A 72,089-nucleotide genomic window follows, 5' to 3' on the forward strand; every position below is an offset into this window, starting at 1 on the left:
ATCTGGGTTAAATCCATCGTTCTTTTGCCCACTACACCACCCCAGTTTAGACATGGCCATATGCAAATCAGTCTTGACCCTGTGCCTCATGGGAACAGTCCAGCCCGAACTGCCAAGTCATGTCTTCCCTGGACCGGAATCAAGCATCCTAGGACCGGTTTCTGGCTATCAGCCGTCATCAGCCAGGATAGCTTGACTCCAGTGGCGTAGTGAGCACGGGTCCCACCTCTGGGAATACCCATCCCACTTAGGGCGAAAAGCGTTACAACAAACAAATGATGGACGGAATGCTGACAATGCATACATTCTCCCCCAGTCAAGAGATCTTGGTTAAATCCATCGTTCTTTTGCCCACTACACCACCCCAGTTTAGACATGGCCATATGCAAATCAGTCTTGACCCTGTGCCTCATGGGAACAGTCCAGCCCGAACTGCCAAGTCATGTCTTCCCTGGACCGGAATCAAGCATCCTAGGACCGGTGTCTGGCTATCAGCCGTCATCAGCCAGGATAGCTTGACTCCAGTGGCGTAGTGAGCACGGGTCCCACGTCTGGGAATACCCATCCCACTTAGGGCGAAAAGCGTTACAACAAACAAATGATGGACGGAATGCTGACAATGCATACATTCTCCCTCAGTCAAGAGATCTGGGTTAAATCCATCATTCTTTTGCCCACTACACCACCCCAGTTTAGACATGGCCATATGCAAATCAGTCTTGACCCTGTGCCTCATGGGAACAGTCCAGCCCGAACTGCCAAGTCATGTCTTCCCTGGACCCGAATCAAGCATCCTAGGACCTGTTTCTGGCTATCAGCCGTCATCAGCCAGGATAGCTTGACTCCAGTGGCGTAGTGAGCACGGGTCCCACGTCTGGGAATACCCATCCCACTTAGGGCGAAAAGCGTTATAACAAACAAATGATGGACGGAATGCTGACAATGCATACATTCTCCCCCAGTCAAGAGATCTGGGTTAAATCCATCGTTCTTTTGCCCACTACACCACCCCAGTTTAGACATGGCCATATGCAAATCAGTCTTGACCCTGTGCCTCTTGGGAAGAGTCCAGCCTGAGTTGCCAGGCCAGGTCCTCCCTGGACTGGAAACAAGCATCCTAGGACCGGTTTTGGGGTTTCACCCCTCTTCAGCCAGGATAGCTTGATTCCAGTGGCATGGAGAGCACGGGACTCACGTCTAAGCATACCCATCCCACTCAGGGTGACAAATGCAAAAAGAACTATTGATGGACAGAATGTAGAACAATGTCATACATTCACCCCAGTACAGAGATCTGTTGACTGGGTGTGAGTGTTTGATTGTTTCTGATGCTCCGTCCATCACCACCCCCCTTTTGTACCGATTTGTTCGCCATAAGTTGGCAGGGTATGCTCAGACGTTGAGTCCCTTGCTCACTTTGCCACTGGATTCAAGCAAGCCTGGCTGAAGACGGCTGGAATGCCAGAAACCGGTCCTTGGAAGCTTGTTTCCGGTCCAGGGAAGGCATGGCTTGGCAGTTAGGGCTGGACTGTTCCCATGAGGCACAGGGTCAGACTGATTTGCATGTGGCCATGTCTGAACTGGGGTGGCAGAGTGGGCTAAAGAATGGTGATGGATCAAACCCAGATCAGTTGACTGGGTGTGAGTGTTTGATTGGTTCTGATACTCTGTCCATCACCACCCCCTTTTGTACCGCTTTGTTCGCCATAAGTTGGCAGGGTATGCTCAGACATTGAGTCCCTTGCTCACTTTGCCACTGGATTCAAGCAAGCCTGGCTGAAGACGGCTGAAATGCCAGAAACCAGTCCTAGGAAGCTTGTTTCCGGTCCAGGGAAGGCATGGCTTGGCAGTTCAGGATGGACTGTTCCCATGAGGCACAGGGTCAGACTGATTTGCATATGGCCATGTCTGAACTGGGGTGGCAGAGTGGGCTAAAGAACGGTGATGGATCAAACCCAGATCTGTTGACTGGGTGTGAGTGTTTGATTGGTTCTGATGCTCCGTCCATCACCGCCCCCTTTTGTACCGCTTTGTTCGCCATAAGTTGGCAGGGTATGCTCAGACATTGAGTCCCTTGCTCACTTTGCCACTGGATTCAAGCAAGCCTGGCTGAAGATGGCTAAAATGCCAGAAACCGGTCCTAGGAAGCTTGTTTCCGGTCCAGGGAAGGCATGGCTTTGCAGTTCGGGCTGGACTGTTCCCATGAGGCACAGGGTCAGACTGATTTGCATATGGCCATGTCTGAACTGGGGTGGCAGAGTGGGCTAAAGAACGGTGATGGATCAAAACCAGATCTGTTGACTGGGTGTGAGTGTTTGATTGGTTCTGATGCTCCGTCCATCACCACCCCCTTTTGTACCGCTTTATTTGCCATAAGTTGGCAGGGTATGCTCAGACGTTGAGTCCCTTTCTCTCTTTGCCACTGGATTCAAGCAAGCCTGGATGAAGACGGCTGAAATGCCAGAAACCGGTCCTAGGAAGCTTGTTTCCGGTCCAGGGAAGGCATGGCTTGGCAGTTCGGGCTGGACTGTTCCCATGAGGCACAGGGTCAGACTGATTTGCATATGGCCATGTCTGAACTGGGATGGCAGAGTGGGCTAAAGAACGGTGATGGATCAAACCCAGATCTGTTAACTGGGTGTGAGCGTTTGATTGGTTCTGATGCTCCGTCCATCACCACCCCCTTTTGTACCACTTTTGTAGAATGGACATTCACAACAAATAACAATCACTCATCGTGCAATGCATGCCACCATTTACCTATTCTTCCAGGGCAGTACCTCTAGGTTAGGAAAGGATAGATAGACAGTCGGGCCTAGGGTTGGAGGCAGGCACACATTTGTTTGAATTCTATAGCCAATGTCTGGCTTGAGAGAAATGGCTTTTGGGTGAGTCAGGAGTGGACTTTACTTCTTAATTGACTGCACACAGTTGCAACTATGATCCAGCAATAAAAATAATAAGACGGTGGGGATGGTTTTGTGAACCAGAAAGACAGTCACACACACAAATAAATAATAAATTGAATAATGTTCCTTACCTATATCATTTTTTGGGGGGACGGTGTCAAAGAAAGAAAGAAAGTAATTAGAAATCGAAAGAGCCTAGCTGTCAGGGAAGTAGAGCTCATCCTCAAACTCTGGTGGTTCGCCCAGAAGTAGGTCACCTAACACACTACTTCCATGACCTGAGTCGCCGTCATCATCTTCCTGCTGTGCTACTTCCGGTATGGTGTAATCCTGTGGTATAAAGTGCCGATTCAGTTTGTGTATGGTTAAACTCTCCACATTTTGGAGACTGGTCCTTCTCACTGTCAGAACTGTACCAGCAGCATTGAAAACACACTCAGAATAGACACTTGTGACAGGGCAAGCCAGATTATTTATCACCAGCCTTACTGAGCACTGACCATTTCAAATACCAAAACAGCAATGGGTTTTGCTCAAAGTAGACCTCTGTTGGGTCGTATAGATAGGCGTGGACCATCGCTCAATGCTCAGGGATGCTCCACTTTGCTCGGCCTCTTTTGCCTTTGCCTCAGCACTGGGCTTAAGCCCTTGCTGTAGAAACCATTCCTGTGCTGATTTTAGTGCTGATGCTTCTGTTGATGTTGTTGATGTTGTTCTTGGTATTGTTGGTGGTTATGGCTGCTGTGAGCCAACCCCATCGCCCTCAGGCTCTGAAGTTGAACTTGAAGCCGGCTGCCCTGCAGTACTTGTTGTGCCCTGGAGTAGCGGGCCTGTAATCCCTGCCTGTTCTTTTTCTAGATGACTGGCTTCCACAGCTATCCAAGTTTTGTAGTTGGGAACATCCCCATCTGAAAAAGGAATGAAAGTGTGCAGTAATGGTTTCTACAGTGAATCCAGAATTGTGTCACAAATGTCATGTTTGGATGACACAATGCCTCTTTGCACCCTTGTATTTTCAGATAAGTGAAGGGTTAAGCTCTCCACCAACTCATGCTTCTTTTTGTCTTTCACACCTGCGTACATTACAGACACCCTCTTTAGCTGCCCCTGTAGCATGTGCAAAAGTATGATAGCTTGGCCCATAGTACAGTTCTCCTTGCTGACTTCACGTGTAAAGAACTCGAAAGGAAGTAGCATCTCTGTCAGGAATTTAACTAGGCCCTAATTGGCCCATCTAAGATGATCATGCTGTTCACAGTAGTATCCTCTATTTGCATGACATATTCATTGATTGGTCTGTACTGCTCAAACAGAAGTTCAAGCATGTAATAAGTTGAGTTACAATGTGTTGGCACCTCCTGGATGAGTGTTTTAACTGGCATTATATTATCACGTTGAATGATCCTCAGCTGCTTCCGGGCTTTAAAAGTATGGCTGAAATGTGTGTAGATTCTTTTGCAGATGGTCAGTAAGTTGCTGACTCAGTCTTCCTTTAAAAATCAATTCAGTTTTGCAGTCAAAATCGTGCACGCATTGCATTGCTTTGAATGGCAACGCGTACACGTTTGGCGATTCCCTTGCGGGAGCGAGCTTTCAAGCCATCTGTTTGTAATTAACAGATGGTTCCTGCTCGCTCCCGCAACGGAAACAGGTGCAGGCCCCCTCCTCTCTCCCCTCCCCTTGCTGCCTCTCGCCAAACGTGTTGTTTTTTTTTTACTTTGAGCGCAAGGCGTGGGGGCTCCGTTCAACCCTATGCACAGAATGTTCAATTTCACTTACTGGCCTTTGTATTTGAGCATAATTTTGTGAATTATGTAGATGACGGAATTTCAAGATCGACTATGTTGCACAAACCAGTCGAGAACAACATTTTCAAAATGTCTAATGTGTTGCTAGTCGTGGAGTGATTGTTGACTTAATGAAATCATGTATTCCATGCTGATGTTTGGGGGCCCCTTCCATGGACCGTGTATTGAACAGTAGGTGCATTTATATAGCACTTACTATCCTGTGCAGGCGTTAAACCATTGATGGCTTGACTAGACCCTCAGCAGCCCAACATCACTTACTCGATCCTGCTGCGCTCCAGAGTAGGCACATGCCTCCAAGTCAATTCTCTTAAAAGTGACTGTCTGCGGCTTGAAGTTCCCTCGCAGTTATAGAGGCGCTCTATGACCTGTGATCTGACCCCACTTCAGAGCAGACTGTGGTAGGAAAACACGGAGTCCTGGGTCTCATTGTAATCTGCTTGCGCTGCCCAGTCTCCCCCTCCGGCTGTGTGGTTACGCTCTTTACAGCTGCTTCCCCGTAAAGCGCTTGTGTGCTTGAACGAGGCACTTAACTTGACATCAGAGCAGATTTTGAATAAGACCAACCCTAACAAATGTTCCCTTTTAAACAGGCAGTTATAGCAGCTGTGTCCATAGTACCCTCCCGCTGCCAAACTAAATTCGCCACCCTCTCATTGGTCCATCCTAAAGTGACCTTGAAACCTCTTTAAGGGTTCAATGGAATATCTCAAATTTGAATGGCTGAGCTGCAGATTGTTGGATATATGATTAACAGACACTCTCCTTCTCGGTTACTATTTTGTAGCACAAATCCAACTCTTATTTTACTTCTGCTGCCGCCACCACCCACCCCCTACACTCCTTCAAGTACAGTTGAAGAAAAATTGTCATAAACATGATTATCACTACATCCAAGGTTTGCAATCATTCTACGTTGTGCAGTAAAATCGTAACACTTCAGCTGGCAAAAACAGGCGGCAATTGCACGGACTGAAATGCCGAAACAGCACATTGTGCCATATTTCATCTCACCTAATATATCATTAGGTAAGGTCCAGTGCAAACGTAATTCCAACAAATAACTTTTATTCCTTAATTTAACCTTGGGCCCCGAGTGCCAGGGATTAGATGAAAGTCTGGCCAAATCAACAATACAGACGGGATTTTATCTACATGCCTGCTCCCTGTTGGAACGTGTTTTATTTTATTGTATTTTTATTTTAAATATCCAACATTTACAAGGCACATTCGGCTCTTGCACTACTTAACAGTATCTGTTGAATTTTATGGTCTGGCTTGACAGAGCACCTCTGGGGAATGGGTGTTCGCAATTCATTAAAATATACGCAGTTGGATTTGGCTCCTCCGGTGGAGCTTCAGGTCTCACGCACCTCATACTATTTGATCTTTGGTTTATCAAGCTGTCTCCTATTGAACTTTGGTACTACAATTGAAGCGGGACAATTTGACGTGCATTGACTAATCATGTTATGTACATGATCTCATAAAGCAAACATAAGGAGATTATGGGTGAAGCGCTGAAACTTTTCAGACACCCCCCCACAGTCACAGATCTTGGTTGAATCCATCATCATTCTTTTGCTCACTTTGCCACCTCACCCCAACTCTGTGTTTGCCTTGCTTTCATAAATGCGTTGCACAAAGAAACAAGCATTGACATAGCCAATAGGTCTTGCCTTTGGGACCTTATAAGTATTTAGTTATGCAGCACAATATCCTTGGTGCAACAACATCAACTGTTGCATGGCTAAACACTTATAAGGTCCCAAAGGCGAGACCTATTGGCTTTGCCAATGCTTGCTCAGAATGTCTTGAACAATGATGTTAATGCAGTACTATAACAACACAAGAATCCGCGGGTCTATAACAGTCTAACTGAGACAAAAAGACAACAAACCAGCATATTCAATCACGTGGAGTCCTTAAATAAAGGACCAAGTCCCATCACCCACCGAGGTGGCATGCTTCATCATCTGGGACCTCCCTTAACCGCACCTGGTGCAGTTAAAGAGCTACAACTCCTTTATTTACTATAAAAAGGAGGAGCTCACGATGTTTTGTGACATGGAGGATAAAGAATCTCCTAGTGAAAAAAGCTGCCAGTAGTGTGGTGAACCTAAGTGCAGTGTATTTGAAAAAAAGTGTGATATAAAATTGACTACCAGTAGAAAAATATTTTTACTCAGTATCTAATGGTGTCAAAATAAAACGCAGAGATTGGAGGAAAACGTGTACACAAGGATTATAGGAACACGTCCTCAATGGTCTACATGTTTCAGCCAACTAGAGTCTAAACAATATGACAGTGGCTTTCGTAAGGACCAAATAATAAAACTACTGCAGGTATTGAAAGTGAATGACACAACACGAATGGAACGATACAACCTACCAAAGTACCTGCTTATCTTCAGATATGTGGCACAGTAGGGATGTCAAATAATCACCTGTTAAATAAAGGGGAGAATTTAAACAGGAGAAAAAGTGAATGACGTGTGCTGGTTGAAGTCAAAAATACTCGGTGACTTAAAACAAATGTACCATAATTAAACATTTGTCATGAAGGAATCTAAATGACCTCCTTACCCGTAATCAATCGGGGATGCGTCCTACACTCCTGGTAACAACTCAGGGCGTGAGGCAATGCTCTAAAAAACAAAAACAGAGAAAGAACTAATGCCATGAGGAAAACAAAGATTAACTTGTTCACCGAGGCAAGCCTAATAAGGCTTAACTTTTGAAAGCAGATGAAGTGGATCGATTGACTGTAGAGGACGTATATACGTCTGGATTCAAATGATTAAATAAGGTTCAACAAGTGTTGTTCAAAGCTGAAACAGAGCATCTTGTCACAGGTACCGACAGAAATATTCACTGGTGACAATCATTGTATTTCAAAGAGAGGAAAGAAACCTCTCATCTCTCATAGAGGGCACAATGACTATTATGTCAAGCAGTGTCAATGTGTGAAGGGTCATGAACCAAACCAGTCAACCAAAGATGGCAAGAAGCATGTAAAGAAGACCTACGGTGAAGGCGCCATTGCACCAACACAAAATCGGTCTAAACAACGGTTTGTCTAGAAAATACGAGGAACGAGAGTCAAAGACAGTCTTACCTGTCCGTCGTTACCCCGGACCTTCCTCCTAGTTGTTCCGAGTGGTAACCGGACCGTTATAGACATGATGATTTTATAAGACAGACTTTTGGTGTAGCTGCAGATCGCTAAGCGCAGCGTCAACGGACCCCCGTCACGTGACAAGGGCACTTCTGCGCCTTACGCGTCAGAGAACGTAAAGGCGAGTGAGCATGCTGGGAACTGTAGTCAGGTTTGGATACCTTCACGCAACTCGACTTATGATGGAATACGTTCTGCCAAAGATGTCTATCGAACAAAGAAACAGAAAAACTGATAAAGGTACCATGCAAAGAAGGCAGTGGCTCTATGGTTGATGTTCAAAGCCATTCACCTATAAATATCATGGTTTTCTGATAATAATTTTTTTTTTGAATAATATATTTTTTTTTTTTATAAAGACAAAAACTATTGTACAGGTTCAAACTACGTCATTAGACATATGGCATGATTAGAATCTGCCACCTAATGATGTACAGGGATTAATCTAGTGAATCCCCACCTTGTCGCTTGTGAATACGATCTAGTCAGGGCTGCAGCAACAGATGCAATGAAAACAAACACTGCATAATAGCAATGTCAGGCATCATTCCTCACCACCGAATTACCTCATGGTTTATTCACGTGAGGACTGCATCACCAAACAAGTAAAATGAGCCGAAACTGTATCAGAGCAGGGTCCAGGGAATAGCCTCATTCAACCCCACCTCATCACTTCTCAATTTGAACACCCAACGCTGTTCTTTTAAAAAAAAATATTTAGAAATATCAGTAACGTGTGTTGGAATGAAGGGTTGTTCAAGAATTGTCCAAGTTAAATCGTCAGGTCTGTGTTTCAATTCCACAAAGTGGCTGGTCAAACGAGTTGACTGTCTTTGACATCTTATGGTGCTCTTGTGTTCCATAATCCTCAGTTTGACCTTTCTGGTAGTCATCCCCACATATCTCTTCTTGCAAGGGCAGGTGATTAGATAAATCACCTTATCACTATTGCAGTTCGTGTGTTTCATTTGTCTCCAGGGTTTACGTGTCCCGATGTCGATCTCTGTAGTATGCTGTGTGTTTGGGCATGCAGCGCAGTTGCCACATGCATAATGACCCTGAACAGGTGGCATGTTCCAAAAGGTGTTTATAGGGGAGATAGCCGTGTTCCTTGGACGTGTATGGACCAATGTGTCGCGTAAGTTGACATTTCTTTTGAACAAAAACAATGGAGGTGGGAGATGTCCCTGTCCCACATTTAAAATACGCCAGTGTTTCCGTATAATTTTCTGTATTTGATTAAACTGAGTGCTAAACGTGTTCACACATGTCAATCTATTCAAAGGAGCTTTTGGTACAGATGGTTCCAATAAGGCTTCTCGATTGTTGTTGCAAGCCCATTTATACGATTGCCGTATAGGTTGAGAAGGGTACTGTCGAACCTTTAGATTTTGAGACAGGACATCGGCATGCTCTCTAAAACTGTCCATAGTAGAGCAGTTACGTCTCAATCTAAGAAATTGTCCAAATGGTAGACCTGTCCTGAGTCATTTGGGGTGAAAACTATCATATGACAAAAGGGAATTTCTTGCCATCGGTTTGGTGTATAATTCACTGCCCAGACCGTTCTCCATTGGAAAAATGCGAAGATCCAAAAATGGCAAACTAAGCTTACTCGCTTCCATAGTGAAATTAAGGAAGTTGTTTTGGTTATTAAGCCACACATGGAAGGCCTTCAAAGTAGCAAGGTCGCCTCTCCAAATGGCGAAAATATCGTCGATGTAACGTTTCCATTCGACGATACAGTCGCGATAGCGATTGTTATTGTTCAGAACAGAATGTTGTTCGAACAAATGGCCAGGGATTAGATGAAAGTCAGGCTAAATCAACAATACAGACGGGATTTTATCTACATGCCTGCTCCCTGTTGGAACGTGTTTTATTTTACTGTATTTTTATTTTAAATATCAAACATTTACAAGGCGCATTCGGATCTTGCACTACTTAACAGTATCTGTTGAATTTTATGGTCTGGCTTGATCACCATCAATTTGGATATCCAAATCATACAGTCTGCCAGGAGAGCTAACCCGCTGATCCAGTGTTTCAACTTGAATAAAATTGTTTGTTGCTCTTGCAACTAGAAACTCTTGAAGATTCTGGTGAACTATTGTGACCTCTGTGCGCTGTCTATCAGTGTCAGTGCCCACTCCTTGTAACGAGGTAGTGTCCTCAATATGTGTGGCATATTTAAGGGAAATACCTGCCACTTTCTTCTTTTTGAATTGGTGTTTCTGTTGTGGAAGTTTTTTTTTTTTATGATGATGTCAGACGAGGGTTGTGAGTCCTTTCTCGATTGCACATACTCTTCCTGTTTGCACTGTGATCGTCCTCCTCTCTCTGAGCGTATGTCGAGTTAGTCCTAAAAGGAAGACAAACGATGTGTATTAGTATACTGATATATATCAGGCTGTTTAAGTAATTCACAGTAATGCAAGCTATAATGTTTTTCAGTGGACACCGGTTGTGGAGATCCACTCCATGACAACATTTTTTCTTTATTTTTAGGCTTTGCCTGCACAGCACTTGCACTGTGCTTGTGAAATCTATTGCATTCAATATAAATCTTAAAAGAGGCTTACACCCCGTCCTTACTTTTCATTTGTTGATGTACTTGCCACTTACTTTTCCTCCATTTCTATTGGTTGTAGTATGCTATTTCCTGTTGTTCTTCATGTGTTTATCTTATCAGTGGTGCATGGCCCAAGTAATTCTTTCTTCTGCATTTACCATTTAACTTTTTCTTATTTAAGTGCAAGCGTGTCAGCACCCCTGCTTGTCCCCTCTGTCTAACCAGGTGCAGCAGCTTGCCCTCGCATGCCGCTCCACCCACAGATTCTTATCATCTTGGACGGCCGCCACTTTATCCTTGGCGATCACTATGCAGCCCATCCTGTATTGCCGATCTGTAATTCACAAGATCACAAGCCCGAGGGGTAGATCGACACAATATGCCCTATGCACATGTTTGGCTTGCAGGATAGCAATGCTGGTAAGAAGAAGCAATAGAAATAAGACTTGACCTTCATACCTGTTGTATGAAATCCTACCAATTAACCATGTGCAATTTTCTATCACATCTTTCAATTGCTGGTAGCAAATGGCTGTAGAGTAACGTAGTAGACACTGAAAACTCGTAAAGTTACTTGTCATTTCACATAATAATCAAAGCAGTTTGCCGTGTTACCACTATAGTCTGAAAAGTAAGCATTTCTTTAAAATAAATTTAATTGGTTTATGTTTTAAGATGCCTAATTCTGTCTCAATCATTGATATTCCACATCCCGAAGCTGCTGTTATTGTCCTGATCATCTCTCCCCACCACCCACATTTGCAGAAGAAAATGCCAGGAACAGACTGTACCTAATCTCATTTAACAACCTCCCAGTTCCTGACACTGGCTGAGGGAGCTGCAGTGTCAGTCTTTTGCTGCCTTTACTTGCTGTTGTACAAGGTGTGTGAGGACGAGGAAGGCTTCATTATTGCTGACAGCCCAAGTGCCTCAATCGGTGTTATGAGGAGTGGAAAACAACACTTCATTTTCTGTCATCCCACCCCCAAGCGTCTCTAAAGAAAGAGAGAGACCCAATGTATTACAACCATCTGCTCCCTGAAGTAGTGCCTGGTTTTGCTCTCCTCATCAGCTTGGACCATAGGTGTCACGTTACTGAGATCCTGCCTGATGAGCTGTTCCAGTTCAGTTTTTTCCCTTGAATTATGGGACTTGTAGTGTTGTAGTCCATGTTTTATAATGGAATACACAAGTCCCAGAATCCAAAGAAAAGATCTGGAGTAGCTAGTCACCCATATACCTGGGATTTTGGCAGGTATGTTGGACCCTTTACTGTTTTATATGAATACTAGTTGCTCATCCGTTTTACTGAATGTATGTGTAGTTTCTCATTTGCATGGGTATTCCCCAGCAGATTGCCTTATCCAAAAAATGAAGTGCTTTGTGTATAACTCTCAACCTCAGCACTCCGCGAGTATTACCCTCTTCTTCATAATGCCATTATGTGCAAGTCTGGATAGATAGGTTAAAAGGCAGACCCCTTTCCAACGCTTGTTTTCTTCCTGAGACACACATTGCTGTCTAGTGCCCTTATTTTCACCCTCTTCCATTGCTCCTAATCTAGACTTAAGCTACTGCTACTCGCCAGCATTTGAAACAGAAAGTGCCGGGAACAGACTGAAACACGTAAGAGCCGAACCCTACTTTGATTATGATTATCGAACAAAAATCAACGACTCATTACGTCGAGTTAAAAAATGTACTTTCAACTTGTACCATTTCTACGTATACATTAATACCGAGAGGCGTGTAGTTGTCTTGACCTCCTGCCCAGCGCGTGCTATTTCGATATTTCTTCCTCCCTTCTTGCCATATGGCATCATTATTATTCTGTGTAACTGCCAAACATACATTGGACTTGACACTGATAGAAAACAGATGCAGCCAAAAAATAACAGTTTAGCAAATCAGTTAGGAACACCAGTTTCAATTCATTAGCCCCGACGAGGCAACCCCCTTCCAAGATGACCTGGTCTGCGGTTATTACAGATGAAAGGCAAACCCATTATCTACAATTCACTTTAATTCGCCGTTTCCTCCACAGTCCTCCCCACTAATGGTGAAGTGAGGGCTAATACTTTTCCGACCACAAACATTGGCAAAGTAAACTGTAGCATTATCTTTACTGGGTAGAGAACACAATGCATTACAGTCCTATTTTTTATTAAATTATTTTGTATTAAATTATCTACAAATCACTGGTTGATTCAGTGTACGCATAGTTTCTTTCAGGAGAGCGCCTGCATACGGGAATATTGTCTCTTATTGGATTAAGAACAATGTATACGCATTAATCAAACTGCTATGTTCATGTCAGTGGCACTGGGAGTTGTGTGTACTGAAAGATTTAACGTGAAATGTCTCTTCAGCGTAAAGTTTGTTGCAAACACGATGGCTGGCTAAGGCAGAAATCCTACGGATATGCGTATTGTTGCAGTTTAAACAAATGTTACAAATAACGGGGCAGATTTATAAGACACTTGCGCCAGTTTTGCATCACTTTTCCCATGTTAAAAGTGACGCAAAAGTGGCGCAAGGGCCTTGTAAATCTGCCCCAACGTGTGTAATTGGGGCTTATGTAAAATATAAAAAAATAAATTGTGCACGAAAGTTCCTATTCCCAAAACAGAAGCGCCCACCCTCCGTCACGAAGTGATGAATGGTTTAACAAGCCTGTTTACTCTGTACATGAATGTGCGCATAAGCAAACTTTATGATTGTGGAGGTGACCCCCCAAAGCTAGCTGGTAGCCTTATACCCGGCCTCCTTGCTATTTGCAGAGAACACACTGCTGATTTCAAAGTGTGTTAAGTAAGTTCGCTGAAGCATGCAAAGATCGGGGCCTTGAGATCAACTGTTTGGAAACAAATTTTATGGTTTTTAACCCTTATAAATCCTCCATGAGGAACTTGACCTTGGGTACATTTCGAACAGGTCAAGGCTTTTGACTACTTGGGAGCAGTGCTTAATTTGTAAAAGAATAAGTGCCGGGGCTCTCGTCCGGAGGCCACTACAGCTTGCACCACACCAGCTGCCAATGACAGTACAAACACAGCTACTGACCCTAACACTCTTACGAGTGTTACGATTCATACTGTCCCAGGTCCCGAAAGCCATAAGCATGGCTTGGGAGACACCTATTAGTTATTATAAATGTAAAGTGAACTAATAAACAGCTGCTGTTGTGCTCATGGTTAAAGTAGTCAAACATCGCCACCATGTGGCAGACTGTCATAAGCCCCAGTGCTGGCAATGATGTGCTGGTGCCGAGCACAAGAAACCACCAGCTCAAATTAAGCACTGCGAGAGAGACACCTGAGAGACTTGTACATGCACCCTTGCCCCTTCCTTGTCTTCCTTCAGCTGTATCTAAGTTTCAAGCACTGTCCACTAGGTGGAGATGTTGCCCACATTGTAGAAAGAGAGGTAGGACTAACAAAACATCACCTTCATTATAATAACAAAACACAATCGCTACACAGGTTTTCATGAATGAACTGCATACCTTCTTGCTAAAACCCGGCTACAGTTCTGTCATCAGCCAGGAATCAGTGTTTGAGGAAATGTTGCAACACATTTATTATTGCATTCACGGTTCAGCCATACATAGACCTAAAGTTTAGCTGGAATACCTTATCCACCCAGTGTCACATTTGCGCAGCTGGTGAACAGCCTGACTAGAGAGGCCAAAGATCAGAAGGGGGTCTGCTTTTCACCCACATATGATCAGGCCCTTTGACTGGTGCAGGTGAGAAAGCTCCACTCATGGGGTTCTGCGCCTGATCTCTTGATGCTGGTGGGCCTTATTTTCCACTGCGTGTGGTCTAGCACTTTTCACAAGTGTTGTGCATCCACACACAAGGGAAGGCTTTTGGTGTACTCACTGGCTTTGCTTTCTGCTGAGTGGTCACTTTTTCAGCTTCTGAATAAATTAACCTTTTCACATGGCAGGGTCAGTACATACAGAAATGTGCTTCAAATGTTCTAAAGGGAGTTGTATTCCTCATTTGCATAGCGAAGAACAGCTCTGTGGCACTGTCTGAGTCACCCTCTGCTTTTGTGCTTTATAATTAATGTTAATGAATGGCAGATACCGGGACACACACACCTGTCCCTGACTGCAGACAGTCAGTGCACTGACTTAGGCTGCTTTATTCACTGATTGGGGGGCGGCGGGGCCTGCCAGGTGCGCCATGATCTTGCCTGCCTCACCTGGGTGCTGTTGGCCGCCGGGTGGTACTGGCAACTGGTGGTAACTACTGCTTTGCTGCCAGTGAGTCCCTTAACACCAATGTCGTCGTCGGTGGGGTCGCGCTGGCTGGCACTCAGAGTGAGTAGTGACCGAGGCGAGTTGAAAGGCCGCCCGTGGCCCGTTGAACCTCGGTGGTGTGGGGTCAGGTGCCGTGCCGTGCACGGGTATGCTGGGGCGTGGCAATGCGCAATCAAATCTGCGCACATTGCCTTCTACCCCCCAACCCCCGCAGAACTAAAATCCAGCCCAATTCAGTGTCCCAACCCCCCTACTGGGCCGGGAACACTGCTAAGGGTCGTGGCCTCCTCACCAACATATGATCTTCAGAAGTACAGTGAGACACTGACTGCAGATTGTGTCTTTGGGGGAACAACCTTTACAACGCAACTTTTACAACGCACTACACTTACAACGCATTTTTTACAACGCACAATCCATTACAACGCATGACATTACAACGTATGACACTACAACGCATTTTTAAAAACTACCTTTACAACGCATTCCATTACAACGCATACTACCATTACAACGCATACCATTACAACGCATAATATAGTAATTTTTACCCCTATACTATCCAACACTTACCCTACTGTTGCACCCCCTGGAGTTAGAATAGTAATTTTTACCCCTATACTATCCAACACTTACCCTACTGTTGCACCCCCTGGAGTTAGAATAGTAATTTTTACCCCTATACTATCCAACACTTTCCCTACTGTTGCACACCCTGGAGTTAGAATAGTAATTTTTACCCCTATAGTATCCAACACTTACCCTACTGTTGCACCCCCTGGAGTTAGAATAGTAATTTTTACCCCTATACTATCCAACACTTACCCTACTGTTGCACCCCCTGGAGTTAGAATAGTAATTTTTACCCCTATACTATCCAACACTTACCCTACTGTTGCACCCCCTGGAGTTAGAATAGTAATTTTTACCCCTATACTATCCAACACTTACCCTACTGTTGCACCCCCTGGAGTTAGAATAGTAATTTTTACCCCTATACTATCCAACATTTACCCTACTGTTGCACCCCCTGGAGTTAGAATAGTAATTTTTAACCCTATACTATCCAACACTTACCCTACTGTTGCACCCCCTGGAGTTAGAATAGTAATTTTTACCCCTATACTATCTAATACTTACCTTAAATGCAATTTAATATTATGCGTTGTAATGGTATGCGTTGTAAAGGTAGTATGCGTTGTAATGGAAATGCGTTGTAAAGGTAGTTTTTAAAAATGCGTTGTAGTGTCCTGCGTTGTAATGTCCTGCGTTGTAATGGATTGTGCGTTGTAAAAAATGTGTTGTAAGTGCATGCGTTGTAAAAGTGTGCGTTGTAACGACATACATCCGTGTCTTTGAGAAGACTGAGATTCATCAAATCTCCATTTTCACATCTTGGCTCAGGCAGGGCAGAGGGCAGGCCAGGCTGGCTCACAGCTGCCGCCGGGCCACCCGCAACACAGTTTGCGCTGGCTGCTGGGACTGGGACACCGTCACCGCGGACACCGTCCTAACTCTCGGCATCCAGGTACCAGCGCAGCAAAGTCTGCAGACACCAGACTGACAGTAACTGCTTGTACCTGACGGGCGTGATGCTTCCCGCCTTTCCAGACATTTTTTTAATTTCCCAAGCCGGCGGCACTGAACACCAGAAGAACACTGCTCTAGCCACCCCCCCCCCCCAGCAGTGCCACACCATCCGGTGAGGTGTCCTGCATTGTTTCAAGTTAACTCAAGCACGTTGAGTTTTCCCGAGTTACACATAGCTAGGGCTTCCTTCCAACGGACCCTTCCTGGTGTGTAGTGTTACTTCAAGTTCCATGACAAAAGCAACCACCGTAACAGTAACACTGTGCAGAGGCTCAATCAAAATCAATGACGTGCAGCATTGCGTGTAGACCTGGCCCTGACTATTAAGTGCCGGTGCTAAGCACCGGAAAGCACCGGCACAAATTAAGCACTGGGGCTGGGGAAGCAAACTAACAGTGGTGGGTGAGTGGATGAGCACGGCTGGTGGAGCAAACGGACAAGAAGGTGGCAGGGCAGCACGAACGTTAAGGGAAGGTGGGTGTGGAGGAAGCTAGAACATGCACTGTGTACTTAAGTATCTTTATATTTATTAATTTACTTCTAATTCAGCATCTCCAATGCGCTACCCCATATCTCACCCTATACCTCTCTCAATATATACTATACCTCCACTCTCTGACTCAACCCAAACCTCATTTTACTACTCTCTCCAATGCACTACCCTATTTCTCACCCTATACCTCTCTCAATATATCCTATACCTTCACTATCTGACTCATCCCAAACCCCATTCTACTACTATGATCTACAAAATAACCCTTTCTAGACTCGTCCCGCCTCCACCCCTCCTTGCATCATCTCCTACCTCTTTTAATATTCATATCTCCCAAACTAGCCTTTCTAAACCTTTCCCTCTGACTCTTTCCCCCTCCACCTCCACTCATTCCAAAGCTCATCCTACTGCCATGCGCTCCCAAATAATCCCAAAAATATTCTAGATCCTTGCCTCTTCTATCCCTCTACAATCCTTTGCAACCCAACTAACAGACTAACATGTCCACTGCTCAAATTGATTTTACATTTCCCTATACCCATTTCCCATGAATACTATTTGGGTTCCCAGAGTAGCGTGCTACCTGCCGAAAAGCACTTCCACACCTCATCAGGGGTAGCAAGCTCCGTATAAATGGAATTACAATTACAAAGGGACGTGGCCTATGTGAGTAGGGATGGTTTAAAACATGTAAGCTAAAGATTTGCGCTTAGCATGGTGTGCCGCCCCACTGGTAATTTGCTTCTTCCGTCATTCCATCCAGATATATAATACAAAAAGTTACATTACATCTACAACTAGCCAGGACTATTGGCGTTGCCAATGGTTGTTAGTTGCATAAGAGAAATAATTAAAAACTATGGCTTCGTTGTATAGAAAATTGAAAACGCTTCATTTCATAAAGGATATGATAGTGAAAGAACTATAACGAGTCTCTTTGAAGTTACATCTAAGGCTGTGAAGGTTGGTACTGCTGCAGAGTAAAGTTTTTAGGTCTCGCGTTTGGCAGCGCATGCGCTGCATGCGCTGTCTCAGCGAGACCTAAAGTAATGTGTATGTTGGCTGAAAATTAGTCTAATTTGTTTATACACTCGTGATTGGTTTACCTGAGGCATTGTGTTGTGTTCCTGCTTTCTGTTGGCTGTTGATCCTCCAGCTACTTCCGTGTAGTTCCAAAGCAGCGGCACCTAAGTACAGTTTTCATCCGCAACTTGCACTTGTTTTAATTAACTGCTGTGTGCCATCTGTTTCTCACGCCGCGTTTGTTTATTCGTTTAAGATGCTCCCCTTGTTCGTGATAGAAAAGGCGGCATTCCTACAGCCCAGCATGCTATCACATAGCTTTGCTAATCCATCAGTAAATGACTTTCCCTCCTCCCCCCGTCTGCTCCACGGAAACAGCTTGTGTTTTTATGGCATAGGGTGCTCACATCCCAGCGTCGGCTCAAAGTCCTTAACTTAATCTCCCCACGCCATAAAAATAGAAATTATGCTTTCATGTAAAACATTTGTACCTCGTGTAAATCGCTTTAATGTCCACTTTACATTTCATTGTAAATCGCTTTAAACCATCATTGGTGTGTGTTTAATGCCAAACTTGGCCGAAAGCAGCGGACTAGGGCGTTTTACGTGGAAGAAGAAAATGCTGATATCATTAAATAAATTGCCTCGCAGCCCGGTTCCCAGACACGCGCCTACCACACCCCACTCTAATCAATTTGGTAGGTTCCGACAAGTCTCTTTTTCCATTTAAAGCACTGGTAAATACCACTCAGAAGAACATCTTCTCACTGTAAACACATCTTTTTATCTTGAGTTCAGTCTGGTTTTAATATATTTACTAACCACCCTCAGTATAACAACAGGTGTGGCGCATCAATTGTGCAGTAGGTGCAGTGGCGCCGCAGCACAGAAATGTAAGGCACCCGCCCGGCCGCGCCCCTTACCTGGGTACTGAAATAACGGGACATCGCAGCTAGAGTGAAGAAACGGTCTACGAAGGGTGAAATGGAACTCCTCTCTCTCTGACGCAGCCCGAGAGTATTTATAAGCAACTCCCAGTTTTACTTTCGGTCTGTATTTGTTGCGTGATGACTTTGTGGTTTGGCGTTTAACCAACTTCCAAAGGACGATCTTTGTGTTCCGTTGGATTCCTCCCTTCACATAAAGACAGCACAATCTCATTTCACACACACACCATTTCGGAGACATTTTCTAAACCTGTGTATTGTAGGAGAATACTTCCTGGACTCGATCCCCTTCACATACATCGTGTTTAAATAAATCTCCGTTTTCAAGTGCTGTCCTTTAATCTGTATTAAGCTTTTCCACCTCAGAAGGTCTGTTTTGATGCATATACAGTTTCGTACTGAAAATGCCACTGACAGAGTCGTGATGTAATTAGGTGCCCATGTTTATAAGGTTAGGTTAAAGGAGCTGAAAATGCCTATTTCGTCTTGGGAGTGTCTTAAAATGCTTATGGCAGGTGGATGTGTTGCTGGTACTTAAACACATGGTTATGGCCGAATAGCTAACCATAACAGTGGGACATATCCCTCTTTTAAAAAAAAAGCTTTCGTCTTGCGTACTCTACACTAATTATACCCACCTCTCATCTCGTCTAGCTCCCACTCCTTGTTCAAGAGTCATTAACCCCTTCAGCGCGGCGCGGATTTCCGCGCCGCGCTGAAGATTCCGTGCGCGGGCGGGGCCATGACGGAGCGGTTCCGTCATGCGCACAGCGCAACTGACGCACGTGACGGAACCGCTCCGTCACAAGCGTCGAACGGGTTAAGGATGTCCCCCTGCAACCAATCTTCCTTCTTTCTGAAGCCGGCACATTTCATTGTGAAGTGGTGTGGTGCGTTACTATTGCAGGTATTTTCGTCTTTTAGGAAGGAAAGTTAATTGTCTGGTTTTAATCTTTCAGGTGCTTTTTTAGAACCATAAATGAATGTGTTCTTTCGCTATCTGTCCTGTCAACCATGCTGTTCCGAATCACTCATGAAATATTTGTGTTACTTAAAATCCTTTCTCCTCCCTGTTTGAATATAATGTTGAGATTTAATGTAGGAAACTAGACACGTATGATGGATTATACCACTGAATGTACTTTCTTAAACTATCATTCGTGTGTGTTTTGATTCCCCTCTCCTTTGGATGAGTAAAAAGCCAAAATTGCTGCTCTGATAAAAGGAACTGAACATACCGCCCTAACATAACGTGCTGTGCGAGTAACTCAGTAGCCGGTGTTTCAAGACAGTTAATTAGTGTATCCATTTGTGTCTTCTAATTATTGCAACAAATGTCTACTGCAGTGCTGTTGTGATAGACATTTCGTTATAGTGGCATGTTCATAAGAACAAGTATAAAATTCAAACAAGTGAGGTTGCCAAGCTTGCAGTGCAGGTCATATTTGTAAATAGGGGTGACAAATCATGAAAAAAGCAGTGAAGACTGTCAAAGATAAGAGCCAACATTAAAAACTCAGTGAAGGCTGCAGAGGGATAAGGCTAGTCTGGGGATCCCCATTCAGAAATTGTTCATAGTTGAGATCAGTGCAAGTTCTCCGTTGATGCAACTTGCTATTCTGTACGCCTGTGTAGACTGTGGTCCCTCAGTGGCCTTCCTGCTATTTCAAAGAACTTGGCAATCTGTGCTATCTCCAGCATTCAACCAAGTACGGTTCAACATTGAGACAAGCCTCAGCACTGACATGTTGACAGTTGAGCGCCAGCTTGGTGACTAGTATGAAATCAGCATCAAAGAGACATGTCTTCATGATTGGAGTAATCACCATTGAGCCATTCAATGTTTAAGCATTCAAATTTCCAGTAAGGCAATCCAAGTCAACTTCAGTATACATGCTATTGAGAAGATCTATGCTCTTTTCAGAGCACTCTAGTCAGTTTCTCCATATAGGTGCTAGTACTTTTCAACCTGGTATCCCCACTGCTACCTGAAATACCCAATATTACCATCCCTTCCACTGATCCTTTCATTGTACCTCTCCCTCTCCTGCATTTACCAGTAAAACCAGTAATTGTGCAGAGCAGCACTTCCATGCCTCCAAGTTGGAATATGACAAATCCTTCTCCAGTATTTTGGCCTATCTCACTAGCATTCTCCGAGAGAAGGAAAACGAGGTTGTCACCTACCGGTTCCCCTTCATATTGAAGACATTCCTGCATTGATTCCTTTTTAACATATTCACCTACGTCGCTATCAATTTTACCACTGCGCACCTTCACTGGATGACATTACCACTTTTCAGGAAGTAATTGTTACTGGAGCTATTAAGTTCAACTTTCAGTTGGAGATTGCTAAAACAACTGTCTTTATGATTATGGGGATATACTCTAACCGAGGGCAGTTTCAAGACCAACATTACCTTTTGGTTCAATGTTTTTCTGAGCTGTTAGATACATGTCTCTCTCTAGCAATCATTATGAAGGCTACATCCAGGCTACTCAAAGTGCAAGCCCTCAGAACAAGCTACTCCATAGTTATGCTAGGAACCAAAACCTGATTCACTCATTGTGTCAGTTGTAAGAAAAAGCGTGCCTCTGCATCGAAAACCTTGGCACCAACAGACCAAGAAAGCCGAAAGATTGATGCTGCAGAGTTCCTCAAAACGTCTTCTGACTCTTAGGAGGATAAAACTAATCACTGTGGGAAGCACTTTGTTCCTTTGCTGTCAGTTTACCAAATGACTGCAGATAGGATTTCCATGAGGTCATTCAGGAAGGACAGCTGTTCTCGAACAAGGTGACTGGTGCGGCTATCTATCCCGAAGATTTGACTACCACCCAGTACTGTCATGGTGACTTGCTTCAACTTGCATCCTTGCTGAGATTAACATACTTGAATCCAGACTGACAACTAGATATTTTAAACCGGTTCAATACTTTTTGGCTCCCATACGGATGACAAAATAGAGTGGATGAAGAAGGAAAAGGAGATCTTTAAGGCGGCTAGATGAAGGAAGAAAACGTATGAAGCTCAAATTCTGGTCTGCAATCACAGATAGGAAGACAGATTGAGGGTTCAGTTTGGTCACTGGTCCTGTTGGCACAGCGAACAGAGGCAACACTACCGGCAATCCTCATACCAAACATGCTGAGCTAGAGGAAAGGGGCAACAACTATGGTATTCCTCCACAGAAAATCCAGGACCCAATCCAAACAATGAAGCCTCTGTTTTCCCTCCTCTGTTCACCACTCAGCTTGGGAGCTGCTACAGGATGCCTGACAGAATGAAAACTAACAACCACAAACAAGTAGCTGGGGTGTTGCAAATCATCCAAAATGGGTACTCCCTTCATTCTAAACCATTCCCTCTCAATTCCACCAAAGGTTTCACTGAAAAAACAATTTAATGCTTTTAGAAATAATACATTCCTCCAGCACAACGAGGTAAACTTTTCTGATAAAGATATTTCTGGTCCATATGAAGAAAGTTCATCCAGTACTGCATCTGTGGGAGGCGAACACCTGCATCAGAAGACAAAAGTTCAGAATGCTGGCTTAGCAAATTTGCCCACAGTTTATGAAGGTAGATTGAATGCCCTTGGAGGATTTATAAGACTCCTTTTCTCACATCCCAGAGGTGTAAAAGCAATTCCAGAGGGTCATGTAGGAAAAGCGGACTACCTATACAAAGAGTTCCACTTCTTTCTGAAGTGTACATTGAGGACGCTTTCCAAAAGTATGCCTACCTTCGCAGGCAGAAAATCTGCATCCATACCATGGCAACTAATAGATTAAAAACAAACATTAAAAATGCAATAGGTCTCGCCTTTTATTAAGTTAAAGCCATTTGCTTTGCTATACAATACCATTGTCAAAGTAAATGGCTTTAACTTAATCAAAGGCGAGAACTATTGCATTTTCAATGCTTGTTTATTAATGAAACTCCCCTCCCCCTTTTTCATTTATGGCCTTTCTGCTATTCATAGAATGTGTTGTTATCACTTTTCATCGTTCGGATGGTTTTCCATTTAATTTAGCACATCGTTAATCACTGTTCCATGGAGTCTTTCCTCCATGGCAACAACGCGATGCCTTCTCATCCTCTGACAAGCATCCAGCGGCTGCCACGATGCGCTGCGCGCGTGCAGGTGAAAGCCACAGCTATTTAAAGGCAGTGCAGGCAGAACTTCTTTCCTTTGGCAGGAGACGGATGCGCTCGTTTTTTCAGGTTAGTTTCACATCACGTTTTCTAAATGGAACAATTGCTCCGTTTTACCAGTACTTTCAAACAGGCTTCAGTTTTGGGCTAATAGCAGCTCTGTTTTCCTTTCCTTTTTAGATTAAGGATTACACAAGAATCGTGACCGGGTTTGACCCGAAGAGACAAACTTGTTTTGCATTACAGGTACACTTATTGACGCAGCTTTCAGTAAGCAGCGTCTCCTTTGTTTTTCTTGTGGGGGTTTACCTTTGGTCCTCCTGTTCCCTTTAGTTTTTAGGTCTCGACCTTGCTATCGCGTAAGCGATCGCAAAGCGAGACTATAGAAAGCGGGTTTGAAAAGTGCTCCCAAAAAGCGGATTGCACAATCACGCGCATCGTGCCGCCATGCAATCCGCTTTTTAGGAGCACTTCAAAGGGTCCGCTCCCCCGCCTGGAATGCGCTCCCCCGCCCCCAAGCGCGCGCGCGCCACGCTCCGCCGGGCTTGTTCTTGTTTTGTTTTGTTTACACCAAGCGAAATCAGACAGCTCGCGCCTCGCCTATCCTCTCGGGTGAGATGTTAATGTTTGACTTCATTAGCGGCTAGAGTGCTCTTCAGTTCTGCTGCTTTGTGGTCTGCCCCTTTCTCTTGCATTAAAGTTTCATTAATGAGGGACTTTTACAAGAATGCCCATAATTATTATACGTCACCGGGGCCTCATCTGCGATTGACTTCAATGCATCCTTCGTATTGTGCCACAGTTCATTAAAGCAGAATTCTGCCCTCATCGCTATCGCCTGGAAGGAGTTCTTGTAATGGCCGGCAGAACAGTCTTGTTAACGAAATAGCCTTCTCTTGTACAGAGAAGGGACAGCGCCGGTGCGGCACAGCTGTTTTTGTTGTTTTATCTATTTTTATTTAAACCAGAAGGCACTGTTTTTTCCAGAGCTGGTGCACTGGCAGCACTAAGGGCTTCTAACAACGACATCAACAGGGCTTCCAACTCTCTACTGCAGCACTAATACCGGGTAAAACAGTCACTATTACTTCACTTCCGTTTGATGACGTTCAGCTGCCAGACATAATGAGAGCTGCAGAAGGTGTATTTGTCCATCTGGCGGATTTGCATTAGAAATTTGATTATGTGTCACATACGGACAACATCTACTATTCCTCTGTTCCTCCAACTATTTACTGCAAATTACATTTTGTTAGGAGGGTGTGGTAAATAAAATTCATTACCGGGACTTAATTTGATACGGAAACATAATAAATATAGCTCAGTAAAATGAGAGGCAGAATCCGTGGTATTAGAGGTTCGGAATGGGCTTTATTCCAATGAACGATTATAATCGGTTGCTCCAAGTTCCATCACCACGGAGGTTCAGGAAGTGAAGTACATATTTTATTGACAAGAAATGACTTTTATAGTACATACATTACAATGAAGCGAATGCAGTAGGCGTAACAATTGATGAGGAAAATGACGATTCATATGCGTAACCGAAAATGGGTGTAATAAGGAATAAAAAGGAACATAATTGGTTATGATGTCATATATAGGTGGATCTATAAGATAATACTTGGCATAGATGCGCGCGCAGCAGCATGACGTGTGATTGACGTGCAACTAGGGGGTGAAGGGGACTTGACATTTAGCTCTACATGTGGAGACGAAAAGTCTGGGGGGTCAAGTCAACCTAATCCCAAATCATATCTAACATCCTATGTTTAAAGAACTATGTTATCCACAAAAGAAGGACTCTCGGACAGAATCTATTCTATACTGACTGTGCGTGCGTGTACAAGCATCTAAGTGTCTACACTAAATGCGAGGGGGTAGGAATATTCCATGGCAACAGGACTATGAATTACTTGCATAAAGACAGAGAAGCCGAGCCATTGCTCGGTAGCTGGAAGAATGTTTACTTAAACTACTAGACAGGAATGCATCGGCTGAGGGACGAAGCAGATAACTCGAAGGTGAAATACAGTTCTTGGCAGAGAATAGGCTGATGTCAGGCTTCGTGAGCCGCGCAGAGAATGAGACAAAGTTCATGGTCACAGATGCAGGCTCAGACTGGAGTTTTCAGAGGCAGAAGGCAAGAAGAGTTTGATGACAGAATCAGGGCCTACTTGCCTGGACTGTAAAATGGCATAAGTGAACCATATAAAACCGGTGGCCTTTCGTACTTAGGAATGGAATATCCGGCCTATTCATGGCGGATCTGACAGAGGACATGTTGACGGTGGACGCACATGTGTTTGCGTCTTCATAACTGGAACTGGAGGGAACATACATGTACTTGTGATTCATACATGAAACCGTTGGGGTCCAAGATAGGGGACATAACTGACCAGAAAAATCCATATTTCCACATTCCCTCCTTGTCCCCTACTTGCCCGTTAAGAGATATCAATCTTCATCAATCCATTGATCTGTTCATATAACATCATCTGTTCTTCTTTCTTCTTCCGTGACGAATGAGATCTTGGTGGTGGAATACACGATGTGGCACACAGACCACAGATCGCTGGTCCACATTGTAGACATAGACAGCAACTGAATAGTATGAGAAGGCCAATACCTAGGAATGATAGAACTTTCCATCCAAAGGTAGATATTATACTCCAAAACCAACCGGACCAAGTCCATGTGCCTGGGTTCTGGTGTATCTGGCTTACAATCTTATGAAGGCGAGTTATAGCTTTATATACAGATGGCGAATTTTCTGGTATGAATACGCAGCAGCTTGATCCGATGACCCTACAAGCTCCGCCCCTATCAGCCAGGATGACGTCAAGGACAAGACGATTTTGAAGCACAACAATCCGCATAGCAGACTGCTCTTCTGTTAAATTGCCTAAAGCGGAAATAGTTTCATTCACTACTGCTTCAAGGGTTCTAGTTAATCTACGTATCAGCTTACTATTAGTAACAGTACCTATATAGGGAAAGATGCCTTTATTGAAATCTGTGTATTTTTCCCATGCTGTTTCAGTGTAATCGACAATTGGGAGATCTCTCCGCTCTCTGTTGTGTACTAAATGAATATTTCTATAATAATCAGGAGGAGCTAGGAAAACAGGTGGCAAAAGGAATGCAATGTAGCAGGTACCATCCCAATCTAGAGGTAGACGCATATATGCAGTCTGACCACATATAAAGTAGGAGTGGCGATAAGCTCTAAATGAAGATTTGCCTTGATCACTGAATTCTACTGTAGTAGTGCATTTACTATGGCCCATATGTATGGAACCAACTTTTCTTACACACAATTCACCTTTCGCTGGGAATACTGACATGGTTGGTAAAACTAGTTCAACTTCGGATTCGACATTTAGAACCATGAGATTAGGAGTAAAGTTACCTAATCCATATACTTCATTTTCTAGATCAGTTCCTGTTCCTTTGGGGCGACCCTCCTTGTCAGGGTAACAGACTTTGAATAAAACTAGGTTCAGATTTCCCCATACCCAATGGTCTTGATAAACTGCTGTATCTGAGTCTATGGAATTGATTAAACTAAACCATGCTCCACAGGAGCCATTATGTGTAAACGGATGTGGAAAGAAAGGCAGGACTCCTTCATAATTCTGATAGGGAGGGAGCCGGTCACACACCCAACAATTAGTTGCATTACTAGTCTGATGGGAATGATGTAACATACTAATGAAAGTGTTATTGCGCAGCGCAAGTCTATAAGACAATTCATGCGGGGGTAAGTCACTAAAAGAATGTTCAGCAGTAACATTGTAAACATTTCTGGCAATAGGGTAATATATGTGCAACAATATACTTGCAGTAATTATTAAAAGACTTAAGAAAAACAAGATTAATAATGTCACTATGCAATGGCTACGCAGTGATTTACAATACGCCTGTCGTTTCATCATTTTTCGCGACTGTCCATGATTCAGGTCTAGGCGATACATGTCGGAGACAGATTCAACCGCTTCACCTAGGAGAGGACTTAAACAATCAAATCGTCCGACGGCCTAGGCCTTAATTTTAGATTATAGAGTTCTTTACTGTCGGCCTCAGCCAGAGGTAGTTTTGAGTCAATTGGTGAGGACACACGAGGTGGGCTGTTTACGTCTGAAGGAAGTCCATGAAATTTCTTGATATGACTTGAATGAATCCATCCTTTCCTGCCTTCAATCTTCACGGCTGTCCTTGTGGTCAGCAAGACCAACTTGGGTGTCTTCCACCTGGGCTCCAGCTGAGTCTTTCGGTCGAAATTCCTCACAAGGACGAGGTCCCCCGGAATTACGTCATGGGGTTTCACCTCAGTGTTGTCGGGAAAGGCTGCAGCTACCTGTGAACGACAAGATTGTAGTGCAGACATCAAGGAAGCCAAGTAATCTGTCAGCATATTACAGTCAATATCAGTTATTTTGCGTGGTATAGGCGTCCCCCACATATTTGGTGGTCTGCCGAAGATCACCTCATACGGGGATAGCCCTGTTCGAGAGTGTGCTACCATTCTTGTGAAAAAGAGTGCAACTGGTAGTGCTACTACCCAGTCGACACCTTTCTCCCTGCATATTTTGGACAATCTAATTTTCAGGGTCTGATTATGTCTTTCTACGAGACCTGCTGCCTCGGGGTGTCGGACACAGTGAAATTTCCACTGATAACCTAACAAAAGTGAAACATGTTTCATTAATTCGGATGAGAACGGCTGGCCGTTATCTGAGTGAACAACACGTGGTAAACCGTATCGTGGGAAGAATTCTCGAACTAACTGTTTGGCAGTAGTCGGGGCAGTGTAATCTGAAACCGGGTATGCCTCCGTCCAGCGGGACAGAGCGCAGACAACTACGAGAACATATTTGAATCCTCGACATCGTTCCATCTGGATATAATCCATCTGGAGGACTTCAAAAGGGTGATTAGGAGGATGAAATCCACCTTGTTCTACGGGAACACTTTTTCCTGGGTTGAACTGGCAACAGATCATACAGGTACGGACCTTTTGTTTGGCTGCTGCTCGTAAATGTTTATTGAACCAAATGTGTTGAATGCTATCTAGCATAGCTTTTTCTCCTAGATGTGCTGGACTATGTATAGTGTTAATTATAACTTGGACCATTGAATCAGGAAGGAACCACACAGACTTTTCCTTCATCATCCATCCTTGGTCCGTTTGGATCCCTCCTAATTCAGTCCATTTCTTTATTTCGTCTGGTGTAGCATGTGTCTGTATGTCAATTACGTCAAGAGTAGGATCTTTAACTGTCATACAATGTGTCGGCATCGGGACTATTGTCTTTGTCATGTCGGATGTTTGGGTTTGAGCAGTCTGTTTAGCTGTTCTGTCGGCTAGATCATTGCCTTGAGAAATGATATCAGTAACCTTCGTATGAGCCTTACATTTCATAATTGATATTGCAGTAGGTAGATGTATTGCATCTAATAAGGCATGAATGAGGGGTCCGTGCTGAATGTGGGCACCGTGGGAAGTTAAATAACCTCTCTCTCGCCATAGCACGCCGAAGTCATGTACAACTCCGAATGCATAACGTGAATCAGTGTATATGTTGACTTTTTTACTTGTGGCTTGAATACAGGCTTGTGTCAGAGCAATAAGCTCTGCGGCTTGAGCTGACAAAGTATTTATACGATTAGTTTCAATGACTTCAGTATCTGTTGTGACTGCGTAAGCAGCCACCAACTCTCCTGTATTTGTTCTCATACATGAACCATCTACATACAATGTCAGGTCTGGATCTGACAATGGGACATCGGTTAAGTCTTGTCTGGGTTTCGTCGTTATTGTAATAACTTCAATACAGTCATGGGCTAGTGGGTCTGTTCCGATTACTGGCAAAAGTGTGGCAGGATTCAATGTGTTACAGCATCTGATTTCTATATGTGGCTGGAACAATGTAAGTTCGTACCCTGTAAGTCGTGCTATAGTCAAGTGTTGTGTTTGCGTTCTATTTACAAGAACCTCTACTGCATGTGGTACTTGAACTGTCAATGGATGTCCTAACACTATGGCATCGCTTTGTCTGATTGCTAAAGCTGTCGCTGCCACTGATTTTAGGCATGCAGGCAAAGCCTGAGCTACGGGATCTAATGTACTAGAAAAATAAGCACATGGTTTGTGTGCCCCTGCTTGTTCCTGTGTGAGTACTGACAAGGCAGTACCTTCGCGTTCTGTAACAAAGAGTGTAAACTGTTTTCTGTAACATGGCGTTGCTAAAACAGGTGCTTGACATAAAGCTTTCTTTAGGCTTTCAAAAGCTTGTGTATGTTCCTGAGTCCAAGGGAGAACAGTCGATGTGGCTGCCTCCTGTGTTGTCAACTGAATGAGTGGTTTTGCTAGAAATGCGTACTGAGGGATCCACTGTCTACAGTATGAAGTGAGGCCTATGAAAGCCCGTACTTCCTTTTGTGTCTTAGGTATTGGCATGTTAGCTATTAACTGAATGCGGTCGGGTGTAAGCTGCCTTCCCTCCTTGGACAGCGAGTGTCCAAGATAAATAACTCGCTGGACACAGAATTGCAGCTTAGAAGGGGACACCTTGTGCCCCTTTTCGGCTAGAAATTGTAAAACTGTCAGTGATGCTTTTTCACATTCCGGTTCACTTCTCGCGGTGATCAACAGATCATCGACGTATTGAAGCAAAGCAGTGTTAACTGGCATGTGGTTTCTGTCAAGTTCTCGTTTCAGTGCTTGGCTATAGATGCTGGGGCTTTCTGTAAATCCTTGAGGTGCGCCTGAGAATTTAAAGCTACGTCCATTTAAACTAAATCCGAACAAATATTGGCTTTCCGGATCTATTGGGACGCTGAAAAAGGCATTCTTGAGATCGATTACAGTAAAGAATGTCGCTTCGGAATCAATAGCTGTCAGTAATGACGAGATATCAGGGACCACAGGGAATTGTGGCACAATGCATTTGTTTAATTCGCGCAGATCAATAACCAATCGATATACTGGCGGGGCCTTTGGATCTGTCCGTTTAAGAATCGGAATTATCGGTGAATTACATACATTGGAGTCTGTTTCCACAACTACTCCTTGGGTAATGAGCTCGTCAATGATTTGTAGTAAAGCCACTACAGCATCTGGTGGTAACTTGTATTGTCGCATTCGTGGTAGCACCACTCCTGCCTTTAATGTGACTCGATATGGTGTAATATTCATGCATCCAACATCAGTAGGGCCTTGTGCCCATAGATGTGTAGGTAAAGTCTGCAGTTGGGGATCCATGTCTCTAGACACATAATGACCTTTAAAATCACGTAAAAACAACCTTACTCCTTCCGGAGAACAACATATTATAGCTCCTAGAGCTTTCAGTGTTTTTATTCCTAACAGATTTTCTGGACATGATTTAGTAAGCAATAAATCTGTAGTTCGGGTCAAAGGTCCTATCGTAAGTGGGAGAGGCTGTGATACTTCATTAACAATAGGTTTTCCTGAAAAACCAAGGGAAATATTCTGTGAGCCTGAGAGGGGTGCCCCTGGAACTTCACTACGTTTTATGGTCGTTCGACTTGCCCCTGTATCGAGTAAAAATTTTCTGTCTTGGCCTAATAATTCACTATGTACATAAGGTCCTTCTTGATCTACAGGGATCTCGATAAGGGGTAAGTCAACTTCCCTCTCTAGGCTTGTTCATGCGTATCGTTGATAATCAGGATAGTCGTACTGTGCGGTCTGGTACAGTTGTCGTGTCGTGGTTTGTGTGGCAGCAACGGGCAGCGCTGGTGCAGCTGGCACAAACTGTACAGACTGTGGTGGAGCTGGCATGGACTGTGCATGCTGCGGGGCTCCTTGTTCATTCTGGTCCTGTCTAGGTGGCCGTGGTCTTTCTTGTGTTTTACCTATGGTGATATTATGTTTCAAAACTGGACAATCGTGTACGTAATGACCTGGCTTTTTACAATAATTGCATGTCCCTTTTACAGGTCCGGCTGAATCGGAATGTGTCATACCCTTTTTATGTCCTTCAGCTGGAACTGTCTGAGAAACTAACATTTTCATTTTCGTGTCTTTCATGCGTCTGTGTTCATGTTCTTGTTCCTCTCTAATTCTATTGTGATGGTACTGTAACATTTGTAACATTTGTGATGGAGTGTTACCTTGCCAGGTACTCTCGAATTTTAATACTCTATTCTTTACTTGGGGCAGGGCATTTTCTACTAATTTTGTTACAAACAGATGTGGGTATGATTCGCTACTCGCTTTTATGCCACTATTTATACCAAAACATTTTTCAAATCGGGCATAGTAATCACTAGTGTCTTCATCTTGCTTCTGTTTACAGGCTGAAATTGTACCCCAATCTTCCTTTTTCGTAGTTAATAAACGTGGCAGTACCTGTACTAATAAACCTGGTAGTGCTTTAGTTTTATCCCCAAGTCCTGCTCCTGCAGTTCGGGCCTTTTCTTCTGCTTCTAATACTGACCATTCTATCTTTTGGTCTCCTACCTCCCACTCTTTTTCCCTGAGTTTCTCATAAATGCCAGCAGGCATCAATACCTTTAATATTGTCATAATGTCGGGATAGGTATACTCTCCCATGAGTAACATGTCTTTAATTTCTCGGTGAAAACCCGCTGGATCTTTGTCATGACTGGGTACCACTTTCTTCATTTCTAACAATTCTATTTTTGATATGGGCGTATATACAAATACGCGCTTAAACTCGTTGTCCTCGCCCTTTATTGGGTGCACTTCTCGTAAGGGATTCTGTCTATCCATGTAATACGTGGTTCTTTCCTTGATGGGCAATGAGACACGGTCTGAACATACAAAAAGAATATACTGCTTTCTTGATTCTAGAATTTCTTTAATTAATTTAGTACCTGAACCTCTCCATCTATTCATAAGCAATTCAGTCAATATATCAGGTAAGGGACCAGGGTCCGAATGCTGACTCTGATATAGTATAATGAGTTGTTGAATCATATAAATCCCAGCTAAACGCTGTTCATCTGGGGTGAGATTCAAAAATGTGCGTGCTACTGTATCATCACTGTATTTTCCGGGACTGTCAACCCAATGGACAGCTGACCTGGCTAATTCTTGTTCATCCATAGAATCGAGAAAATGATAACCCCTTCGTTCTCGGAGTAGTTTGTCGGCGGCTTGGAACGAATGCTCGTTAGACCTGATGTTAATTATAGGTATTCGGAAATTCCTGTTATTATCTGGACATATCGGACGTATCGGGTCAATAGGACGTCTATTACTATTACAAGATCTTCCTTTACCTACATAGGCTATGGTGTCTGACTGTCCTGCGGGCAGTCCTGACCCTTCCCCCTCGTTTTGTTCGAACTCGTCTACCGCTAATCTTTCTTCGTGTAGGCGTTCTATTTCTTTACGGATCTTTCGGCACATGGCTATTATACAATTTTGTTTATCATGTCTACCTTCTGATATATTCTGGCTCCATCTGGTAAGAATTTGCATTGCTTCCGGGTCTACCCCCGGTCGGTCTTCATTTCTGATCACACAATTTATGAGGAAACGTAACAGTTCCCCCTGTATCTCCACTTTCTGGCATTCCATAGCTCTGTTAATACATTCTGGATCTCGCCCTGTTTGGACAAAATGGTATATTTTATCTAGATGCGCAGTCATTCCTGGTAATTTCCCTAAATACACTGCGGCTCGTCTGATACGTAATGATGCTAGGGTCATTTCGTCCTCTTTTCCGGGCACAGGGTCATATCTACAATCTATAAGAAGTTCCTTAAGCGTACGGGCATTTATGAGTTTGGGGGTACGTGAATGTGCTGACTCTTGAAAAGTAAGTTTATTTATTCTGGGTGGCGTAGAAAAAATGTTACTAGCACCTCCCGTAGCCCCATCTGGGGTGTCGGGTGTGAAAGGATTCGTTGAACGTGACACAGCAACTATAGGTGTGGACACAGCTATAGAAGCAGCTGTAGGAACAGATGTAGAAACAGATGTGCTTGTCGGAACTTGTGACACGATCTGTTGCTGTAGGGATACGGGTACTGGGTCTTGGCGTTGAACCTCCCTGATAGGCGGTCTATGTGGGGCGGAATTAGCATACTCGGGAGCTGCGTCATCTAAATATGAGGAAAGAAAAACATCTTCTGCGGTTCTAGGATGCCCCTTAGGATGTACCTTTATTGGGAATAATGGGGGCGGCAAGTCTTTCGGTATCTCTGAAGTAGCCTTAGGCAATCCTTCGGCCAGAAGGGGATACATACCATTCATAAGGGCATTTCTTTGTCTGTCTACTTGTTCTGATTTCACTCGTGCACCTTCTTTAATTAATAGATTTTCTCGGACTTCATTAGAATTCTCTTTACTCTTCTCTTCCTGTCTACGTGCTTTTTCTGTTCGTCTATGTGATTCTTTACGCCATAATTCAATGGCGTCTTTCTGTGATTGTCTAGCTTTCTTTTTCCATAACTCTTCCTCGACTTTCATGATGCACTCTGCATCCCAGGTCCCCGCTGCGGGCCACCTCTGACTTTCTGGTAATTCCTTAGTGTAGTCTACCCATAAATCAAGAAATAATATGGCGTCTAGGCCATGTTTATGATACATGAAGTACCCTGGAGTGTCCCTAGGAGGAATGGGAACAGCTTCTTCGAGTACCCCTTTTCTAGTTGTGATCTGTCTTAGTTTCGAAAAGAGCGGCATATTGAGAACTGATCTGATACTTAATCTTGAACACACTTAGTACAAAAGCACAATAATGAACAACCATTCATACCACAATATGCAGGACGTTTAACACATTAAACATTAAACAATAAACATTAAACATTAAACATTTTTTAACCTTTAAAATAACCAACAATGATGATCGTCTGCATAACTAATCACCAAGCATAATTCTTTGACAATAACTAGATACTTCGGAATACTTGATATACTGCTAAACAGTACATATACACTGCTAAAACAGTGCAGACCGGATTTGTGTACCCAAACCCGTCTTGACCGGCACAACCTATGTGCACGTCAGAAATGCCTCCCCAGCAATGGTACTCACCGGGTAGCTTCGGAAACGGAAGGCCTCGGAAACTGGACTGAACTTGAACCGGACTGGACTCGACTCGAACACTGCGGAGACTGGACTCGACTTGGGACTTCGGAAACTGGTGGGCCTCTGTATACCTCGGATCTTGCTCTCTCAGCTAGGCTCTGGTCGGGATACTTCGCACTTCTCACCGCCTCGTCTGGGTGTTGATCGCAGCCTCAGTCGCCCCCGCTTGACCGGAGGGAGATACAGGAAATCCTGCTGGTACGCGTTATTGTCCGTCCAGCTGTGGCAGGAGACCGGGCCTGCAACTCACCGCCGGCGCGTGAGATGAGAAAGTGTCCCTGTTCGGGCGCCATTCATGTGGTAAATAAAATTCATTACCGGGACTTAATTTGATACGGAAACATAATAAATATAGCTCAGTAAAATGAGAGGCAGAATCCGTGGTATTAGAGGTTCGGAATGGGCTTTATTCCAATGAACGATTATAATCGGTTGCTCCAAGTTCCATCACCACGGAGGTTCAGGAAGTGAAGTACATATTTTATTGACAAGAAATGACTTTTATAGTACATACATTACAATGAAGCGAATGCAGTAGGCGTAACAATTGATGAGGAAAATGACGATTCATATGCGTAACCGAAAATGGGTGTAATAAGGAATAAAAAGGAACATAATTGGTTATGATGTCATATATAGGTGCATCTATAAGATAATACTTGGCATAGATGCGCGCGCAGCAGCATGACGTGTGATTGACGTGCAACTAGGGGGTGAAGGGGACTTGACATTTAGCTCTACATGTGGAGACGAAAAGTCTGGGGGGTCAAGTCAACCTAATCCCAAATCATATCTAACATCCTATGTTTAAAGAACTATGTTATCCACAAAAGAAGGACTCTCGGACAGAATCTATTCTATACTGACTGTGCGTGCGTGTACAAGCGTCTAAGTGTCTACACTAAATGCGAGGGGGTAGGAATATTCCATGGCAACAGGACTATGAATTACTTGCATAAAGACAGAGAAGCCGAGCCATTGCTCGGTAGCTGGAAGAATGTTTACTTAAACTACTAGACAGGAATGCATCGGCTGAGGGACGAAGCAGATAACTCGAAGGTGAAATACAGTTCTTGGCAGAGAATAGGCTGATGTCAGGCTTCGTGAGCCGCGCAGAGAATGAGACAAAGTTCATGGTCACAGATGCAGGCTCAGACTGGAGTTTTCAGAGGCAGAAGGCAAGAAGAGTTTGATGACAGAATCAGGGCCTACTTGCCTGGACTGTAAAATGGCATAAGTGAACCATATAAAACCGGTGGCCTTTCGTACTTAGGAATGGAATATCCGGCCTATTCATGGCGGATCTGACAGAGGACATGTTGACGGTGGACGCACATGTGTTTGCGTCTTCATAACTGGAACTGGAGGGAACATACATGTACTTGTGATTCATACATGAAACCGTTGGGGTCCAAGATAGGGGACATAACTGACCAGAAAAATCCATATTTCCACAAGGGTGTAACACCCCAAACGCCCCCCAAAGCTACGTCCCTGCTCATCAAGAACTGCACCTGTATGATGTCAGTTGACGCATTAAAAGCAGCCTGCGCGGCAACACATTGCTAGGGCTGTATCGTTCCACAAAGCATTGGCTGCAAGTCTTTTGGCTTTACCGCTACTTGTTTTGTCTTGGTTTTTGGCAGACTTTATTGTTGGGGAAGTTGGCGGCACTCATAAATATGATAATTGTTTGGGACTAAAAGCACACCTTGCCTTTGAGTTCCCCTGGCACTGAACGGCTGACAAAAATTAGCGTTTTTGAACTTAAAAGAAATCTTTTTGGGTTCTCATTTGCTCTTTGTACTTAAGGTATCACGGATTGGTTCATGTGCATAGTTCTCAACCCAAGTGATTACAGGAACAGGCAGATATTATACTATATACATTATGTACTACAACGCTGGAGCTTAGCCATATTTTTAGTGTGACCACTGACAAAGGAAATACGTTCCTCAACCCCATATGTTCATTCAGCAGTCTTGCACACTGCTGATCCTCTTCATTCAGAATAAAACACCAACCCATTCACCACTCAAATTACTTTCCATTGACTTCAAAATACAGCTCATAATGAATGGGTTATTCAGGTCTGAGTGCTGTGTACAGACCTTAGGAATGTGGTTTATGGCCAGTGCATGTGAGGCATTCAAGCGCAAAGCTGGCATTTGGCATCGGACTTGAAAGCAGCAGACTGCTTTCGCCAGCGCGCGCTCGGCCTCACTTCATGCATCCCCTCTTACAACAATTAACTTTCGTTATAACTCACACCCCATATGCTCGTTCCCTCCCACCCTTCCTTTGATGTCCGCTTTCCTTGTTGTTTACAAACCACGCCTCACACTGCTGCACGCCGCACACTGCTGCATGCCGCACACTGCTACACGCCACACACTGCTGCACGCCACACTGCTGCACGCCACACACTACTGCACGCCACACACTGCTGCACGCCACACACTGCTGCATGCCACACACTGCTGCACGCCACACACTGCTGCATGCCGCACAATGCTACACGAAACACTGCTGCACGCACACACTGCTGCACGGCACACACTGCCGCACGCCGCACACTGCTGCACGCCATACACGGCTGCACACTGCTGCATTACTCACTGCTGCATGCTGCACGACACTGCTGCACGCAGCACACTGCTGCACGCCGCACACTGCAGCACGCCGCTGCACGCCACACAGGGCTGCATGCCTCACACTGCTACACGAAACACTGCTGCACGCCGCACACTGCTGCACGCCACACACTGCTGCACGCCGCACACTGCTGCATGCCTCACACTGCTGCACGCCTCACACTACCGCACGCCACACACTGCTGCGCACACTGCTGCATTACACACTGCTGCATTACACACTGCTGCACGCCGCACACTGCTACACGAAACACTGCTGCACGCCTCACACTGCTGCACGCCTCACACTGCTGCACGCCACACACTGCTGCACACCACACACTGCTGCATGCCACACACTGCTACACACCGCACACTGCTGCACGCCGCACACTGCTGCACGCCTCACACTGCTGTACGCCACACACTGCTGCACACCGCACACTGCTGCACGCCGCACACTGCTGCACGCCGCACACGGCTGCACGCCACACACTGCTGCACGCCACACACTGCTGCACGCCTCACACTGCTGCACACCTCACACTGCTGCATGCCTCACACTGCTGCACGCCTCACATTGCTGCACGCCGCACACTGCTGCACGCCGCACACTGCTGCACGCCGCACACTTCTGCACTCCACACACTGCTTTTATGCGAGTTTATGCTTCTGACATTGTAAATGACAATGCCTTTTATTTGTTTTAAAACCAAAACATAAATAAAAGGCATTGTAATTTTAGAATGCCAATAGCTCAAACTCTTATAAATGCGAGACCTATTGCATTGCAAATGCTTGTTTATTAATCCTGAGTGTGAGTGCAAAAATGTAGAGCGCCATAGAGACCAATCTCAGCACCTGCTTTTGAGAACTGCTGGTGCTGAGCACCGACAGTACCAGGCCCACCTAAAGCCCTGGAGTCTCCTATTTTGCTCGAGCTTACAGTTTGTTCAATTGAGGTATATTCGTATTGTGACTTTATGTATATTATCCATGAATCTTTAGGAACGTTGTTTCCTATTTCTTGACTGGGGCTCTTTCCCACACTAATAATAATCAACTGTAACTTTTTTTGATTTTTGCTGTTACATGCAAAGAATAGTTCTGCATATTCTTGATCTTCCTGTGACCTTTTGGCTCCCAAAGGGATTTTTTGTAAGCTTTAGGAAACTAGTTGATCTTGTTCGTCTGGGTTGCAGAGTCTTCAAGAAACTTGCTTTGTCTGTTTTTTATATCCAGAGCTTGACTTTGCGCCCACAAATTATACGTGTGGCATCTATTTTGAAATTGAAATATAGTTTAGTGTGGTTCAGAGCCTGGGCAAATGAGGGTAGACATTAACTGAAAGTTGAGTTGCTGCCATAAATATATTGGATGTTATTCTTGCATTATTACACTGTTAGTAGTAGTTTTCCAACAGTTATAAATTGATATGGTCAATGCGTTTAATTTGTCTATCTTCCAACAATGCTGGGTAAAAGAAAAGCAACCAGCTACAAGTTGTATTCCACATGTTTTTCTGTTTTCAGTGGTGAGTTTCTGAGGCATACAGTCTGCGTAAGTGCTTGTGTGTTTCCTCTGTCTAATTCACTTATTATAAAAAGGGAGAATACAAATTTAGGGACAATCAAAATTAGTACAATGCAATATTACTAGGAACATGTCAACATGAGCATTTTTTTCCTATAGGTGTCTGTAAGCGCTTCCACTAAGAGAGTAATCCAGTTTAGCCGAAAAGTTACACATTTGGAAGTGAGACCAAGAAAATGTAAGTGAAACTCCGCAAAACTATTGTTCTAGGCACACAAAAGTTACGCCGGGTACAGAGGGTGCCTCCGTCAAAGCCACTAGCAGCGGGGGAGCTGAGAGATCCGGAGTCGTCGGCAGGGGCACGCCGCCATTACGGAGCCTGGAGGAGGGGCGGACCTCGCGTGAGTACTGGCCGGAGGACCGGCGGCGCAGAGCGAGGCGACACACGGAGACCCCTTCACCAGACGGCCGGAGACACTGGAGGCCCCATGATTTGAGGAGCAGCTGCGGCCAGTGTTACCGCGAGTCAGGGGGAAATTGAGCGGCGGGTGCTGCTGCAACGCGGGGTGCTCGGCATAGTGTGCACAGGAACAGACGGGGAGCTCTGCAGCGAGCGACAGCGGCCTAATTGGTCCCAGAGCGGGCAACATCGACGTGCCGAGCATACTCTGCCTGTGCCAACCCCCGAGCACTGGGATCCGCGACAGGGAATCAATACTGGTAGCTGTGGAGCACAGAGGCGAAAGTGGCAACTACGAACCGGGTGAGCACCAGACCGGCCGGAAGGCCCAAACTCCGGCATACTGCAAGGTACAGGCGGTGGGATGGCACTTGGGGTCCCGTGAAATTGCCCCGGGTAGTCACTCTGGTATCCAGCTTGCGCAACAGCGGCCTCGGCGGGATCTGAGTGAGCGGAGTTGGGAAGACCGGGGCCTGCCTTGGATGGACCACATACTATTTACGGATCAGCCGTCTGGATTGCATGACGCACACCCTCGAGGCGGCTGCAGGGTGGCGGCCTGTTGAGAACCTACCCTCTCCCGACAGAGGGGGCGGTCTGGCCCGGGGCCTACTCTGGGCCCATTGGTTTTGAGTGGAGGGCCGCCTGCCTGCGGGGACACGGTGTGAAGGTGTGGGGGTCGCTTTGGGGCACCCCGGTTTCTTGTGCGGCCCTCTAAGTGGCGGATATCAGTTTGCTGGGCGACTCCGTTAACGGCTCCGGTTGGGGGCAGAGGAAGGACAGGAGGTGGTCCACCCGAAGCGGGGCGGATGCGGCCTGGGCCCGCCCTTGGACCTGACACCTCCGCCCAACGCCGGGACCGGGCAGCAGGTGTGTGGCGGGACACTGAGCTGGGAACCCCTCGGTATAGCGCCGGTAGGTAAGAAAAGGCAAGAATACCGCTCGCCCACAGCCCGCCCGGGACGCAGCCGGACGGACCTGGTAAACCTTACAACGGGGCCAAATCGGGCTATGTGCGGACGGAGTGAGGCCTAGCCGGTTGGCGGAGGGAGAACCGCTCCTGGAAGGGCTCGTAGGCGACTGCTGGAGTGACACTTTCAGAGGCCGGCCACTGACCCTAGTACAAATATGAGGCCTAAACACGGCTCCGTGGTTCAATCCAACAAACTGGACAAATACGCGCCCCCGAAGGCATCCCAGACGTCTGAAGAGGGGCATGATCGCCGCCAAGAGGAGTCGGAGCTGTCGTTACAGTCCATCATGGCGGCCATTACGAGTCTGGGGACTACCCTCGAAACAAAAATGGACAAGATGTCGATTGAAATGAACCTCATGAGGGCTGATATGCAGAAAACAACAGAACGGGTCAAAGAAACAGAATCCAACGTCACTGAACTCCAGACATCCACCAAAAGACTGGAGGAGAGAATAAATGCTTTGACCCATCAACACCGCCAAATGGCGGCGAAGCTCGAGGATCAAGAAGGGAGGGCACGTCGCAGTAATATTAGAGTGGTGGGGGTTCCAGAGGGATTGGAGGGGCCGAGCGTGGACCTCTTCCTGGAGGACCTTATATTAAATCACCTAAAACCACAGAGACTCTCTTCTCTCTTCACGGTGGAGCGGGCACACAGAGCGCTGCTCCCGAGACCGAAACCAGGGGCAGCTCCCAGAACGATCATTGCAAAAATTCTGAACTATAGAGATCGGGATGCCATCCTGCAGGCCGCAAGGGTCAAGGGAGATGTGCAATACGAAAATGCTACTATCAGGTTCTTCCCGGACTTCACGCTAAAGGTCCAGCAAGAGAGGAGGTCCTTTGAAGGGGTGAAAGCAACCTTGTGGCAACGCGGGATCAAATACATGATGTTCTTCCTGGCGAAGCTGAAGATTCTTGTGGACGGAAAATCACTCTTCTTCACAAGCCCTCAAGAAGCGCAGGATTGGCTGGAGGGGAAAGCGGATCTTCGAAAATACACCAGACACACCGGGAGAGATACTGCGTCTGCGAATCGAGGGGCATCCTCATTGGGAGACGAGGGTGCGCATGGACTGCACGCAGAACGAGCATGGAGGTCACGGTCCAGCAGCCCGGCGCGGGATCCAACAAACCAAAACTCTGACCCGTAATCCAGCGGCGCGAAGTTTTGAAGAAGACTACAAACCGTAATGTACATTGTTGGGGATGCTTCCCACGAGGGCACTAGGGGGTGGGTCCTTGCTTCCGGGGGATCATGATCCAACCTTTTTCTGTTAAGATATATTACTAAAAAGAGCAGATACTTGGCCCGAACCAGAGACACATAGTAATGACAGGGACGCTCTACCTACTGAGGTGCAGATCACTATAGGGGTGATTAGCAGTAGCCCTTGATCACCCGCATAGCAACAAATCAGTTCACCACGGGGAAAGGGCCCGGGCGGCCGGGATCGGCTGCTGCCCACTTACCCAAGACACAGTTGTTCACAAGTTGGGGCGATAGGCACTCTGCTGGTTGGGGATGTGGGTAGTTTGGAACCTACGTGGCAGGGTAGCAGGGTTGGGGGAGGGGACGCCGGGATTGAAACTGTTGGGTTTTGTATTTGTTGGGTTGTGGAACGGGGAGGAGAGGGGGGGTACTGGGGATATTGTTGGTCAAATGAATGTACCGCATCAGTCATACAGTCGGTGTACGAGATTATTGAAGGGTGTCTTACGATTTGCTCTTTACGACACCCATGCAGTGGGATAAAAGTCTTAAACTTATAAGCTGGAACGTCAACGGGTTGGGGGACAAAATAAAAAGAAGTATTGTGCTGCAATACCTTAAACGACACTCCCCGGACGTGGCATTATTGCAGGAGACACACTTAATGGGAAACAACTGTAGGGCACTCAACAGATGGGGCTACAAAATGGTAGTACATGCGGGGTTCAAGACAGGGTCCAGGGGGACTGGGATCCTAATACGCCTCACTTTTCCCTTTGCGATTCAGCGCACGTGGACGGACCCGTTGGGACGCTACGTTGCGGTAGCAGGGCAATGGGAGGGCAGAATACTCATACTGGTTGCAGTGTATATTCCGCCGGGTCTGCAAGCGCAAACTTACAAGGATCTGGGTGCCTTTTTATTAGGCTTACCCAAGGGACACCTCGTGATTGGAGGTGAGTTTAACTCCGTGGTGTCAGGGGAATGGGATAGGCACCCCCCACGAGATATTGGAGTGAGACAACAGTGGCTCCCCCACTTCATTGATGCATTTGGCCTTGTAGACGTCTGGCGGAAACACCATCCCACCGGCAGAGGATATACCTTCTTATCGGGGGCGCACCATACACTGTCTCGACTTGACTACATTCTCACCCCGGTACAGTCTGATATGCGTACGACGGAAATTACACATCTACCTAGGGGCATCTCGGATCACTCACCACTATGGGTCCACCTCACACTGGGGGACAAAAGACTTGGAGGCTCAGTGCCGATAAACCCATGGTACCTTAAAGGCCCAGAGATCAGAGCAACGCTGGGAAAAGTAATTGACCAATACTTCATAGACAATGAAGGCACGGTGGATTCACCGGCCACGCTGTGGGAGGCATTCAAGGCAGTCCTAAGGGGGCAGGCCCTCTCACTCATAGCGGGTAGGCGTAAAGAAAAAGAAAAACGACTGACCAAGATAGAGCGCGCAATCACGCAACTTGAGGAGAGAATGGGCCGGGACCCTGATGATGAGAGCGCACACCAATTGCAACTCAGGGCAGAAGAATATAAAGCCATCGCTACAGACGCGGCGAAAACTCTTGCACGCGATAGGGATGGACGCATATATGATCAGGGTGACAAGGCGGGCAAACTCATAGCTTGGCTGGATAGGAAAGAAAGGGAACAGCGGGTGGTACCCGAACTCATGAGTACTTCGGGGAGGCTCCTGACTGAGCCAGGCGACATAGTGAACGAACTTGCCCTGCACTTTGAACAAGTGTACAGGAGACAGTCGGACCTCACGGAGGACGACTCTGCTGACTTCTTGGCTGACATTCAGTTGCCCACCCTGACAGATCAGGAACGAGACCAAATGGAAGACGATCTTACGTTGGAAGAGCTAACCAAAGCAATAGGCGATCTCAAAGGGGGTAAGGCACTGGGACCCAACGGCCTCCCTATCGAACTATACAAGCTTAAACCAGATAGGATAGCGCCATTTCTGAAAGCAATGTACTACGACAGTCAGAAAAAAGGGATCTTGCCTAGAGACCAGCGTACAGCCACTCTTGTGGCATTTCCTAAACCAGGGAAGCCGAAAACGGAGTGCTCCTCGTACAGACCTATATCGCTCCTTAATGCGGAACCCAAAATACTAGCCAAAGTCTTAGCTAATAGGCTCCGTACTGTTATCACCAAACTAGTGCACCCGGACCAGTCGGGATTCATGCCTCACCGCAATACCGCACTCAATCTCAGGCGACTTCACGGAGTCCTGGGGCGTTGCCCCGGAATCCAGGAGGACGCTATGGTGGTGTCATTGGATGCAACCATGGCGTTCGACACACTCGAATGGGCTTACCTTTTTGCAGTGCTTAAGAAATTAGGTTTCGGGCCCAATTTTATAGGGTGGGTGCGCCTCTTATACTCTGAACCGCTTGCGACCGTGTCGGTCAACAACAAGAATTCTGAGGTCTTCACACTTGGTAGGGGTACGAGGCAGGGCTGCCCTTTGTCACCATTGCTATTCGCTCTATCACTTGAGCCGCTTGCAGCCTGGATACGCAAAGATGTGGCCGTCCGTGGCCTACGGTGGACTGAGGGTTGGGAAGACAGGATATCGTTGTATGCAGACGATATACTGCTTTATCTAGCCTCACCTGCCCGCTCCCTCAGAGTGATCCTAGACATTTTCGCCAGTTTCGGAAGAAACTCAGGGTTTCGTATTAACTGGAGCAAATCGGTGATCTACATGCTCCATGGAACAGCCCCCGCCCTCCCGAGAGAATGCACAATTCAGATCGCAGAAGATGGTTTCCGCACTTGGGGATATTCATAACCACTGACGTTAGGAGACGCTATGACCAAAATCTGATGCCTCCATTGCAAAGGCTCAGGAGAGATGTGGAGGTCTGGAAGAAGTTGCCCCTATCTTTACTTGGGAGAGCGGCACTCTTCAAAATGATGGCTTTGCCTAGATTCTTGTATGCTCTTCAAAACTACCCAGACGCTGTACCGCAAACATTCTTTAGGGAGGTCGAGTCCTTACAGAGAGACTTGTTGTGGGACGGTAGACCCCGAATTGCGCTAGGCAAGCTCACACTAGGATGGTATGACGGAGGTATAGCCCTCCCCAACATCAGGAAGTATTATTGGGCAGCACACCTGGCCGCAATAAATCATTGCCAGTACGGCAGTGGAGAGGACCCAGCATACGGGATGGATAGGTGGTTGCTACCGGGGGGTGATTTCACAAGATCCCTATATTCTAGACCGAACAAATACCTACTCACAGGCCCCACTAAACATGCGGTCCAGGTCTGGCATATGGCAACTAAAGCCCTGGGATGGGCCAATAAACTTACATTAGCAACCCCCCTATGGGATACGGAGCGGCTGGGTACACTGGGACGGACGAAAGGGTTTGCAAAATGGGACCTCATCGGTATCTCACACATCAGGGACCTGTGGGGGAGGGAGGGCGTAGTGCCATTTGCCACACTGCAACAGACATACGAAATGGCGGCATCAGAACACTTCCGGTACACGCAAATCAGACATGCCCTGCAGACCACCATATGCGCCGGCACGAAGATCCCTGAGGCATCCCCACTCGAGGATAGACTGCTAGACGGGCATCTGCCCGACAAATGTATATCTCTCACATACAAAAAGATCATCCATCACACTCCTGATCCCCTCGCAGCACTCAGGGAGAAATGGGCAAGAGATGGTTTGGAGATGGATGATGAGGAATGGCAGGAGGCACTCTCCTCACCCAAGGAGGTGGCTATCTCTGCAAAGTTGAAATTAATACAGCTAAAGATGTTGCACAGAGTCTACTTATCTGGTACCCAATTGATCCACATGGGTGGTAGTGAGGACGGGCTGTGCAGGAGGGGCTGTGGAATGCAGGGCGCATTCCTACATGTGCTCTGGGAGTGTCCAGTCATTCATAGTTTCTGGCGGTGCGTGCTGAAAGTAATGAGTGTGGTGTGGGGGGTCGTGTTACCTGAGGCAAAGAGATGCCTTCTGAATGTGTGGGAGCCCACAGATCTACCCATACACGGGAGGTTGTGGGTCACACTTGGGCAGACAGTCGCCAAGCGCAACATAGCGCAACTGTGGGGGGCCGTTGCACCTCCCACCTTAAAGAAATGGAAGGAAGATATGGACTGGTGCATGGTCCGTGAGAAAACTGTATATGTTGCACGGGAATGCCCCAAAAAATGGTTATCGATTTGGACAAAGTGGAATGCGTACCGGGGGGGGATATGTGAACCGCCGGTTGTTTCTTCCCCAGAAGACCACTGTACAGTGTGACCTACAATGTATGTAATGTAACTCCGCCTTCTACTTTGAACAGTACGTACTGACGCTTGTATAAACTGATGCACGTATACCTTGCGAGGTAACTGAACGGGATTGTATAACATGACCAATTTTCTTTATGTTAAATAAACAGATTTAAAAAATAAAAAAAAAGTCAGAGCACAACCTGTTTTTTTTGTTTATGCATTGCTCTGAGTGTTGTTCCTGTTCTGGATGATCAGGTAAGTTGGGTGCGGTGGTCCTGCTCTAGCTGATTCATGGGCCCCAGTAAGGGGAGGGGGGGGGGGGGTTTATACTCTTTGTCTCCTCTCTTATTTTGGCACTTATTGGCATTTCTCCATGGTCCTGCTCTAGCGGACACTCGGAGGTGCCGTGCCTGTAACTGCCCACATCTGCTCTGCCGAGTCCTGCTATAGCACACTCTGCATTTCTTACGTGTGGCTCTGTTGACACTGACTCTCTGTGGTGTTAGGAGAAACGTCTAAGTCTCTGCATTGTTCCCTCCTCCCCGTTATCTTACCGGCTTCCACGGGGTGGCAGCTGAGGTCTTCTGCACTGGTCGTCGGCCTGTGGGGGGTGTGGCATCATGCCCGCTACTTGCGGATCGGCGTGTTTGTTATGGCACCTTATACAGGGGCAATTTAATGTGGCATACGCTCTAGGGGCATGCCGATGGCCGGCCTGAGGTGGTTTTTTCTTGGTTTCCATGGCAATTGTACGCTTTTTAAGCATCCTAGCTTGCCGTAGTGTTTTAGTCTGGCATTTTTGGTTGTTTCATGATGGAGGAAGGGGCTGGATTGCCTTCTACTCTCTCTGGGGAGTCTTCTGGGTCTATGGGCGTGGTCCCTTCCCTGGCTATGACCCAACAAATGATTAACACTGCTGTGACTGCGGCTTTTTATGACAGGGAATCTGTTCCTTCCTCTAAAAAGGCCAGATGTGACCTTCCATGACTCTAATGGGGAGGAGATTGTAGAACTTAAGGGTCATTTTGTGCAGGGGTCGGATCTTAAGGATATTCTTCAACACATTCGTTCCAACCTGCTTCTTCCTGAGTGATTTCTTTTCGCAGAATCAACGGAAGGAGCCGGAGTCTTTGCCTCTCCACTCCTCTTTCTTGAAGGTGTTGGAAACTGAATGGAAGGATATGGATAAGAGTAACTTTCCCAAGTTTTTGGCCAAACGGTATCTGTTACAGGACTTTGCGGTTAAATATCGGGCTTCGGTGAAGGTGGATTCTTCGATGGCTGGCATGTATTCTCATGGTACTATTATTTCCGTGGATGCTTCCCCGGCAGATCCTGTTGATAAAAAGGTGGATGCAGCGGTGAATTGCGCTTTTGCCACTGCCTATTTTTCCATTAGGGCAGCTACATATACATCCTCTACCATCCAGTCTTTGCTGAAAGTCTTCCAATCGATGGCTGAGTTGTTGGACTAGGGCGAGGTCATTTCCCCACTCTCGCATTGATGGAACAACAGGTGCGGCTGCTTTCTGACATTTGCTTTGATTCTTTGGGTGCAGCTGTTTCTACAGCTGGGTCTTCTGTGGCAGCTCTTCACCAGTTGTGGTTACGTTCTTTGTAGGCTGATGCTGTACAGAAGGGTTTACTCATGAACATCCCTTTTTCTGGAGTTAAACTGTTTGGTACTCCCTTGGAGGATATGGTAAAGAAGTCTGCAGAAGATTGTCACTGTTGGCTCCGGAGAGGGCAGGGCGTTCACACTTTTTTGGGGCTCATATGGCCTTTGGTCCGGCTCGTCAAGGACGGGCTCCTCAGCCCTTTCGTGGAAGGGTGTGTGGCCGGGGTGCTTCTTCCTCTGACAAATCCCGGTTCCCTGCCACCTCTTCCTCCTCTTCTGCTCCCTCTAAGTCATGACTGGGTTGCTCCAGAAGTGGGTCCTGTGGGGGGTTAACTGTCTCTCTTTGTAGACGACTGAAGGCGAACTGTGTTGGATCAATGGGTTCTTCAGGTGGTGTCGGAAGGTTTTCAACTTGAGTTTGTCCAGACTCCCCCAGACTCTTTTCGGGTCACTCCTTGACCTTGGGACTCTCTGAAGAAGGTGGGTCTGTTGCAAGGTGTCCGTTGTCTTGTGGAAAAGGGCATTGTCGATCCGGTGCCCGTGGATCAGTGGGGGTTGGGAGTGTACTCTATTCTCTTCCTGGTATAGAAACACATCAGGGACCTCAGACCAGTGTTGGATCTGAAGTTGTTGAATTTATTCATTCCTCCCATAAAGTTCAATATGGTGTCCTTTCAGGTGATCTTCCCTCTGATCACTTAGGGGGATTTTCTGGCTTCCATCAATCTGCAGGATGCTTATCTCCATGTACCGGTCCATTTGAACTCTCAGAAGTTTCTCCGATTCTGTGTTATGGGCCAGCATTTTCGGTTCAAGGTATTACCCTTTGGCCTGTGTTCCTCCTCTGGGTCTTTTTCTAAAGTTCTGGCCCCTCTGATGGGACATTTGCATAGGAGGGGTATTAAAATCTTTCCCTACCTGGATGATTTGTTGATTTCTGCTTCTTCTCTTTCTAAGGCGGAGCTCCATGAGCAGGAGGTTTGCCAGGTCCTGGAGCGTCACAGATTTCTGGTGAATCGGAGGAAGACCAGCCTGGTTCCTTCTCAGGATCAGACATACATTGGGGCTCACTTCAGGACTCAGTTGGGGTTGGTGTTCTTGGCTCCTGCTTAAAAATTGACTCTGATGTCCGACATTTGCTCCCTGTTGTCGAGGACTTGCCCTCCTGTGAGACTGTGGTTGAGGGTCTAGGGTCTGATGTCTGCCTCGTTGTTGGTGGTTCCGTGGGTTCGTCTCCATTTGTGTCCTGTGATGAACCATGTTTTGTCTCATTGTTGCCCCAGTGGTCAGGATTTTAATCAGGGGGTTCCTGAGTCAGCCCAGGTGAGGGAAGATCTGGGTTGTTGGTTGAACGACGATCATCTGTCCAGGGTTTGTCCGTTTCTGATTGTTCCCACTCGAGTGGTCACTACAGATGCAAGCCTGTTGGGCTGGGGGGCTACTCTGGGTAATTCTTCAGTGCAGGGCGAGTGGTCGAAGGCTCTGATGTTTTGCTCCTCCAATTACAGGGAACTGAAGCCCGTTCAGTTGGGTCTGTTAGCATTCACTGCCTTGCTGGAGGGTCACCATGTTCAGGTTCGGACGGAAAACCAGGTGGTCATGTCGTACATCAATCATCCGGGGGGTTGCAGGGTTTGTTTCCTCAGTTGCCTCAGTCACCTGATTTGTTTGTGGGCGGATTCGAAATTGACATCCCTGTCGGCGATTTATCTCCCGGGACGGGAGAATGCAGTGGCAGACTGTCTGAGCAAGATCTTTCCCTCCATGGGGTGTTTGTCTCTGACCCAGTTGATGTTCCAGATGTTGCAGAGGAAGTTTGGGTGTCTGGTGGTGGACTTGTTTGTGTCTCCAGACAATGCCAAGATCCGTTGTTTCTGCATGATCATGCCTTGTCCAGAAGTTTGGAGAGTAGATGTGATGTCCTTCCTGTGGCTGAGGGGCCTGTTGTATGCTTTCGCCCTGGTTCCCCTGATTCCGGCAGTGCTGCAGAAGGTCAAGAGGGAGGGGTCATTGGTGCTTCCGGTGGTTCCGGTTTGGTTCTGCCGCCCGTGGTTTCCTCTATTGTTGGAGTTGGCAGTGCATCTGGGTTGGACATTACTCTTCCATTCGTATCCCTTGATTGGCCCTCTGGTTCCTCTTACCGTGTTCCGGTCCATGGGTCTGCAGGCCTGGCTCTTGAACGGTGTTCCCTGATCCAGAGTGGTTGTTCTGTGGAGGTTGCAGGTCTTATCCAGCAGTCTGGGTGCCCCTCGACATGGAAGTCTTATGCTAAGCATTGGGGCAACTTTGCTAGTTGGTGTCTTTTGCCATGGTTGGTCTGTTGAGACTTTGGATCCTGCTCGGGTCCTGGATTTTTTGAAGAAAAATTTTGATTTGGGCTTGGCCCTTTCTACCCTCCGTTCTCAGTGGGCTGCCATTGGAGCTTTTCATGATCTCCCTTTTGTGTCTGTGGAGCCCTTGGTGTCTCATCTTTTCAAATCTCTGGCTTTTCAATGCCCTCCTCCGGTGTTGTTTCCTCCCCCGTGGGGCATTCTGTTGGTGTTATGGGCCTCGCAAGGGGTTCCCTTGAGCCTTTAGAGTCTGTGGACTTGAAGTTTTTGACACTTAAGGTGGTGTTTTTGGTGGCTATTGCCTCTGCCAGACGTGTTGAGGAGTTGGGGGCTTTCCTGCGTTCTGTTCCTTTTTTACGGATTCTGGCAGATAGAGTGATCGTACGGGCTCATCCTACTTTTGTCCCTAAGGTGGACTCTTTCTTTCATATTTCTGTGGAGCTTGTCCTCCCTGTCTTCTTTCCTGTTCCTTTGCCGGTGGAGGAGTCTCCCTTGCACCTTTTGTATATAAAGCATGCTTTGGTGATTTATTTGTCTCGCACGGCTTTCTTTTGTAAGATGGACAATTTTTTTGTCACTTTTGATCTGGCTTGGCAGGGCCTGAAGTCGTCTCTTTCCACTCTCAGTAGATGGATTAAGGAGACTATTCTTTTGGCGTATGATGTCCAGTCTGTGGTTCCCTCATTAAAGTTTGTTTTGTACTGCTTTGCATGTGTGGGCTGTGTTTTCTGTAGATGAAGCTGATATTGCTTTGGTATCTGCCCAATGGTTATGACTGTGGCGAGTAAGACTGACGAGGAGGTAATGCCCCGGTTACTTACCGGTAATCTTCATTACTCTGAGTCCTAACCTTCCTCGCCACAGTATAGTTTCCCTTCCCTCCTGGCCCTCTGTTGTGGCTTAATGTCTACAGCTTTGTTTACAAGTCATGCTCTGACTTTTGTGTCATTTTATATGATTGGTTGTTGCCACTGGAGGCCATATTGGAGGGAGAAGGAGACTAGTATGTAACTTTTTACTTGGAGTTTCTGTAGGAGCAGAATGCTCAAGGGTTATTACTGTGGCAAGGAAAACTAGGACACGGAGTAATGAAGATTATCAGTAAGTAACCAGGGCATTACCATCACACAGCAACGTATTCTATTGCTGTCACACACATCATATCACTCATCAAGAAAGCATAAACAAGAGTATCACACAATTAGGTCCCTAATTGTGATGTTGATAGTCAACATGTTCTTGTGTCTGTAGACTTTGCAACTTTTAAATAATTTAAAAGAGACAGGTGAAACAGTATTTAAACACTATCAGAATTTATGTTATGATAATTAATTTCAATATATATGTTTTAGGATTTATTTCTTCTTCTGTAATTGGTGTTGTTACTAATGGTTCTTCTGTGTACTGAAATATAGAAAAAATAATGTCACAAAGAGGCATTTAAAATGTAGTATTTACATTTTCATATTAGGTCATTATTGACTAGGTGACAGCAATATTCAAATTGTGTGTCCCTGATGTCTAAAGGTTTATTTATGGACTTCCTATATTTCAACGAACTCTATCATCTACTAGATATTGGACCGGTTTTTGCATGGCAAACATTGTGTTGGTGAAAGAAATCAAACATTAATCAAAGCACATTAACACACACACTGGAAGGTTGTTGCAATAGTCAATTGCACTAGTTTTTCTTGCTTATTGCTGTATTGGATTTTAAATTGGTAGTAATTGTAGGAGAGTAGGATCTGCACTTATGTTGCCCCCACTTTTTTCAGATGTGTACTCTGGTTTCTGGCTATAGTCTGGCTGGGTCCCTGCTAATCAGGGCCCCAGCCTCTCTGTTCTTTCTAAACAACTTGGAGTGCATATTAGATGCACTAGTGATTGGATACTGTGGTACCTTATGAGCCCCTAGTATATGGTACCTTATGTACCAAGGGCATAGGTACTTCACAGGCCTACCAGGGGCTGAAGCATGTATTATGCCACCCCTGGGAAGCAGACTAAATCTGACACCACAGGCCTGCTACTGCAGCCTGGGTGAGGTAAAGTTAGCACTCCTCACTGAGGTATAGGTTCCCTATATCTCACCTTACACACACATATAAACCTATCAGTCACCCCTAAGGCAGGCCCTATCAATCCTGAGGGCAGGGTGCTTGGTTTTCCATGTGAGGGGGTGCCTCTGCCTGGGCACGGCCCCTCTGCAGCCCTCAGAGTCTATTCTCTGTGGCTGTTTGTGGATGAGGTAAAACCATATACTCTTAAGTGCATTATAACCTAGCGGTAAATGCTAACTTTGGGATGGCTGCATCAAAACATGTCATGTTTGGTGTCAAACGCCTTGGAATCATACCCCCACACCAGTAACTGGTATGGGAGTATGATCCCACCCTTCTAGAGGGGAAGACATGTACCTACTGTGAAAACACGGTAGAAATCTGAAAGAGCCTGGCATCACAAAATGGATGCCACCAGCACAGACACTGGGCTGCCCTCCTGCTGCTGACTGAAACTCGCAGTGGAGGAGGGCCACCAATAGGTATCCTGTCACAGGGAGGTGTAACCACCTTCCAGACAGGATTTAGTGTATTGGGGTTGGGTGGGTGCACTCTTAGAGTGCTTTGAAGTCCTGCACTGGGGGAGCAGTAGGCTCCTCTGTGCGTATGCCAGCTCAAACTGGTTCAGGGGCTACCTGCCCCTGCTCTGGTGCAAAACTGGACAAAGGCAAGTGGGTGTAACCACCCACTCCCCTGACCCTCCCAGAGGAGTGGTCATAGAGCTATTCCCTCCCTTTCCTTTAGTATAAGATAGGGAAACCTTGCCATTGCAAACTAGATATCCCTGGATGATGCTCTACAAGAAGAATCCTGGACCTTCTATGTTCCACTACCTTTGGAAGACTGAAGAATCTCCCTTGGAGTCAAGGAGTGACTCCCCTGCTTGGCAGGCACCAAAACTTTGAATCAATGGTCGCAAACTTTCCCGCTCCCGCCAGAGTCCGAAGTTCCTGCAGCCCTGGAAGTAGATTTCCTGACTTCGCGATGGCCATTGTGAGTCCCCAGCAAACCTGGGGCGAGTGGACCCCACGTGTGACGAGGAACAGCAATACCCAGGTACCATGCACTATTGTCGAGAGCAACCCCTTCACGACGTTCTACGAACTTGTGCATTGGACCATGTGTGGCATTAGACAAAGAAGCCTTTGAGCTCCAGAGAGCTTCTAGAATAGAGGGTTTAGAAACCCCTGGTGGCAGCAACAGTGTCCCTAGAGTCAGAGATTACATTCCAGACCATAGGAACCTGTCCAAGGTTGTTCCTCCCTACCAGAGTGGGGATGATATCGACAAGTGGATAACTGCTATGGAGAGAGCCTGTAAAGTACCACAGAAACAGTGGGCAGCAATCTTGTGGCTCTCCTTTTCTGATAAAGGTAGAGACAAGCTCCTCACTGTTAGAGAAGAGGATGCTGATGATTATGAAGTCCTGAAGAGTGCACTAATAGATGGGTTTGGCTTAACCACTGAACAGTACAGGTGGAAGTTCAGAGACACCCAGAAAGCACAGACTCAGGACTGGACTGAATTTGTTGATTGTGCAACCAAGGCTCTGGAGGGTTGGCTGGTTGATAGTAGAGTTACTGATTTTAAGGGATTGTATAATCTTATGATGAGAGAACAGATCCTTAATAATTGCCAAAACCAGTTGTTGCATCAATACTTGGTGGACTCTGATCTGACCTCTCCCCAAGAATTGGGAAAGAAGGCAGACAAATGGGTCAGAACCAGGGTGAGGCAGAAAACCCAGAACCAAGGGGGTGACACTAAGAAGCAGGATCCTAAAGGCTCTGAGAAAGGTGGGGATAAGTCAAAAGACCAGAAGTCTTCGCAAGGGCCCCAAAAATCTGCATCTGGCGGGGATTCACAGTCTAACAAAGGGAAAGGCCAAAAGAAGCCCTGGTGCAAATTCTGTAAACAGAAAGGGCACTGGACGTCTGACTGTAACAGTCCAAATACCACACCACCACCACTCCTGCCCCTAAGGCAACTGTTCCCCCTAGTATAGCTACTGGTGGAGGTGGTAATCATAATAAGGGTGTAGTAGGGTTGACCCTGGGTTCTGAAGTGGACTCTGGCCTAGTCAGAGTACCCACTCAGGCATTGCTGATTTGTGATGGAGATATTGATATGTCCTTCCTAGTGAGCCCCAGTAATCTGGGCAAATACAAACAGCAGCCTGTAATAAATGGCAAACAGGCTTTGGCATTCAGGGACACAGGTGCTAGTGCCACCATGGTGGAAGAGGATCTTGTGGACCCTGGGCAGATCACTCTGGGTGAAATGTGCCAGGTTACCAATGCAAGTAATGTCAGGACCAACCATAGTCTAGTCTGGCAGTTGTGAATTTCTCCTGAGGAGGGGTAACTGGCCTCAAGAAGGTAGTAGTGAGTGCAGACCTCCCTGTCGAATGTCTATTGGGCAATGATCTAGAGACTTCAGCCTGGTCTGAAGTAGAGTTATGGACTCATGCTGAGATGTTGGGCATACCTGCAGAGGTATTTGCTGTGACCAGGTCACAGGCCAAAATGCATAAAGCTGAACCAGCTCTAGATCCTGAAACTAAGGACCAGATGCTACCCAAGAGGAGGAGCAGTAGGGTTAAGGCAGTGCCTTCCCCTCTGTCTCAGGTCACAGATTCCCCTCCTGAGGGAGGAGAAGCAGATCCTGAAGAAGGAACTGCCCCAGAGGGACTTGAACCTGATCAGGTTGAGTTCTTGGGGGCAGGAGGGCCTTCTAGGGAAGATCTGAGCAAAGAGCAACAGTGCTGCCCCTCTCTTGAACCCCTCAGACAGCAGGCTGCTGCTGAGGCTGCTGGGAATGCTAGTGGGTCCCATAAAGTGTATTGGGTTGAGGGACTCCTATATTCTGAGGCTAGAGATCCTACCCCTGGAGCCACCAGGAGGTTGGTAATACCTCAGAAGTTTAGGGGGTTCCTCTTGACCCTAGCACATGACATCCCTTTGGCAGGACACTTGGGCCAAAACAAGACCTGGGACAGGCTTGTTCCACATTTTCATTGGCCAAATATGTCAGAGGACACCAAGGAGTTTTGTCGCTCCTATGTCACTTGCCAAGCCAGTGGCAAGTCAGGTGGCACAACAAAGGCCCCCCTGATACCACTACCTGTGGTGGGGGTACCCTTTGAAAGGGTAGGGATTGACATTGTTGGTCCCCTTGACCCTCCAACAGCATCTGGGCACAGGTTTATCCTGGTGGTAGTGGATCATGCCACCAGGTACCCAGAAGCAATTCCCCTAGGGACCACCATAGCTCCTGTGGTGGCAAGAGCCCTCATTGGAGTTTTCTCCAGAGTGGGTTTCCCTAAGGAGGTAAAATCTGACAGAGGTACCAACTTCATGTCAGGGTATCTAAAAGCAATGTGGAAGGAGTGTGGTGTAAATTACAAATTCACTACTCCCTATCACCCACAATGCAATGGGTTAGTTGAAAGGTTCAACAAAACCCTAAAGGAAATGATTAAAGGCCTCCCAGAAAAGCTTAGGCGAAAATGGGACCTTTTACTTCCCTGCCTTCTGTTTGCATACAGAGAGGTTCCACAGAAGGGGGTTGGCTACAGCCCTTTTGAACTTCTGTTTGGGCATCCTGTAAGAGGTCCATTATGTTTGGTGAAGGAGGGCTGGGAGTTGATTCTCAAACCTCCCAACCAGGATGTGATGGACTATGTACTTGGTCTCCGCTCCAGGATGGCTGAATACATGAAGAAGGCAACTAAAAACCTGGAGGCAAGCCAAGAACTACAAAAAACTTGGCATGACCAAAAGGCTGTGCTGACTGTATACCAGCCAGGGCAGAAATTGTGGGTGTTGGAGCCTGTGGCCCCAGCAGCTCTCCAAGACAAGAGGAGTGGACCCCCATACAATTGATGAGAAAAAGGGAGAAGTCACCTATCTGATGGATCTTGGAACTCCCAGGAGCCACCTTAGGGTGCTCCATGTCAACAGATTGAAACCATATGTTGACAGGGCTGACTTGGGCTTGCTCATGGCAACTGATGAGGAACAGGAGGAGGAGAGTGACCCTCTCCCTGACCTGCTCTCACAATACCCTGATGATGGGTCAGTAGATGGTGTTGCTTTGGCAAGCAGCTTCACTGATCATCAGCAAACTGAGTGCAGACAAGTTTTGCAACAGTTTAGACATATGTTTAGCCTGGCCCCTAGTCAGACTTCCTCGTGCACCCATGAGGTGGACACTGGAGAGAGTCTGCCTGTGAAGAGTAAAATCTACAGGCAACCTGACCATGTCAGGGACTGTATCAGGACTGAAGTCCAGAAAATGTTGGAACTAGGTGTGATTGAGACTTCAGATAGCCCTTGGGCTAGTCTAGTAGTTTTTGTGCCCAAACTTCATACCCAGGGTGGTAAGAAAGAAATGAGGTTTTGTGTAGACTACAGGGGCCTCAATGGGTCTGCTGAGTGATTCACAGCGCTCTGGTTCCGTGGCGTACACGCCTCTGAGGTCCTTTTTCTGAGGGGGTACTTACCTGTTAGTTACATTCAAGAGTGTCATTACTCACTAGTGTGTGCCATCGCATACCGCATCTTTATAAACCCTTCTCGATTATTTACAGGGGCCTCAATGCAGTCACCAGGACTGATGCCTATCCAATTCCCAGGGCAGATGAACTGATTGATACTTTGGCCTCAGCCAAGTATCTGAGTACATTTGACCTAACAGCTGGCTACTGGCAGATCAGGTTAGCTGAGGATGCCAAGGCCAAAACTGCATTCTCAACCCCTGGTGGGCACTACCACTTTGTGTTGATGCCCTTTGGTTTGAAAAAGGCACCTGCCACTTTTCAGAGGTTGGTGAACAAAGTTCTGACAGGTATGGAAACTTCTTGCTCAGCTTATCTAGATGATATTGCTGTCTTTAGTTCCACCTGCCAGGATCACCTGGTCCACCTCAGAAATGTTTTGGAGGCCCTGCAAAAAGCAGGCCTCACTATCGAGGCCACTAAGTGCCAGATAGGGCAGAGTCAGGTTGTGTACCTGGGCCACCTTGTAGGTGGAGGCCAGGTTCAACCTTTACAGAGCAAGATCCAAACCATAATGGAATGGGTTGCTCCAACCACCCAGACACAGGTGAGAGCCTTTTTGGGCCTGACTGGGTACTATAGGAGGTTTGTTAAGGGATATGGATCTATAGTGACCGCCTTAAATGATCTTACCTCAAAGAAAATGCCAAAAGAGGTTCAGTGGACAGCTAGCTGTCAAAAGGCATTTGAAGACCTAAAGCAGGCCATGTGCACTGCCCCATCTTACAGAGTCCAGACTACACCAAAAAGTTAATTGTCCAAACAGATGCTTCTGAGCTGGGTGTGGGAGCTGTACTGTCTCTACTGAATGATGAAGGTCAAGACCACCCAGTAGCTTTTATAAGCAGAAGGCTGACCCCAAGAGAGAAACGTTGGTCAGCTATAGAGAGGGAGGCCTTTGCTGTGGTGTGGGCCCTGAAGAAGCTGAGGCCATACTTGTTTGGCACTCACTTCATAGTTCAGACTGACCACAAGCCCCTCCTATGGCTTAAACAGATGAAAGGTGAAAACCCAAAACTGCTAAGGTGGTCCATTTTCCTACAGGGGATGGACTATACAGTGGAACATAGACCTGGGACCCAACATGCCAATGCAGAGGGACTCTCAAGGTATTTCCACTTAGAACACGAAGACTCAACTGGTCAAGGTTAGTTTAGTGTCCCTGCGTTTGGGGGGGGGGTTGTGTAGGAGAGCAGGATCTGCACTTATGTTGCCCCCACTTTTTTTCTGATGTGTACACTGGTTTCTGGCTATAGTCTGGCTGGGTCCCTGATAATCATGGCCCCAGCCTCTCTGTTCTCTCTAAACAACTTGGAGTGCATATTAGATGCACTATTGATTGGATACAGTGGTACCTTATGAGCCCCTAGTATATGGTACCTTAGGTACCAAGGGCTTAGGTACTTCACAGGCCTACCAGGGGCTGAAGCATGTATCATGCCACCCCTGGGAAGCAGACTAAATCTAACACCACAGGCCTGCTACTGCAGCCTGGGTGAGGTAGTGTTAGTGCTGCAGATCGGAACCTATAAATTCTCCCTACTTCCACGGATAGAGTATTTCCACAGTCACACGCACATACACTCACCATACGCTAGGGCCCATCACACTAACAATTTTCTATTACTCTATCCACACTGGTTATACGAGAGAACTCCTAAACAACCTGCATCTAAGTGAGGTCAATGCAACCTAATTGATTTGTCTCGAGTCATGATTTAAACAATAAGAACACATTTGAGATCTCAATAAAATGACAAAGAAATAACCACCCGACACTGGAATTCAAACAAAGGTTATTTTATCTAAATTAGTTCAAATGGAAAGTCATTCAATAGCAAAATCATTATTCTCATAGTTACCTATTCTAGCTAAATGTCGTAATTAGGTCAGGACAGGTCTCTCAAAGTCTCCCGAGTCGCCGTCCTCTCAATCAGCATCGATCCTCTCGAGCATAAGTTCGGTAAGAAGTGGCCTTAGACCCTCTCTAGTCTAGTTATATTTATACTAAAACTTACACATTAAAAGTTACAAACAAGCTCTAAACGTCCGTTGAGCAGAGCGAGCAGGAAAGGATGTTGGCTCGCAACATTTAGAAAAACCCTCCGCTCTCGAATATCACAAAAATAAAAACACGGAAGAAGGAAGCACAAACTAAATCTGCAACATTCATGGATGCTCTTCTCCGGAATTATAGTGAAGCCACCGCAAGTTTATCAAAATGTTCATTGTGGCAACTATTCTTTTCCAAGGATATCTGGCGATGAGCCCAGAGCTGCTGTCCTTTCGGAAACTTTTAGCACAGACAGAGGCCGAGGTCAGGTTTTCAACCATATTCAGCAAGGCCTCTCTTCGTGTTTCATCTACTCAAATGCAGGCTGTAAATGTCGGCCATCTTTCAATAGGCCAAAATGGACAATCTTAATTAAAGGAAACACAAAACAACGTTACTACATCGTAATGATTATACAGTGTTAATTCCAACTAATACCCTTATGTGTATGTAATTATCTAGCCATCTGCGACATAAAGAAGCATTAAAGCATATTATTTTAAAGCGCAAACACATAACAAATAGCACTTTAGCCACACGTATTTAATTAATTTGCTCACCAACTTAGTTCACATATGAATAAAGCCACACAAATGCATTCCCACGTGTAATTCTTTCATTAGTAAGGTTGATTAGTCAAAAACACTCGACAAAATTAATATCTAATAGTTATTCATTAGTAATTTTAATTATGACATATAGAAATATAAACGGAAGTTTTGAGTTTAAATAGATAACCCTGCTCCAGCATTAGCACTCCTCACTGAGGTATAGGTTCCCTATATCTCACCTTACACACACATATAAACCTATCAGTCACCCCTAAGACAGGCCCTATCAATCCTGAGGACAGGGTGCTTGGTTTTCCATGTGAGAGGGTGCCGCTGCCTGAGCAGGGCCCCTCTGCAGCCCTCAGAGTCTATTCTCTGTGGCTGTTTGTGGATGCGGTTAAACCATATACTCTTAAGTGCATTATAACCTAGCGGTAAATGCTAACTTTGGGATGGCTGCATCAAAACATGTCGTGTTTGGTGTCAAACGCCTTGGAATCATAACTCCACACCAGTAACTGGTGTGGGAGTATGATCCCACCCTTCTAGAGGGGAAGACATGTACCTACTGTGGAAACACGGTAGAAATCTGAAAGAGCCTGGCATCACAAAATGGATGCCACCACCACAAACACTGGGCTGTCCTCCTGCTGCTGACTGAAACTCGCAGTGGAGGAGGCCCAACAATAGGCATCCTGTCACAGGGAGGTGTAACCACCTTCCAGACAGGATTTAGTGTATTGAGGCTGGGTGGGTGCACTCTTAGAGTGCTTTGAAGTCCTGCACTTGGGAAGCAGTAGGCTCCTCTGTGCATATGCCAGCTCAAACCGATTCAGGGGCTACCTGCCCCTGCTCTGGCGTGAAACTGGACAAAGGGAAGTGGGTGTAACCACCCACTCCCCTGACCCTCCCAGAGGAGTGGTCATAGAGCTAGTCCCTCCTTTCCTTTAGTATAAGATAGGGAAACCTCGCCATTGCAAACTAGATATCCCTGGACGACGCTCTACAAGAAGAATCCTGGACCTTCGACGTTCCACTACCTTTGGAAGACTGAGGAATCTCCCTTGGGGTCAAGGAGTGACTCCCCTGCTTGGCAGGCACCAAAACTTTGAATCAATGGTCACAAACGTTCCCACTCCTGCCGGAGTCCAAAGTCCCTGCAGCCCTGGAAGTGAATTTCCTGACTTCTCGATGGCCATTGTGAGTCCCCTGCAAACCTGAGGCGAGTGGACCCCACGAGTGATGAGGAACAGCAATACCTGTGTACCGTGCACTATTGTCAAGTGCAACCCTTTCACGACATTCTACAAACTTGTGCATTGGAACACGTGTGGTCCAAGCCTCCAGCAGGATTTCCTTCGAAAATCAGAGGCCTACCTCATCCCGAGTGACCGTGGGCTCCTGTGAAGTGAATCCTCACAAGGCGTCTTTGCAAACCCTTGCCGGTTGGCTTGTGGGTCCCCTGAAGACTTTTTCATCAAACCAAAGGGCTCCCCTGGTTGCTCCAGGCCTGCCCTGACTTACCCTTGCTGGGTGAGTCCCTCAGACCTTGCTGGTCTGCACCGCTGACTTTCTTCACATTCCACAAGACTTGCTGTTGCCAAGGCTTGTTGGCTCCTATCCGGTTGCTGACACCTCAGTAAGCTGCAGACTTTGTGGGACACTCTGAAATAAGCTCCTGGTCATCGTCGACGCCTCCTGGACCTCGTGGCTGACACCCGTGAATCACCTGAAATCACCCGACTACCGTGGGCATCCATCTTCCTGGCCCCGGATCACTGGCAAGTGACTGTGAACACTGTCCCTTCTGCTTTCAGGTCTTCCTTCTTCTAAATCCAGCCTTGGATTCCACCGGACACTTCTCCAGTCTTCACAAGCAGTAAATCTTCTTCGGCTTCCATTGAAAACGACGCCGCGACCCGACACCAAAAGACACCTAAGCACCCGGCTTCCCTGGGTGAGGTAACTCATGCACTCCAGTGCTCCTGTGTGTGTTGGCCCTCGAAGTACTTACCTTGTAAGTGGCTTGCTTGTAGACTCTTCCGAAGTACCCTAAAACTTTAAAAATCCAACCGCGACTTGCTCCATTGAAATCAATAGGGAAGCCGCGGCTGTGTTCTCACACTGCACGCGTCTCCCGTGGGTCCTTTACTTACCTGCCTTGGTTGGATTAGTGAGGCGCCAGCGATTCTAAAGGCCCTAGGCCTTGTCCCCTTGCAATTTGACATTCCTACACCTCTTTTTTAGTAAATGGTGTGGTACGCCCCTAGGGCCCCAGCCATATAAGTGCTTAATTTGTTGTGAAACATTGATTTGTGCATATGTTCCTGACTTTTAATCTCATAAAGAGATTAGTAGAGTGTGTCTAGAAATAAATACATATATATTTTATATATATACCTGTGTGGTGTCCTTTCATTAGGTAATTCAAGAGATTATACGGTAAAACAAGCTGCTTTACATTCCTCTGAGACTTAACCTGAAGGCTGCTCTCCACAGCTACCACTAGGATATCTTTCTTTAAAAGGTTGTCTTAAACCTATCTACCATAAGAGTCGAATTGGACTGGTGCAAGGTGGCCACTTTAACTAGTGACCAGCATATGCCAGGCCAACTTCCCACAGTAATGAAATAAAATGTTTGTTTAGAGTGTTTACTTGTGGAGGAATGACAAAATAAAGTAGTAATTCCATCTCAAAGTGTAACATATTACACACATATTTACCTTTTTCTTGCCAGATAATTTGGTCAAGTGTGCTAAGTGCTAAGTTCTCCTCTAAAGCATTAATCGAGTGGCCCTGACTAATTTCAACCTAGAAATATCATCAGTGTTCTGAGAAACATCAAAAAGTATCATGCAGTTTTTAAAACCGTATTTTTCCTTAGTTTCTAACAGTCAATATATTTATAATTTCAATATTCTTAAGCAATTTATTTGAATTATTCTCAGAACGTGCCATTTCACTGTGTGGATTCTAAATCCACTTGTAAGTAACCATATGTGTTTAGCTCTTGAAAAGCACTTCAAAGAAACTATCAGGAAAAATCTATTGGATTAGAAAATAAATCAACAAAAACTGTACATGCCAGTCTAGAAACTGTAAAGAGGACATACTGTGGATAACTACCATGCAGATGTAATTTTCTCTTCCACTTTCTTCAATTTCAAACTAGCAAAAAGGAAAACATTTGTTAAAGAACTGTACATAGTGGCCTAAAGTAATTTAAACAGTAATTGAGGTGTAACTCAAAAGCATTTCAAGATCTAAAGTGGTTGTAATTCCTACAAAGGCAAATGAATACATAGATCGATGACATTCACAATAAGTTTCAGTGTGAAATTTGCTCTAATTCAGAATATTCTACATTTTCCAAGACTTTGGTCCGAAAAAAGGAGATTTGAATTTGTAATATTCTTTGGTACGTGTCCTGGAATGTAGGACAAGTGATGTTACATTCAGTCCATCCAAATCTATTCTTCAAACAGACTGTAGAGTGATATAATGAAATTGTCTCCCCCTCATGGAAAATGATGCTGATAGTAGTGCATATTTTCCTATATACTGACACCTGACCTGCCTTGAAGTTGGTTATATCAGTATTTATTTAGTTCCATCTGCTCAATACCTTTGTAGCGTTGAGACAACATATTTGCTGCTCTCCCTAACAAGTAAAGTTGATAGTACTTCTACTCTTCAGTGAGGATATTAAATGTTTTGCACAGCTTTCTGCAGTAATTTATCAAATGACACTGATTTGCAATCTGGTAGCATCAAGTACACAAATCGCTCTGAATCTATATCAGTACTAGATGAATGCTGATGAGTCACGAATTCATGAGCCCAGGAATAAGTACTATCAAACAACTTATAGATTGGTGTGTGCTAATTGTTTATAACATCTAATACTGATATGAGTAGTAACAGAGCATCCGCTTGGAAATTTAGAGTAAATTACACCCCTACATATGTCAACACTGTCAAGGATCTAAAGTAATATTTATTATGTTATACAAATTGTTTACAAACTGAAATGCCTAAGGAGGGAAGTGCCCCCAAGCAGGACTAGTACATCAGTTGGCTTTCCTGGCTCCCTCGGTGGGTGACAGGACTGCTACCTGTTCTCATTTCTGTACTGTTTTTATGTGGATTCCTACAAGAGGGGGGTCCTTTCTGTAAAAACGCAGTCCTCAAATTAGGTATAATGCAAGTAACTAGGGAAGAAGTAATAGTTAAAACTGAAAGAAAACAAGCCCCTAATAATGTGACTATCATACAGTATGGGGTAAATGATATAGCTTATCATTCAAGTACTGGGGGAATGATAATATTGATGTTGATGTATGCAATGATACATGTGTGCATAAAAACTAAAATGAATCACTCATGTTGGAATCACACGAGATAATAATAAATTTGGGCTTACCTAGTCCTGTGTACTGTGACAAGCATCCCCTCATCATCGGGTAGTGTGTGCTTTGGAGCGGGCTAAGGTATTTTTCGACAAAGTCATCATTTTTTCTCTGTCATTTTGTTCTCTCTTTTTCTTCATTGTGGTCATTAAGTGATACATTCTCGATGTTGAGGTGTTGACTACTTGTTGCAACTGCATTTTTGTCTTGAATGTTGTGTTTTGTTAATGGCTCAATGTGCTTATGAAGGTGCCGCTAATTATTACAATTGTTTTTCCATATCTGCTATTTTTCTACTGAATTCACGTTTTGAACTAACAATTGCACTTTCTTTCAGGTTGTGACCCTTCATACACATTTTTTGTTTGTGTTTGTGAAATGTTTATTCAAATTCATCTATATATATAGTATTGAGCTCATAGAAGTAGTTGTAATCAGTAATCCCTGAGTATTAATTTCCGCAACGATCTAATATTATTTGATCCCGAGAAGCTATAGCGTATCAGTCCCTTAAAAAGTTCCCAGCTATCCTGTAGTTGCCTCTAAAGCACATGCAAACATACGCTCCCCACACAGGTTAAAAAATGTAGCAAATATTGCTGCAAATGGCACAGACCGACAACGATACATGTGTTCTTCTGTCTGGGGGGGGGGGACCTTCAACACTATTGTAATTGAACACATGGGAACACTCATTCAGGCCAAATACATAGGGCAAAAGAAGAATAGAAGAGAGGCACTGTCAGAACTATGGGCCATCTTTGAGGAGACCTAGACTGACACCCGTATGTAATGGATCCACGCCTCCCCCATCATATGTAGGAATGGAGGTGCTCTCTCTGATGCCTGCCATTTCCGCATTAGGTTATACCAATCCATCAGTTGAAGGAACCATAGGGCCCTGTTCGAACAACAAACTACTAGATCCAGACAAGGAAGGCCAACAGGCAACCAAGCCCAAACAATCCCAGCATCGCCCCAGTCCAGTGCTAGCACTTCCCAAAGTTCAAACCCCCATCCATCGCTTTCAACCCACCTATATATATAGCTTTGAGCTCATAGAAGTAGTTGTAATCAGTAATCCCTGTGTATTTATTTCCACAACAATCTAATATTATTTCATCCCGAGAAGCTATAGCGTGTCAGTCCCTTAAAAAGTTCCCAGCTATCCTAAAGTTGCCGCTAAAGCACATGTAAACATACGCTCCCCACACAAGTTAAAAAATTTAGCAAATATTGCCGCGAATGGTACGCACTGACTAAGATACACGTGTTCTTCTGTCCAGTGGGGGTAACCTTCAACACTATTGTAACTGAACACATGAGCACACTCTTTCAGGCCAAATACATAAGGCAAAAGAAGACTAGAAGAGAGGCACTGTTAGAACTATGGGCCATCTTTGAGGAGGCCTAGACCAACACCCGCATGAAATGCATCCATGCCTCCCCATCGTATGCAGAAATGGAGGTGCTCTCTCTGATACCTGCCATCGTAGCATTAAGTTATGCCAATCCATCAGTTGAAGGAGCCGTAGGGCCTGGATCGATCAACAAACTACTAGATCCAGACAAGGGAGGCCAACAGGCCACCAGGCCCAAACAATCCCAGCTTCACTCCAGTCCAGTGCTTCCCAAAGCTCAAACCCCTATCCATCACTTTCAACCCATCAAACCCCAGCAGCATGGAGACCGTGCACTCCCACCTGTTCAGGTGAACACACTCAGGTGACCGGGAAAGCCATAGCAGTGCTGGACAGTCCTCCAGGATCAAACAATGAGGAGGGTGCCGCAGGGTATGCTCAGGCAGCCAAAAGGGACAACTGAAAGTGAGTTTGAGGGCATATTCTTACCCAGAAGAACAGCACCTAGCTCAGAACAAATGGGACAACCCAGATGAGAGTTAGAGGCGTCAGAGGCGGGGGTGACCCTTTTATTTGAGTGCCAGGGGCATTGCCCCCCTATTTATGTGCCCCCCGAGCCCCAGTATCAAACATAAAATAATTATGCAATTACTTTTTTCCGACCCCAGCTGTGCTTTTTTTCAGCCGCGGGCCGGTTTCCTGCATGATAAATGAGGAGGGCAGGGTGTGTGGGTGGGGCTTTAAAATGGTTGGCAGCATACTAAGCATTCAGGTTCAACTGGTTCAATACTCCCTCTTCAAAGTGCGCATGTCGGGTTGCACAGCTGCCTTTCACTGACCAACCTGACATGCGCACTATATGCCTCTCCCCATCTGCGCAATTAGTGAGCCGGGGGCATTACAGTTGCAAACTCCCGGACTCCTAATGAGTTCTGTGTTAGCCTGCCTGGGTCAATCCTGGCTCAGGACACACCTTAGGCCTCTAATCTAGTGGTCAGAACATGGCCATTCACTGCATGACTATCTTATTCTGCCATACAGTGATTGGCTATTTCACTCCTTTTTGCTCTTCCTTCTCCCTGCGCAGCACCTCTAAGGCATTGTGCATGACATTGGAGACGAGACTTGTTCCTTGGAAGTTCCCCCTTGCTTGCAGGCTGAAAGCGGAAGTCAGACTCAAGAGTCAGAGATGCCAGCCCATGGTGTATAGAAAAAAGATTAAGGTAAAATGATGTGGTCAAATATTTGTCAAGATAATCAAAAATATGACTCTCACAAAGCACTTGTTATTTATTAAATGATCTGCTCTTGAAATAATTGGAATGCTGCTGGCTGACCGCCTGTGCAATAGTATACGCTTAGTGACTACACCGGGACCACCTCCATCTTATTTGTGAACATTTTATTTAGAATGTCTGTGCGTGCCACTTTTAAGCTCACAGTGCATAAATATCATACGTAACAAGATTTTGTGACTCATAAAACTAATCAGACTGTGTGTAATTACTATATGTGTAGAATGTGGCTGGTTGACATTGTTAATCGTGCAACATCCCTGGAGCTTTTCCAATGCTATGCGAGTGCCTAAATCAAATGTACATCAATTACTGTGGCACCCTCTTGTATGTCACAGAGATATTTACAATTATATATTTTCAGCTGGGCTCAGAAAATGCTGTTGTTGAAACAAATTGTTTCCATTTAAAAAAAATTATGCCAAGGAGAGAGGATGTTTCTGATCCTGTGCTGCTTTCATTCACTGCTATTGCTCAGCATAGTTTGCTATTACCATATTTTCCTCCCCTAGCCAGTAGCCACTGACAGGTGTTCTTTCTATGTTGCAACAAATTACATGTCCCGGCCGAATGGGGGAAGTTTTCAGAGATTAAATTAAAATATTGAAATTTCAGCTTGGACGTGCGTGTGCAAAGGCACCATTTGCCCACTTCCTTTAAAAAAAAATAATTCTTGTGGGGGGTTGTCCCCATAAGCCACGTTTATGTTTGGGCTCACTTCTTTCACTCATTTGCGGCACAACACTCACCCGCAAGTTTTACGCCTATCACTTTAAAATTTTACCAGCCACCGCTTGTCAGAGGACCACCTATAAGGGGGCTTCTGCTGGGGGCCTGAGCTTCACCAGATTATCAGTGTAGGAGAGGGGCCGACCAGGTAATAAGGGATCAACATAGCCTTGTACAGACTGAATTAGGATGCAGGAAAAGCAACATGACACCTTTATGTGCGCTCCCCCCCAAACATGCTGTGTAGACAAACTGACCACAAGGGAGATAGTGACCAGACAGGAAGGCAAGACTTATGCTCAACCATTTTACCACCTGTTAGCCCGCTTGAACGAATGGGAGGGTCAAAAGAAGGATTCTTCTTATCAGAGGACATGGCCATTTCAGAGTACGTTATCCGACACAGAGGAGGAGAGGTGAAACTTCCCCTACATGCAAGATTACCTAAGAAAATGGGAGCGCTACTTTAGAGAGAAACCAGCAGCTCTGTCCATGCCAAAATGCGCCAGCTTTTGCTGCATGGCACGCCAGGGATCATCTGTGTGCCATGGACCCAGATGGGTAGGAAGGGCTCAGAACCAAACTGCTGCCATTGATAGATGGGCGGGGAAATAAATTTCACGTTTTGAGAAGAACACCATGGTGATAAACCTAGTGATAGATGATGTCAAAAGTCTTCTAAGCATTTTCATCACACAGTAGACTAACACGGTGTTCGCCCTATCCCGCCTCCCATCAGTCATGAAGAAAAACACTGAGCATGACGGGCTGCATTCAACTCGTACGGGCAGCCAATAAGGATGGCCCTGAGGAAAATATTCCCTGATCGCCCAGATGTGGGAGGATTGATAGCAGAAAGTATGAAGCCTGGGGAGACCATAACCGACTTTCTACACAGAATGAGGGAACAATGGGGAGAAGAAACAGGACAACCATGGGCAGATATGGGCCCCAAGGTGGCATTTTTCTGCCTACCAAAATAAAAAGTGGATTGGACAGTGTATTAGGGTTAGACACCAAACCCTGGTGGGAAATAAAGGCTCACATAATCCAGTATTACAGAGAGAAACAGGAAAAGGGCAAGGAAAAACAGGAGTAAGCCCAGAGAGACAACGCCAAGTTGGCCCAACACAAATTGAAAAAGACTGCCCTCAAGGGGGCATTGTTGTCCGTTAAATTACAAATGGCAACAGCCTTGAAGGGGGCTCCACTGCAAAACCACAGAGGGTTTCAACTGAGTTATAATAGCAGAGGTCAGGGAGGTTGGCAGCAGACGGAACTCAGAGAATGTTATTACTGCCACCGACTGGGCCACATAGTCTGCATATTATGAGCAGAGATCGAGGTGGTTGGTCAAATATGTGGCAACAGCAGCAACAAACCGGGACCCCAGCTCAACAAGGATCCCAGCAGGGAGTGGTAAGATTCTGGGGAGGTAATGCCTTTACAGAACCACAAAACCCACCTACGCAGTAAGTTCAAACTCCCAAAGCAGAACATACACTTCACGTACACCTCAAAACACGTTTCAAAAGAAAGACTTGTAAGACAACATTAGGCATTCCAAGTCTTTACTTTCATTTGGGAAACTCAGGGCTGCTGTACGTCCTGTTGATCGAGAATCCGTATTAGAGTCCGCCATACGGGAAGCCCCACTCTGCTGCTCATCCCACAGGGTGGGGCTGGCTGGCCATGCATCAGAGAGGGCAGTATGATGAGGGGGCAGGGAGACTCCCTATCCAGTGCATAAAAGCAAGCACCCAGGTCCCCTCACCCAAGTTCAACTGGGATGGGTCCCGTTTACTAGATCGAAAGGACCCCATTCTTGGGCATCCAGATCGAAACCAAAATTCCCTCATGGCATGAGGTCCCAACTGCAGCCAACAGCCTCCAGGCCAATGGATGCCCCTTCTTAGTTCCAAAACGAAGCAATGTTTCAGTGTCAGGATCCAGGTTTCTCGCATACTGGGGATGATGAAGACTCAATAATGTCCATAGCACATGCATAAAACTCCGACCGATAGCAAATAACTCTGTATGGTGCTGATTCAGCAGGGATGCTCACCAGAAAAATTAGTCATTCATTCATTTCATTTCATAACTTTCTTCGATCTAATTTAAAACATAGATCATCAAAGTATACATTTTAAAAAAGATAATAAAAACAGTGACATTCTTCTCAGTGCAATACAAATTCAACCCCACAGAAATAGAATATAAAAATGATCTGTGCAAGTTTCGCAATTCAATGGCTGTTATTTATACGATAAATATAATAAAAAGACTATATGCTACACTGTGCATTCCCAGTTACCCCATGAGTAAATAATTATTATGACAGAGCCCATCATCCTATGTACGAGGAAGCAGAAAAATATAAGGCTAGGCATTAGCATAGGTCTCCAGTTCTAATAAATATCTCCTGCGCATACAAGCCAATACAAATGAGCCAACACAGAAACATACAAAGGTATCATGGAGCTTCTTCAGTTAGAACATGGCAACGCGGCACTGCTTAAAATCATGGTGTATTAAAAGAGGTTTAATATATCTAGCTCTGATCCTTATAAAAATGGCAAAAAAAAGAAGAGGTGAAGATCAGACTGAACTGATTTGTTGTCAAGGGCAGGTTGTCAGATCACTAGAAGCATACTGTTTTTGAGGAAAACCCAGCATCAGGGGAATTCAATTTAGACAGAACCTTCCAACAATAAATCTATGCTGCAGGTTCCTTAACAAAAAGGAGTATTCACCATATTTCACTTGTGGGATCGAGTGATAGGTCTTTACAGTTACTTTTAGCTTCTGGGACTCATCCCTTTCATATGCTAGCGTTGCCAATGCAAGTGCCTTTAGCCTCTTCTTAGGAAACCTGAAGCATTCTGCCTCTCCCTCAAAGTTCTTAAAACACCCAAAGCCTGCTCGTCGGGTCATGTCCCTCCAAAACAACGAAAGTCACGTGTCACCAGTTGGAATTCACTGGCCACAGCTGGTGATAGCAGGCCCAAAAACCCTGGATGTAGTCAAAAAGATGGGGTGCCCAGAAGGAGAGCGTCAGCAAAAATCCATCACAGCTCTGTGCGAGGTTCAGAAATAGGTTCACTACCACATTCAGCCTAGCGACAAGCTGACACACATGATGCCTTACATACACCATCTAGGGGAACAAATATAAGCCCAATCTCGGACATTGCCACATCAGAAACACATGGGGGCCACGGGACAGCTTTCCGACCCCATCCGGTACACAATAAAAATAATCAAATCACATGAGTACCTAGGGAAACACCCAAAGATACCAGCAAAAAGAAGCCCAAAGCTAGCACAATAAGAACCCTCTAGGTCAAGGGTGTAGCCAAGACACCTGGTGCTGTTAGTGAGTGTCCCACTGCACTCCACGTGCTGGGACTAAAGGGCTATACACATGACCCCAAAGCACACGCTGCGATTGCCAACAACACCTAATTTTGGCACGCACACTCTTTACACATCACCGTGCGCATGTGTAGGCCAAAAGGCACATGCAACCCACTCCCTCACTAGGGAAGGTAGGAGATTCGAAGTACAGCAACTCCATATAATGTTAGTTAAAAACCAAAGACCCTCCACGGGTTCACGAAAACCACCCCTTAGCAAAATATATTTGTTTTTTTAATGGTGAGGGGGGGGGACGGATGACCCTTAAAAATTAAGGCGACCCATGAATAAACACCCATTATCTTAAAAAAAGTAGACACCACTATTGGGGGCCACCTTCCAGTGCCCCACTAAATATAACATGTATGAATGTAAAATAAATCACACTAAAGAAAGGCACAGGAGTCCTTAAGAATGATTTATGATGATACTTAAGGATGGAAATGTTTTCTGAACTTAACCAACAAACAACGGCTCTTATCCAACAAGTCGGCAATCGAGCCACCAAAGTCCACCACCCTTACAGTGACCCACTATTTCTTCAATGACCACTTGCATAATCCTAACAAAACCCAAGTGTGCAAGTCAAAGACCTTGAACTTTTATCACAAACTTTTCCACCAAACTTTTTCGAACCTTTCCAAAGTATAGAAACCCCCCAATCACCGGAGGACTACAGACATCTTTACTGGATCCATACCCAAGATCTACAATGTTCAATAAGCTATATATTATTGTACAATTGTATACCCTCGGTTTTCTGTGGGTGTGGCCGCATCCATACATTGCCAAAAATCTGCCTCGTCAAATGGAGTCCACCCCGACATTTGCACAGCACTTGGATGGGGACCTCTCCCATTACACTTATAATTACACTGAATCCAACACTAGTATTTCACATACACTACACAGGGCACTCTTAAACAGCACATGGTATCAGCACATGATGGTTGTGGGTGTTCAGACATCAGCAAGTTCATGTAACATCTGTTCACTGATACCACATGCAATAGGCGCAGTCAGTCTTTACTTGTCCCAAGAGATAGCCCCAGAAAAAGCAAAATGGCGTTTCCACCTGTACCTATGTAAGATTAGGGCCAATATACTACCCAACAGAGTCAAACCCCATAGAGTAGTGGTAAACATCACCCAGTATGAAACCAACCCCACGGCATTGTACCTTCTCGTGAAGCCTAATGATTTTCAAACTGAGCTAGACAGGATGCGCAGGGAATTTCCAGAAAAAAAGTTCTTGGAAGTAGCAAAACCACCCCACTAGTGCACATTCACATCTGCTTCTGGCTCCGTCTTTGGTCCCAGGGTGGCCCTTAGCATTTCTGGGGCAGTTTTCTTTAATAACAAATGGACCCTGGACATAGAGTTCCACTGTAGGGCCATCCACCTTGATGATACAAAGGGAAATGAGAATCGTAGGGGAGGGTTAAATACCAGCATAGATAACCCATGTCAGGGAATACTGAAATATATAGGTACACGTGGTTGGAAGGGAAAAGGCAACCCTTAATTGTATGGAACTTGTTGGACTTGGCCCTTTTTGCAGGGTCATCCCTGAACATTTTGCCATCCTCCTGTATTTTTTCTGACCTGTTGTTGGTGGTTCTATGACTCTGGGCACTTACCACTGCTGATCAGTGCTAAAGTGCATATGCTCTCCCTATTGTAAATTGATGTATGGATTAGTGACTCCATGATTGGCTTATTTGATTTACCTGTCAGACCCTAGTACAGTGCACTGCGTGTGCCCAGGGCGTGTAAATCAAATGCTGCTGGTGGGCTTGCAGCACTGATTGTGCCACCCACCGGAGCAGCTTGTAAACTGTGTCTCAGGCCTGCCATTGCAGAGCCTGTGTGCAGTCTGATACTGCCATGTTGACTTTGCAAGTGCACCCACTTGCCAGTCCCTAAACCTTCCCTTTTTTACATGTTAGCCACCCCTAAGGTAGGACCAAGGGCAGGGTGCATTGTATGTAAAAGGTAGGACATGCCCTGATGTGTGTGGCATGTCCTAATAGTGAATTACAGCCATTTTCGTTTTTCACTATTGCAAGGCTACCTGTCCCCATAAGCCAAATGGGCAGTTTGATTATAACACCTTATAATCTTAACTGACCCAGGAAACATGGTAGAAATTCGAGTTTAGTATGCCTGAATTCAGAATGATAAAATACATCTTTTAGTGAAGTTGGTTTTAACCTTCTGTGTTTGAAAATACCACTTTTAGAAAGTAGGTATTTTCTTACCTAACCATCCAGCCTGCCTCTGCTAGCTTGTGTATTGTGTGTCTGGTTTTGTGAGTGACAGAGGCTGGGGGATTTCAGGAGAAGGGGTGAGTCAGCACAGGGCAGAATAGACCTATCTGCATGTAGAGTGGTGGGAGGAGTCAGCACCTGGGTCTGAATAGGGCTGTGCCTGCCTTCCACAATGCTGGCTCCACCTCCTGTGGTGTGTCTGATGTCCCTGGCCCACACTGTCAAAGGAAAGAAGGAGTCCTCTAAACAAAGTGCTCCAGGACTGCACAGAACTGGTT

This window comes from Triturus cristatus, chromosome 4_1 (genome assembly GCF_964204655.1).
Source record: "Triturus cristatus chromosome 4_1, aTriCri1.1, whole genome shotgun sequence".
NCBI classification, from domain to species: domain Eukaryota; kingdom Metazoa; phylum Chordata; class Amphibia; order Caudata; family Salamandridae; genus Triturus; species Triturus cristatus.